General features: G+C 38.1%; 2 pseudogenes; one reads left to right on the top strand and one right to left on the bottom strand.

Annotated features, from left to right (window-relative positions):
- Positions 1–34973: 34973 nt before the first annotated feature.
- Positions 34974–43567, top strand: LOC136403336 (heterogeneous nuclear ribonucleoprotein A1-like; annotated as a pseudogene).
- A 2032-nt stretch (positions 43568–45599) lies between these two features.
- Positions 45600–46051, bottom strand: LOC136403335 (histone H3.3A-like; annotated as a pseudogene).
- Between the last annotated feature and the right edge of the window lie 26038 nt (positions 46052–72089).

The raw sequence follows: 72089 nt of genomic DNA, 5'->3' as shown, positions 1-72089 counted from the left end.
GCAGTTATACATACTGAATGTTCCTCCTTTCTTTTTCTAGGGAAAAAAGAGTCAACCTACCATTCATCATAGACCACTTAACTATTCCAAAGAGTAAGAAAGGAAAAGCACTCAGATTAACTGTGAGAAACCGGTGCAGAATAATGCCAAACATTTTGTACTGTTTTAGTGAATTTGGTAAGAGAATTAAGAAGTTGCTGATGTACTGATTTCTAGAAGCATAAACATTCTCAGTTCCAACCCAAAGCTTTCCATTGGTGTGCATAAAATCTTGACCTGTGTATGCCTACCATCTCCTCCTTCTAGTTCCTGGTCCAAACTAATGGGTTACTTTCTGTCTACATATCTGATCCTGCCATGCCTCATCTTGCTCCTCTAAACACTTCCTAGATCACCTGGCAAGGCTCCTTCAAGTTTCAGATAATGAGGGATCTGGTGTGTCTTGCTGCCCCCTACTGGTAACTAAAGACTGTTGGGTCTTCCAGACAATCTTGATTTTTAAAATTAATGTCAACGTCTGAAAGATACTTCTTTATTCCAGAGGTATCTTTTATAGAAGCTTTTATAGTAATTATTTAAAAGTTATATGAATATTATGTTGCATTGCAATTACTGTAAAATTAGTGGCTTTGTCTTTAGATGCTTATTTTGACTGCTTTCCTTCATAAATATCTATATAAGGAATTTCTTAAGTTATTTTGATGATATTTTTCTAAAATTAGCATTATATTACTGAAGATTTAAAACAAAGTTTTATTTATTCTTCTTATTATTTTACCATAATTGTGCAACAAATTTGTTTCTTTGAACATTTAACCAAATAATTTATTTCTTATGGCTTGGATGTAGTTCTTTCTCTAAATACATACAGATTGGATTTGCATATTGCTTTCTTAAAACAGGTTTATTTTTGCTTTATTTTATTTACTTATTTTTTTACTTGCTTGTCTTAATAGTGTATTAGTCTGTTTGGGCTGCTTTAACAAAATACCATGAATAGATTGTTTAAAAACAGAAATTTCTTCTCAGTTCTGGGACTTGAAATCCCAGAGCAAGCTCTGGCATGGTGGTTTTCTGCAGAGGAGTCTCTTTATGACTTTTAGAAGGTTACCTTTTTTCCGTGTCCTCACACAGTTGGGGGAAAGGGAAAGAAAGAAAGCACTCTGGTGTCTCTTTCTCTTCTAATAAGGATATCAGCTCTATTGGGTTAGGACCTCACCCTTATGACTTAATTTAACCTCTCTCACCTCTTCACAGACCTTCTCTCCAAACGTAGTCACACAGGGGATTGGAGCTTCAACATATGAATTGGGGAAGGGGACGCAAACATGACAAATGTCAACATGTAGATTTTAATAACTCAAGAGATTTCAAGGAAGCAATAAAATTATTTTTTTAAATTATATACCATGAGCTTAAAATAAATTGGGATGGGACTGGTATTAGAATGATAATGACTAAAGTTTCATTAACTTCAGGGGAGGGGTATGAAGAGGAATAGTTACTTCAAGGAATGCACTGGCTAAAGAATGAATACAGAATATACAATATTATTTAAGAAGCTTGGCCTGGGTCTTGGCTGGCTAGCTCAGTCAAGCATTGTCTGGAGACACCAAGGTTGTGGGTTCAATCCCTGGTCAGGGCACAAACGAGAGGCAACCAATGAATACACAACTAAGTGGAACAACAAATGGATGCTTCTCTTTTTCTTTTTCTTTCTCTCTCTCTCTCTCTCACTTTCCTCTCTATCTCTAAAATCAATCAATAAAAAATTTATAAAAAGAAGCCTAGCATGACTATCAGAGAGAACATTTAAAGTCCTTCTACAATAAAATGTTATTGTTTAATATTCTTTAGTATTTGTAAAGTGCTTGTTCAGAACATACACGACATGGTCTTTGTTCTTTGGAAGTTTGCAATCAAAGACTAAATACTCAAGCCTGACAACTTGGTGCTTTCAGAATTTGCTTAAATCGCCTGATATTTTCTCACCAGGCTACTTACTGCTCTTAACTAAAGCAGTGGGTTATACGATTTGGGCTGAAGCATACCACAAAGAGTCATTGATGCCTGACCAGGCGATGGTGCAGTGGATAAAGCGTCGAACTGGGATGCGGAAGACCCAGGTTTGAGACCCGAGGTCATCAGCTTGAGCGCGAGCTCATCTGGCTCCTGCAAGGGGTTACTCGGTCTGCCGAAGGCCCGCGGTCATGGCACATATGAGAAAGCAATCAATGAACAACTAAGGTTTCGCAACAAAAAACTGATGATTGATGTTTCTCATCTCTCTCCATTCCTGTCTGTCTGTCCCTATCTATCCCTCTCTCTGTCTCTGTAAAAAAAAAAAAAAAAAAAAAAGCGTCATTGATGTTCAGCTTTAAAACAAAACAAAACTATTCCTTACTTTGTTTCTGGTTTTGGTTGATTGACTTGTGGGTCCAGACTAATCGCAGAGCTCCAGTGGAGACCCTAGGTATTCCAGAGGGCAAGGAGCTGGAAATAGTGATTGGTTTAAAAACTGATATCTAATACTTTTTTGTGGCTTCTTTGTAGTTCCACTCAATAGTTCACTTATTCATTCCTTCAACCATGGGAAAACCAAATCTGAAAACACTAATTTAGAAAACTGATTTACAAACATAAAAGACACACACAGCTCTATCTAATAGCAATATTTGTGAACAGAGCCTATCACACCATGAACACTAACATACTTAAAATTATATCATTGCTGATTATATAAATGCCCTGGGCTGATGATCAGTAATAACAGAAAATATCACTACAGTCAACAATACAAGTTTAAACTAGATCCTCTCCTACCATCATGCAAAAGGTTATTTAAAAAAAAAAGTCATTGACCTGGCCAGTTGGCTCAGTAGTAAAGTGTTAGCCTGGTGTGTGGATGTCCTGGGTTTGATTCCCGGTCAGGGTACACAGGAGAAGTGACTATCTGCTTCTCTACCCCTACCCCTTTCCCTTCTCTTTCTCTCTCTCTCTCTCTCTCTTCCCCTCCTGCAGCCATTGCTTGGTTGGAGCAAATAGGCCCTGTGCACTGAGGATGGCTCCATGCCCTAGCCTCAGGCTCTAAAATAGCTTGGTTGCAGAGAAATGGAGCAATGACCTAAGATGGGCAGAGCATCTCCCAGTAGGGGCTTGCTGGGTGGATTCCAGTTGGGGCACATGCAGGAGTCTGTCTCTCTGCCTTCCTGCTTCTAACTTAAGAAGAAAAAAATCATTGTATAACACTTAACACCAAAAATCCCCAAAGTTCCATTAAAAAAGTGGGCAGAGGACCTGAATAGACACTTCTCCAAAAAAGACACACAGATACTCGAAAGACACATAAAAAGAGCTTAAAGTCACTGATTATCAGAGGAATGCAAATTAAAACACAATTAGATATCACCTCACATCTGTCAGAATGGCAATCATCAATAAATCAGCAAACAGCAAGTGCTGGTGAGGGTGTGGAGAAAGGGGAACCTTCTTTCACTGTTGGTGGGAATGCAGGTTGGTGTAACCACTGGGGAAAGCAGTATGCAGTTAGCTCAAACAAGAAAAATGCAACTGCCTTTTGACCCAGTGATTTGACTTCTGGGAATATATCTGAAGAAACCTGAAACACTGATTTGAAAAAATATATGCACCTTTGTGGTCATTGCAGTGCGATTTACAATAGCCAAGATTTGGAAATAGCCCAAGCATCCATCAGTAGATGAATGAATAAAAAGGCTGTAGTACCTTTACACAATGAGATACTACTTGATCATGTAAAAGAAGGAAATCTTGCCCTTGAGACAGCATAGCTTGGAGAGCGTTATGCTAAGTGAAATAAGTCAGTCAGAGAAAGACAAGCACTATATGATATCACTCATATGTGGAACCTAATGAACAAAATGAACTAACAAGCAAAATAGAGACAGTCATACATAGCGAGCAGGCTGTCAGCTCTCCTTGGCAGGGGGGTGGGTGTTGGGGGGCTGGGGGATGGAGGAATTGAGCAAAAAAGAGAAAACTCATGAACACTGACAAGAGTGTGGCGATAGTCTGAGGGAGGAGTATCGGAAGGTGGAGGAAGGTGGAGGGGAGATAAAGGGGGTGGATGGAGACTTGACTTGTGGGGTGAACACAAAATACAGTGCATAGATGATGTGTTCTGGAATTGTGCACCTGAAACCTGTATAATTTTATTAACCAGTGTCACCACAATAAATTCTATGGAAAGGGAAACGAAAGTCATTGTGATTAAATCACATCTTCTTTTGCAGGATCTGATCTGAAAGAAAAGTTGTGTGGTTGAAATTTCTCGGCCCTGGCCGGTTGGCTCAGCGGTAGAGCGTCGGCCTGGTGTGCGGGGGACCCGGGTTCAATTCCCGGCCAGGGCACACAGGAGAAGCACCCATTTGCTTCTCCACACCCCCCCCCTCCTTCCTCTTTGTCTCTCTCTTCCCCTCCCGCAGCCGAGGCTCCATTGGAGCAAAGATGGCCCGGGCGCTGGGGATGGCTCCTTGGCCTCTGCCCCAGGCGCTAGAGTGGCTCTGGTCGCGGCAGAGCAATGCCCCGGAGGGGCAGAGCATCGCCCCCTGGTGGGCAGAGCGTCGCCCCTGGTGTGCGTGCCGGGTGGATCCCGGTCGGGCGCATGCGGGAGTCTGTCTGACTGTCTCTCCCCGTTTCCAGCTTCAGAAAAATACAAAAAAAAAAAAAAGAAAAAAAAAAAAAAGAAATTTCTTTTTCATTTTGTCTCTTCTTCAAATCATTTCTTCTCTTTGCAGGCCCTCTTCCCAGGCCAGGTTACTGCATTTCCCTTGTGCTCTCCCTCTTCTCTCCCCTATTCATCAAAGGAAAGTATCTCTTATCAATCATGTAAAAGCTGGTATGAATTTAAGTTATGGTGTTATCTCTCTCTGGGGGATTTATTTTTTGTACTTAATCTATAATTGCGGAATAAGTGCATTTGTCTCCTGTAAAAGAAACTTTAGGCCCAAGCATAGCAAAGAGTTGTGTTTTTGAAGTGAAGGGACTTTCTGTTGCTGGTAAAATCACATAGAAAAGCTAGCTATCAACTTTCTTGAGAAGATTGGTAACTAAATTGTAAGAGTATCGCAGTTAGTGATTTAAGTAAAATGCAAGGTCAAAATTACAATTAAAGGACATACTACTAAAGGATGTTGGTGATGGGGAAGTGAAACTAACATTTATTGGGTATCTATAATATGCCAGGCAATGTGCCAGGCATCGTCACATTTCTTGAGCTCATTTAAAGCTGCTAGCAATTCTATAAACTCTTCACCCCATTTTACTATTGAAGAAACACTGGAGGTTAAGTTTTACAAATATCCTGCAGCCAGCAAATGACAGAGCCATGTCTCTCTGGCTTCAAAATTCATTATCTTTGTGCAGGGGAGATAAAAGTTGTTAGAGTACATGATATTTGAAAGTGTGATTGAGTTTGCTCTATTAAAAATTTGCTTTGAATGTTTTGAATTAAACTCTTTTAATTACAGAATGGCATGAACTTGGTACTATACTGTCTTGCTGCATTTCAGGATGTAGAGTCAGGATGAATTTCCTTCAGAAAATAATTTTAATCAATTTCTATAATTAGAAATTGTCAATATAAGTAAAGGGTGAGGCTATAATGTAGAAATTAAAGGTTATTCAAGAACTACTTCATACATTTTAGTATATGTTACTCTCCAGCTAACCTCTGGATATGAGTATTTCTGTATTAATTGAAAGTAAGCCAAAGTCAACTCACACAATCATATGGGTACAGTGATCAGATAACTTCAACCAAAAACTTGGACACATCAACTATTTGAAATTATGACTGCCCTTTTATATTCAGAAAAATTGGTGTTAGAAAATTAAGAGTTAGGCCAGGGCACACAGGAGAAGCGCCCATCAGCTTCTCCACCCCTTCCCTTCTCCTTCTTCTCTGTCTCTCTCTTCCCCTCCCGCAGCCAAGGCTCCATTGGAGCAAAGATGGCCCGGTCGCTGGGGATGGCTTTGTGGCCTCTGCCTCAGGCGCTAGACTGGCTCTGGTCACAACAGAGCGATGCCCTAGATGGGCAGAGCATCGTCCCCTGGTGGGCATGCCGGGTGGATCCTGGTTGGGCCCATGCGGGAGTCTGTCTGACTGCCTCCCTGTTTCCAGCTTCAGAAAAATGCAAAAAATTAAAAAAAAAAAAAAAAAAAGAAAATTAAGAGTTAAAGAGACTAATTTTGTGTGTCTACTCAATTAACTGTAACTACAGATTCATTTGAGAAGTTCTTTTAATGTTTTACTGAATGAATCTGCCCACTTTTAAATTTTGAGAAATAAAGAGAAAATTATATGATAAATAGAAACTATTTTTTACTATCAATTTGCAAAGTAAAAAAAGACTTCATTACTTATTTTCCAAGCTCATTTTCTTAGGAAATAGACCATTTTGGAATTTTCAGCAGTAAGAATGCCTAAGCACTATCATGAAGGGAATTAAAAAACAAATCTCACTGAGGTCAACAAAGACACTGACTAATTTTTTTAAATCAAAGCCATCTATATGAAACAAGGCATATTTTTGCATTAGAAAGCACATTTTTTATATATTTAAAGAAAAGTCTATACAGACCCAATTACTTGGAAATCAGATAATCCTGTATGGGTAGACCAATGGCCCCTTTCTCAGGAGAAACTTAGGGCAGCTGCTCAATTGGTACAAGAGCAGCTACAGCTTAGGCACATTGAACCATCTAATAGCCCATGGAATACACTTCCATATTTTGATCTTGTTGCCTCCTGGATTATCAAGGGGCATAGGCGACCCTTACAGCTTATAGGTTTTGAGCCTCAAAATTATTGTTGTTCCTTTTTTCAAAAAATCAACAACAATGCCTCTGGGAAACTTCCACTAAATGGCAAATTGCTCTTGCAAATCAATGGACAACTTTATACTGAAACTGTCAACTTAAAATCAGCTCAAAGACTAGAATTATATGCCATGATCATGGCTTTTCAGCATTTGCCATATTCCCCCTTTAATCTATAAACAGACAGCAAATACTTACTTATGGTGTTTCCACTATAAAGACTGCGGTCTTAGGGACAAATGCTGATGAACTATTTCAGCAGTTCCTCCTTCTTCAAAGACTTGTATCTCAACATAGAGCTCCATGTTTTCTAGGACATACTCAAGCTCACTCCATGCTCCCTGGAGCTTTAGCACAAGGGAATGCCCTTGTTGATCAAGCTACCCAAAAGAAAATTATTTGGAGCATCCATGACAGATCGAGCAATTCAGTCTCATACTATTCATCACCAGAACCCTGCAGCCCTGTGTAAACAGTTTCAACTTTCTCGGGAAGCAGCATGGCAGATTGGGAAATACTGTTCAAGGGGTCCTATACTACAATCTGCCCCTTCATTTGGAGTTAACCCTCAAGGACCCCTACCAGGACAACTTTGGCAGATGGATGTTACTCATATACCTTCATTTGGCAAACAGTCCTATGTCCACGTTACAGTGGATACATATTCTGGATTTATAGTAACCTCTGTCAGAACAGGAGAGGCTGCTAAGCATGTTATAGCTCATTGTCTGTATTCATTGTTCTATTATTGGATTTCCTAAACTGGTTAAACTGACAATGCTCCTGCATATGGAGCAAAAGCATTTACTGTATTTGTCAAACCTTTCGAATTATGTGTATTTCTTACAATCTTTAAAGTCAAGGTATTATTAAAGTGTACCCAGCAAATATTTTAAGGTCAATTTAAAAAAGTTTAAAAGGGGGGAGTCATATCCTGGAACTCTTACGGGTCTACCATATCTTGCTTTTTACTTAAAAAATTTTAAATTTCTTTTGAATGCTGATGAACAGGAGACACCAAATCTTTTTCTCCTGCAAACTACTACCTTCTTTATTTGATCCAGCTAATAACACTGCTTTGTCTTTTTCCAAATAGCCCCAGATATATAGAAAAGAATTATATAGGCGGATGGGGATCCTCAAACCCCTCAGGGAGATCTTCTGAGCATGGCTTTTAAGATACCAAGAGGCAGAAAAAGCCCAAGAGAGATCAGGGGAACTACCAGTTTTTAGGATACACCCTTAAAGGCTCCAACACCCCAAAGGGTCTCATAGGATGCCATCTGGGTCCTGCTTCAATAGTGGAAAGGAAGGTCATTAAGCTAAAGCCTGCCAGACTTATATGCCTCTGCTGTGAGGAAGCAGGGACACTGGAAGGTAGGCTTCCCCCTCGCTCCTCTAAGGGAGGGTTCAGTCTCTTCCAGCCCTGCTCCAGCCACCTATGACCTAACTGTGCCCAGAATGCTGGGGTTTACCACTAAAGGCTGAAGGTGCCCAGGGCCGTCGGCCCCATCTACGACACTGTGGACGAGCCTAGGGTATTTCTTCCAAGAAGCAGGTAAACTGATCTCACTTGCACAAGGGCCTCTTAACTATGTCTTGCCTGAATAGTCAGGTTTTTTATTCTTCCCTCGAAGATCTTTGTTGTGGGTGTTGATAGTCCTATTTTCTGCTGCTTTGTTTAATATATAGTGTTTCCTTTATTCCTCCTATCTCAATGCTCCACTCATATTTCCGGCTGGGACCTACTCCTAATTTAGAGCTCTCTTTCCCCCCTTTTGCCAACTTCTATTAAGAATCTACCTTTGCGCCTGACCAGGCGGTGGCGCAGTGGATAGAGCATCGGACTGGGATGCCGAGGACCCAGGTTCGAGACCCTGAGGTCGCCAGCTTGAGCTTGGGCTCATCTGGTTTAAGCAAAAAGCTCACCAGCTTGGACCCAAGGTCCCTGGCTCAAACGAGAAGGTACCTGGCTCAAGCGAGGAGTTACTCGATCTGCTGAAGGCCCGAGGTCAAGGCACATATGAGAAAGCAATCAATGTACAACTAAGGTGTTGCAATGTGCAATGAAAAACTAATGATTGATGCTTCTCATCTCTCCATTCCTGTCTGTCTGTTCCTGTCTATCCCTCTATCTGACTCTCTCTGTCTCAGTAAAAAAAAAAAAAAAGAAATAAAAAAAAAAGAATCTACTTTTGCCACCCAGCTTAGTGTATCCCAAGGTTCTCTTTATGAAGCCACAGTCACAGAGCTCCAGGGAAAAGCAACCTGGTCTCATTTCTCTAGGCAGAGGAGAACAGAAGCTCCATCTCCACACATGCTGCAGATGGCTTTTTCAGTCTACCTGAATCATTACCAGCTAGAAGCAGCAGTCATTGAGACTTGGACATGAGCTGCAAAGTATAGAATTGTGACAACAATTCCAGTGCCATGCGGACTTTTCCTGGAGGTGGACTTTCCCTGGACTCCTGCTCCTTGGGACAGCTCCTAACAGACTGAACTGGGGTTGGGTTACATTTATCAGGGACTTGGCATGGTGTTGGGGCCAACTTGGACTTGGTGAACTTGTTAAGGACACTACTCTTTTATGGATTCTTGCTGTATTGACCAGGAGTTTGCTTAAAGGCTTTAATCACTGTAAAAAAAAATTAGAAGTCTGGATCAAGAAGATGTGGCACATATACACCATGGTATACTATTCAGCCATAAGAAATGATGACATCATATCACTTACAACAAAATGGTGGGATCTTGATAACATTATACAGCGTGAAATAAGTAAATCAGAAAAAAACAAGAACTGCAGGATTCCACACATTGGTGGGACATAAAAACAAGACTAAGAGACATGGACAAGAGTGTGGTGGTTACGGTGAGCAGGGAGAGGGAAGGAGGGAGAGGGAAGGAGGGAGAGGGGAAGGGACACAAAGAAAACTAGATAGAAGGTTATGGAGGACAATCGGACTTTGGGTGATGGGTATGCAACATAATTGAATGACAAGATAACCTGGATATGTTTTCTTTGAATATATGTACCCTGATTTCTTGAGGTCACTCCAATAAAATTAATAAAAATTTAAAAAAAGAAAGAAAAGTCTAAAATGTAATGTGTCACTGTTTTTCCAAACTCTTTAAGAAGATAATACAGCCTCCTTGCTTTGCCTGTTTTCTCTCTGGTTACATGCCCTTGAATAATCCTTTCCTTTTATGATGATCATAACCACAGATTAGATAAGAAAATAGAAAAATGTGGGCATTTTCTCAGGGCTTAATCTTTCTTTGCATATAGTGGTGATGGAAAACAAGTAGAACAGGTATATATGTGGTCTTAGGTATTCTAAGCGTTCACCTGTATATACTATTTATATTTTCAATTTGGCATAAATAAAATTGAGCCTCTGACAATGTAATTTATAAAATTGATTCATGCCACTATTCAAGTTGGTTCCATTAAAATGTATTTTAAAATGTTATGACAAAATACTCCTGCCATCTTAAAAAAAATAGACTTCAGCTGAATTAGAAGTGCCCAGGTCACTTTAAGGAGAATCTTTAGTGGTTATGGAAAGTAACATTTATAACAGTTTGAAACTCAAAGAAAAGAGAACTTAAAGAGAAGCACTTTCAAAAATTTCCAAAGTAACATACTGTGGATGCATACTGTGTGCACTTCTTTCATCTCATTTCTTACTGCCATGGACTCTCAGGGACGAAAATAACGTATTCTTCACAGGGAAGAAAATGCAGGGAAAGCAATATAAGATAGACACACTCTGAGAACTAATTTAAGTGCTCATGAGGCAAGTTTATGCTTCTCTGTCAATAACTGATGTGCAGATGCAGAATGAATTTTCAACCCCCTCCAATGTCCCTCTCCAAACTGGAATACATTGACTGAAAAAACTAGAATAGTTCTGGCATTTTTAAAACATCCAAAAATATTATATGTGAGTCATTTTTTTACTTAGCTCAAAAAATGAAAATCTATCTAGTTGGTCAGTATGTAGTGACATTAAAAGCTGGGTGTGCAGAAGACAAGATGGCAATGGAGTAGGCAGCCGTACCAACTTCCACCTCCCAGAACCAAAGTGGATTACAAACTAATTTTAAGAACCATCATCTGGAAAAACTAACTTTGGACTAAACTTAGAGGACTCTTCAACCAAGAAACACTGAAGAAGCCACACTGAGACTGGTAGGAAAAGCAGAAATGCAGAGAGGGCTGCCCAGCTCCCTGGAGCGAATGGCAGCCGGGAGAGACTCGCGTGGTGGGAAGTGAGTTTAGCAGAGAAGGGAGGTTCCTGAGTCCCAGGAACAAAGCCCCAGCCTGCAGCCCCAGAGCCTAGAAGAGGCAAATAGACAGTATTTAGCTGGAAACAATTCAGGATACTCTTTGTGAGAAAGAGACTGATTTCTCAGACCCAGGATTCTTCTTAAAGGGACTGTGCAGAAAACCCCTCTCACAACCACTCACTCAGGGATCTGGGGGATGGGGAGAGAAGAGAGGACCGAAGTAGCAGGAAGAGAGTGTAATCTAGGAGGCACAGGGAGAAACATTTTGAGAGACAGCCAGCCTAACCCCTGGGATGAGTCACTCCCCAAATCTGAAGTGAATATTTCCCCTGGAAACAGCAATACCAGCAAAGGGAAGCAAGACACTAGCCAAAAAAGCTCTCCCATGGTACTTAGAGCAGAGTTGCTTAGAAGGAGAGAGCTTTCAGGACTACAGTAGTGAGTCTTAGGGTCTGAACTGCAGTACCACCCCCCACACAGCTGAGGGCTTGCCTGAGGGCAGGCGGTGGCAGGACATGGAAGCACGGTTCTGTTGGCAAGGGTGGAAGCCGGGTGGCCACCACTTAGGCCCAGGTATGAGCTCAGTCTTGCCCAACTGGGGAAGAGGGGATGTGCAAAAGTGGTAAAGCCCAGCTGCCAGCCGCCTGAAATCCAGCCTGTGGGGGGAAGGGCAGGAGCCCTGGAAGGGGCAGAGACCTGCCCTTGATCAAGGGTGCAGGAGCACAGCCTTTCCCCGCTTGTGGAACCGAGGCTTGTGGCATGACTTGGGAGCTGGCTCTTCCCATGGGGGTAGAGCCAAAAGCCCAGAACAGGCGGAGTCCCACTACTGAGTGTGAGCACACAGTCCCACCTTGCCTGTGGAGCCAAGGCTTGCAGCTGTTCCACAAGTGGCTTACTCCTGCAGGGGTGGGGTAAAAGCCTGGAATCAGGCAAAGACCTGCAGCTGAGCAAAGGTGCTCATCCCTGCCCTCAGGTCCAAGCATAATGCCACCCGTAGGGGCAGGGTGTAGGTCAAGGCCACTGAGGCTTGTACACCTGAGCACGAGATCACAGCCACTTCCATGAAGAAGAGGTGGAAACCACAGCAACAGCCCCAGTGGGCAGGCCCCAGCAAAGCCCATACCTGAACACCCTAGGCACCAACAGCAGAGGGAGTGGCGGGCCTGCAGACAGACCACACCTAGGGAACACAGAGGCCACACTCAGTGGACTCCAGGGACCAAAACATTCTTTTACACAAACAAAATGAGAAGGCAGAGAAATGCAACACAAATGAATCAAGAGAAATCCCCAGAAAAGGACCTGAATGAGTCAGATATAACCAAATTACCAGATGCAGAGTTTAAAATAACAATTGTTAGGATGCTCAAAGGTATTAGAAAAACAATAGATGGTCATTACAAACACCTAAATAAAGAGATAGCAAATATAAAAAAGGATATTGAAATAAAAAAGAATCAGTCAGAAATGACAAATACAATATGAGAAATGAAGAACACAATAGAAGGAATTAAAAGTAGGATGGATGAAGCTGAGAATCAAATCAGTAAGTTAGAGGATAAGATAAATGAAGGCATGGAAGCAGAGCAGAAAAAAAGAAAAGAGAGACTCAAAAAGTCAGAGGAAACTCTAAGAGAGCTCTGTGACAACATGAAGAGAAATAACATCTGCATCATAGGGGTTCCTGAAGAAGAAGAGAAATAACAAGGGATAGAGACTTTGTTCAAACATATCATAGCTGAAAACTTCCCTCAATTAAGGCAGGAAAATGTCTCACACAAGTTCAAGAAGAACAGAGAACTCTTTTAAAGGGAAACCCAAAGAAATCTACACCAAAACACATCATAATTAAAATACCAAAGCTAAGTAATAAAGAGAAAATATTAAAAGCTGCTAGAGCAAAAAAGACTATCACCTATAAAGGAGCCCCCATAAGGATGACTTTCAACTTCTCAACAGAAACACTTGAGACCAGAAGGGAATGGCAAGAAATATGCAAAGTAATGCAGAACAAGAGCCTATAACCAAGACTACTTTATCCAGCAAGGCTATCATTTAAAATTGAAGGAGAAATAAAAAGCTTTCCAGACAAAAAAAAAAACAACTTAAGGAATTCACTACAACCAAACCAATGCTGCAAGAAATGCTAAGGGACCTGTTGTAAACAGATAAAAGGAGAAAAAGAGTATAGCAAAAGAGGAATACAGTTTTAAAGAATAAAGTGGTAATAAAAAACTACATATCAATAATAACCTTAAATGTAAATGGATTAAATGATCCAATCAAAAGACATAGGGTAGCTGCGTGGATAAGAAAAAAGGACCCGTACACATGCTGTTTACAAGAGACACACCTTAAAACAAAAGATGCACATAGACTGAAGATAAAAGGATGAAAAAAAATATTTCACACAAATGGAAATGAAAAAAAAGCTGGGGTAGCAATACTTATATCAGACAAAATGGACTTTAAAACAAAGAATATAGTAAGAGATAAAGAAGGTCACTACATAATAATAAAGGGAGAAATCCAACAGGAAGATATAACCATTATAAATATCTATGCACTAATATAGGAGCACTTAAATATATAAAGTAGACTTTGATGCATTTAAAGGGTGAGATCAACAGCAATACTATAATAGTAGGGGATTTCAATACCCCACTAACATCACTAGATAGATCCTCAAGAAAGAAAATTAGCAAAGAAACAGCAGACTTAAAGGACATACTAGATCAACTCGATTTAATAGATATCTTCAGAACCATTCACCCTAAAGCAGCAGAATATACATTCTTTTCAAGTGCTCATGGTACATATTCTAGGATAGACCACATGTTAGGGCACAAAAGTGGTCTCAACAAATTTAAGAAGATTGAAATCATATCAAGCACTTTCTCTGATCACAATGGCATGAAACTAGAAATTAACCACAACAGAAAAACAAAAAAAACACTCAAACACTTGGAAACTAAATAGTATGTTATTAAATAATGAATGGGTTAACAATGAGATCAAAGAAGAAATAAAAAAATTCCTAGAAACAAACAATAACGAGAATGCATCAACTCAAAATTTATGGGACACAGCAAAAGCAGTCCTGAGACGGAAGTTTATAGCAGTTTATAGCATTACAGGCATTCCTTAAGAAGCTAGAAAAAGCTCAAATAAACAACTTGACCCTGCATCTAAAAGAACTAGAAAAAGAACAGCAAGTAAAGACCAGAGGTAGTAGAAGGAAGGAAATAATAAAGATCAGAGCAGAAATTAATGACATATGGCTAAAGAAACAATACAGAGTATCAATGAAACCAGGAGCTGGTTCTTTGAAAAGGTAAACAAGATTGATGAAACTTTAACCAGACTCACCAAGAGAGAGAGAACTCAAATAAAAAAAAAATAGAAATGAGAGTGGAGAAATAACAACTGACACAACAGAAATACAAAATATTGTAAGAAAATACTATGAAGAACTTACACCAAAAAACTAGACAACCTAGATGAAATGGACAAATTCCTTGAAACATATAGTCTTCCAAAAATTAATCTTAAAAAATCAGAAAACCTAAACAGACCAATTACAACAAATGAGATTGAAACTGTTATAAAAAAATTCCAAAAAAGAGAAAAGTCCTGGGCCTGATGGCTTCACAAGTGAATTCTACCAAATATTCAAAGAAGAACTAACTCCTATTCTTCTCAAGCTATTTAAAGAAATTCAAGAGGAAGGAAGACTTCCAAGCTCCTTTTATGAGGTGAGTATAATTCTGATTCCAATACCCGGCAAAGACAACACAAAGAAAGAAAATTATAGGCCAATATCCCTGATGAATTTAGATGCTAAAGTCCTCAACAAAATATTAGCAAATCGGATCCAGCAATATATGAAAAAAAATAATACACCATGATCAAGTGGAATTTATTCTTGGGAGGCAAGGCTGGTATAATATTCACAAATCAATCAATGTGATTCATCACATAAACAAAAGGAAGAAGAAAAAGCACATGATAATTTCAATAGATGCAGAAAAAGCATTCGATAAAATCCAGCACCCATTCATGATAAAAACTCTCAGCAAAGTGGGAATACAGGGAACATACCACAATATGATAAAAACCATCTATGACAAACCCAAAGCCAACATCATACTCAATGGGCAAAAATTACAAGCAATCCCCTTAAGATCAGGAACAAAGCAGGGGTGCCCCCTTTCACCACTTTTATTCAACATAGTTCTGGAAGTCCTAGCCATAGCAATCAGACAAGAAAAAGAAATAAAAGGCATCCCAATTGGAAAAGAAGAAGTAAAACTATCATTATTTGCAGCATTGTTCACAATAACGAAGATCTGGAAACAGCCCAAGTGTCCTTCAGTGGAGAGTGAATTAAAAAGCTTTGGTTCTTATATGCTATGAAATACTACTCAGCCATAAGAAATGATGACATCAGATAATTTAAAACAACATGGATGGACCTTGATAACATTATACTGAGTGAAATAAGTAAATCAGAAAAAACTAAGAACTATATGATTCCATACATAGGTGGTACATAAAAATGAGACTCAGAGACATGGAGAAGTGTATGCGGATTACATGGTGGGGGAGAAGAGAGGAAGGGGGTTGGAGGAGGGGAGAGGCACAAAGAAAACCATTTAGAAGGTTATGGAAGACAATTGGACTTTGTGTGATGGGAATGCAGTATAAGCAAATGTCAAAATAACCTAGAGATTTTTTCTTAACATATGTGCCCTGATTTATCAATGTCACCCCATTAAATTAATTTAAGAAAAGACTGAGAGCAAACCCATAGTCTGAGAATGAAAATATGGGAAAAGATATTTTGAGCCAATGATAATCAAATAAACGCAGAGGTAACTATACTTATGTCATATAAAATAGACTAAAAGTGGTCTAAATGGACAAAGAAGGTTGTTATATAATTATAGATCAATCCATCAAGAAAAAAATAGCAATTACAAATATTTATACCTCCAACCTTATAGCATGTAATATATAAAGTAGTTACAGAACAAAAGAAAAGAAACAAACAATAGTGTAATAGTTGTAACTTTAATACCACATTGTAAACAATAGATAGATCATCTGGACAGAAAATCAATTAGGAACAGTGGATTTGAACAACCTCAAATGAACCTAAGAGACACATCAGAAGATTCTATCCAACAGCCATAAAATAAACACTTTTATGAAGCACACATGGAACATTTGCTAGAATAGATCACAAAAGAAGTCTCACCCTATTCAAGCACCTTTTCTGACCACAATGGTATGAAACTAGAAATTAGTAACAGGAGAAAAACTGTAAAATTCAAAAATGCATAGATTTTTAAAAAATTAAACAAACATATTTCTGAACAACCAACAGATCAAAAAAGGATTTAAGAGAAAATTCTAAAAATATCTTGACAACATAAATGAAAACATAACATACCAAAACTTATGGGATGCCACAAACTCAATACTAAGAAAGAAGTTTATAGCAATAACTACATACAGCAAGAAGAAAAAAAAGAAAGATCTCAAATATTCAACTTAAGTTTATACCTCAAAAAACTAGAAAATAAGAATAAACTAAGCCCAAACTTAGTAGGGAAAAAAGGAAATAGGATTACTGCAAAAATAAATAAAATAAAAAATATGAATATAATAAAAAAGATTAACAAAGCTAAGAGTTAGGAAATAAGCAAAATCGACAGAATCTTAAGTAGGTTAACCAAAGACATAGAGAGAAAGAGAAAGAGAGAGAGAGAGAGAAACCAAATCAATAAATTATAAATGAGAGAGGAGACAATGTAACTGATAACACAGAAATACAAAGGGTTATAAGAGACTACTATGCACAATCATATGTCAATAATTTGGACAACACAGAATGGATAAATTCTTAGAAACATACCAGCACTAAATCAGAAATCAAGACTGAAGTAGAAAATCGGAACAGACTAATTACAAGTAAGGGGTTTTGATTAGTAATCAAATATCTCCCGCCCTGGCCAGATAAGTCAGTTGGTTGGAGTATTGTCCTGAAGTACAGAGGTTGCTGGTTCGATCCCCGGTCAGGGAATGTACAGGAATAGATCAATGTTCCTGTCTTTCTCTCTACCTCTACCTCTCTCTCTAAAATCAATAAATTAAAAGAGGGGAGAGGATGATAAATTCATAGGGTTAACTTAAATAAAAATCTCCCAACAAAGAAAACCTTATAACCAGATGGTTTTACTGGTAAACTCTACCAAACATTTCAAGAGATAGTTATGCCAATCCTTCTCAAATTTTTGCAAATAAATTGAAGAGGAGGATAGACACCTAAACTCATTTTAAAAGATAAGCATTACCTTGATACCAAAGCCAGATAAAGACACTACAAGAAAAGAAAACTATAGGCCAATATCCCTGATTGATATAGGTGCAAAAAAATTGTCAGCAAAATACTAGAAAACAAAATTCAACAGCACATTAAAACAATCATACACCATAGTTAAGTGGGATTTATTTTTGGGATCCAAGGGTGGGTCAACATACACAAATCAATAATTACAATATACCACTTAAATAGAATTAGAGACAATAATCATATGATCAGCTCAACAGATACAGCAAATCAGCTGACAAAATTCAACATCCATTCATGATAAAAACTTTCAACATATAAAGGGCATAGAAGGAATATATCTCAATGGTATAGAAGCCATAAAAGACAAGCCCATGGGTAACATCATATCCAATGATGAAAGGTTGAAAGCTTTTCCTCTATGATCAAGAAAAAGACAAGGATGGCTACTTGAACCAGTCCTATTCATCCTAGTACTGGAACGCCTAGCCAGAGTAATCAGGCAATAAAAAGAAATAAAAGGCATCCCAACTGGAAAGGAAGAAGTAAAACGGTCTCTGTTCACAGATAACATGATATTAAATGTAGAATATCCTAAAGACTACATCAAACAACTATTAGAACTAATAAATAAATTCAGTAAAGTTGCAGAGTACAAAATCAACACACAAAAGTCAGTTGTTTTAACAAACTACCTGAAAAATAAAAAGAAATAATCTCATTACAATAGCACCAAAAATAATAAAATAGTAATACCCAGGAGGTAGAAGATCTAGATAGCGAGAATCCTAAGACATTGATTTTTTTAAAATTAAAGAACATACAAATGGAAAAATATGCTATGTTCATGAATCAAGAGTTAATATTACTCAAATGTTTATATTATCCAAGGCCAGCTATGGAGTCTATACAAGTTCTATCAAGATCCCAATATCATATGGCACAGAAAAAAAAAAAAAACACACTAAAATTCACATGAAATCAAAACTGATCCCAAATAGCCAACGCAACTCTGAGACAGAAGAACAAAGTTGGAGGTATCACGTTTTCTAATTTCAAACTACAGCGTGGGGCAAAGTAGGTTTATGGTTGTTCATATGAAAATAATAAAACGATTAATAAATAATATAGAAATAAATACTGTTTCATATACAGCTGTACACCTGCTTTTACCAAACCCTGTATGTATATATATATATATATATATATATATATATATATATATATATATATGGAACTATGATATATACAGAACTATGGAATTATACAATTCAATAGAAAAAATACATGTTAAAAATGATCAAAGGATTTGAAAAGACATTATAACAAAGAAGATATTCAAATGGTCAATAGGTATATGAAATGGTACTCAACATCATTAATTATCAGGAAAATACAAATGGAAACCATAATAAAATATCACCTCACACTTGTTATAATGGTTATTAGCAAAAGGACAAGATATAACAAGTGCTAGTGAGGATGTGTAGAAAGAGAATACGTGTGTGCTGTGAATAGGAATATAAATTGTTACAGCCACTATGGAAAACTGCATAGAAGTTGCCCAAAATATTAAAAACAGAACTATTATACAATCCAGCAATCCCACTTCTCAGTATATATCTGAAGAAAATAAAACCACTATCTCTAAGAGATATCAGACCTCAATTTTCAGTGCAGCATTATCCACAATAGCCAACACATGGAAACAACTTAAATTCCCATCAGTGGATAAGTGGATAAAAAATAAAAAGAAGTGCTGTGTGTATACAATGGAATAATATTCAGCCATAACAAAGAAAGTCCTGCCATTTGCTACACCATGGATGAACCTGAGGGCATTATGCTAAGTGAAATAAGTCAGACAGAAAGATAAATACTAGTACTATAGAGAGGGAAAATGGTGACAGAGTAAGGCAGACGTTACAACTCCCACCTCCCAGAACGAAAGTGGATTACAACTTAACTTACGAACAATCATCTTGAAACCAACTTTGGACTAAACTAAGAGGAATCTATAACCAAGCATCACCGAAGGAACCACACTGAGATGGTAGGAAGGGCTGATATGCGAAAAAGGCTGCCCCGCTCCCAGGAGTGAGTGGCAGCCTGAGAGGGTCTCTCATGGTGGGTTGCCCGGAGAGTTGTGGGTCCTCAGCCCCAGGACCAGAACCTCAGCCTGGAGCCTCAGAGACTAGAGGAGGTGTATGGACAGTATTTAGCTGAAAGAAGAGCCGGGTTACTGATTGTGAGAGGGAGACATAACTCTCAGACACAGGCTCCACCTTAAAGGGACAGTGCAGAAAACCTCGTTCACAGCCACTTACTTGGGGCTCTGGGAGAGGGGAGAGCCAAGAGGATTGGAGTTGTGAGAGGAGAGTGTAGTCTAGAGGGAACAGGGAGAGACTGTGGGGGGCAGCCACCCTGAACCCTGTACTGGGTCACTCTCCAAACCTGAAGTGGCCATTTTTCCTGGGAGAACCAAGCCAGCAAAGGGAAGCAATTACCCCACCCATCAGAGGCTCTCCTGCTCCAGTCAGTGCAGAGAGACATTTAGAAGCAGGAGGCACATGAGACTCAGAGATATGGACAAGAGTGTTGTGGTTACGGGGTGGGGGGGAGAGGGAGGGGGTTGGGTGAGGGGAGGGGCACAAAGAAAACCAGTTAGAAGGTGACAGAAGACAATTGGACTTTGGGTGATGGGAATGCAGCATAATCAAATGTGAAAATAACCTGGAGATTTTTTTTTGAACATATGTACCCTGATTTATCAATGTCACCCCATTAAAATTAATAAAAAAATATTAAAAATATAAAAAAAGCTGGGTGTAAAGAGGACACTGAGATGGCTATGATGACCAGTAGAAAGTAATAAGCTGGGATAGGGTGGGAACAGGGTATGGACAAAGGCCAACTCTAAACTCTCGTGCGGTCGTGCAGTTGGTGTGGACCAGATGGCTGAGAGGTCCAAGACAGAGGAAGAAATCAACACCACAATTAAAAGAACTCAGAACAGAGGAAACTTGGTAAGCTGTTCTGACAATGTCAAGGATAAGAAGCCAGCTCCTGGGGGAGGATTTCTGGTCATGAAGCAGAGAACAGCATATCATTAAGAACTTGATCAGGAGTGAATAGCGTCTGGCAATTCACTTACAAAGTGACTCATGCTGCCCTGGACCACAGTTCTCTTGTGTGCACCACTAAGAAGTCTCATTACAAAATACAAAATAAAAATTTTTTAAAAGGAAGAGAAAACGAAATTTAAAAGACCTTTGCTAAGTATGAAGAAGAAAGTAATGTACAATTGTTCCTCGCCATATCATGGCTCACTTTTCGTGGTTTCACTGTATTGCAGATTTTTAAATTGTATAAATCTAATTTTGTATTGTGGATTTTTTGCTATATCATGGGATTTTGTGGTATATATTTATTATTTTAATTATTTTTGCAGTAAAGTAAGTATTTTCTAGCCTAAAAAATTGAAAAAATATAAAAATATAAAAATATTAATTAAAACATATTGAAAGAATATTAAATCAAAATAAAATATGTAGCGTAGAGCAGATGAGTAGATAAAGACTCACAAATATGGAAAATGCATAGGGAGTGTTTATAAGGTGTAGGAAAGATTAATAACAGTGTGGAAAGGGTTTATAAGACTGTAGGGAGGGTTTAATAAAGCCTTAAAATATATGTAAATAATAAAATAAATAGATGGTTGCTACTTTGCGGATTTTCACCTATCACAGGGTCCTGCAATAGATGAGGGACTGCTGTGTAGCTTTTCTGTTTATTTGCTCATGAGATTGAATGTTTTCCATACATTTTTTTACTAATTTTAATATAGTGCTTTACCTTTAGCAAATATTATTTACCTCCTTTTTATCGATCATATATTATATATGAAGTAAGGTGCCACTGTTCTAGGGAGGGAACAGTAGATAATTTTTTATATAAAATGAGAACTCCCTCCTCTCTCTTTTTTTTAATTTAGTGAGAGGAGGTAAGGCAGAGACAGACTTCTGCATACACCCCAACCAAGAATCCACCTGGCAAGCCCACTAGGGGGCGATGTTCTGCCCATCTGGGGCCCTTGCTCCCTTGCAATTGGAGCCATTTTTAGTGCCTGAGGCAGAGGCCATGGAACCATCCTCAGCACCTGGGACCAACTTGCTCCAATCAAGCCATGGCTGCAGGTGGGGATGAGAGAGAGAGATAGAAATGGGAGGAGAGGGGTGGAGAAGCAGATGGGTGCTACTCCAGTGTGCCCTGACCAGGAATCGAACCCAGAATGTCCACACACTGGGCTGATGCTCTACCACTGATCATACAACCATCCAGGTTGTTCTGCCAGGGCAGAACTCCTTTCTCTTAAAGCCATGAACTTGGGTGGGGAGAACACATGTGGAGAATAATGTGGAGGAGGAAAGGAAGGGCACGGAGGGCTGTTAAATGCAGACACACTTTGAAGTAGCTAGCCTCAAGGTTCTAAATAGAACTACTGAGAGGAACTCACACATCGTTTTTGAATTCTTTCCCAGTGCTCGATGTTGGAGAATTTTCTATAGGTCTGAGGGCAGAAGAGCATAGTAGATGAAATCTAAGAAGCCCTCTGTGACTTAGTAAATGCTTTATGTTTATGTGCTGGTGCATGAGATAAAAATGGGTAGAAAATTCTAGGTTTGACTTTTGATGAGGTAAAACAGTGTTCTGGCCAGAAGGCCCTGACAAGGGCTCACTTAGGGTGCCTGCCTTCATTTGGGATATGTGTTCACAGTGGATACTAGGGCCACTGGCTGAGGGTCTTACAATTTTTGGAAAAACAAGCTTTGTTTTGAGTCTAGGAGATATTCAGTCTTCTTTCTGGGCTTTGACTGTGTGCCAAGACTTTAGCAGGAACAAGTTTGGTTACTTTCCCACAGTCTTTGATTAATGAGCAAGACCATTCATCCTATTCATGACCATATTAGTGACTTTCTCAAGGGCTCTCAATGGGAGAAGTCAGCAGATGGCTTGAACATGCCCGCCTGCTGTTTACAGCCAGTATGAGGCTTGTTAAACTGGTTCTTCCAGGAATCTTATGTGGACAAGAGTCACTACCATCCTTCTTTATGTGCATTTTCAAAATCCCTTTGTTCTTGGTTCAACTATGAAATGGTTGAATGGCTTAAAGGAAATATATTGAAGATCCTCTCTCTGATACCAAACTGGACACTTATATGCAGGCAGAGAGAATTATATTATATGCTTAGAAGTGATAATGTGGACATGAGACTTGGTATATCTGTTAAACCATGGAACTTAATACATCTATCAATTAACTTATCCATCTCTGAATTAAGAATTGGATAGTAGAAAGAATACTTAGATTCTTTTCCTGAACCTATCATTTATTTATTGCCCGGGTGATTCTGGGTTTTACAATGAACTAGTCTGAATTATTTAATCTGTAAAATAAGGATTAAAAATAGCATGCCAGCATACTTCACTGAGTTATGGTTAAGGTTCTAAGAAGACTGCATAAATGAAAGAATTTACAAACTATAAACCAATACAGATGTGAAGACTTATCTCCGCTAAATGGTACCTACAGATCATGTGTACTATGTTCCTGTAACAGCACTAGGTGTTTTAAAAGATACAAAATAGAAAAATGGTGTACATCTTTCCCTCAACCTTTGTATGGTCCAGAAAATTGAGAGCAGCACAAAACACCCCATCAAGACCAAAGGGGCTGCTGCCAAAGTGCCATCAGAAATTAGAGGAGGATGAAGAGTTAATGTACAGACTGACATTAGGGAAGATGTAGACGTTGAGTTGCAATTTGAAAAGGGGAAATGGGGGAGTTGAGTGGACTGATATTAAAAGGATCTGAAAAGGATTTAAAATCCTAAATTCAAGCCTTTTCCAAAATTGTTCTTCGTCTACTACAGTCACTGTCAAACTTCTTATACATTAACCCTTTCTAAACACTAAGCGCTCTTCTTTGACCTCCTTAATGAATCTGATCTTTCTCTCCCTTAGTGGTTCCTATTCTTGGAAAAAAACCCCAAATCACAGTTATATCATTTAAGTATCTAATTGTGTCAAAACAGCAGTGTATTATTTTTGAAAAGAGACATACCTAAGTTCTAGTTTGTTTTACTGCTAACTGGCTTTCTGACTTTGGGCAAATCATTTACCCTTTACCACTTGAGCAAAGCTTGAGGTCTTTCATCTGTTAGCTGAAAATGATAATAACAATTTTCTGAACATTAAATAAGAAAGTATCTCAATAAGTTCTGCATATCATGAACTCCTCCAAAATGACATGTATTGTTAATTTTTAAGGACCTATTGTTCTATTTTGATGGTCTTTTTCAAGTTCTCATTATGCTTATTATTATTTCTTTTTTAGATTCTAGCACCTAGCATGGAGCCAGATGTATAGTAGGCACCTGATATATGATTGAAACAAACAAAATGAGCATTCAAGATGGAGAAGGCATTTCAGGAAATGGCAGCAGCAAAGTTATGAAAACAGAAATATAAATAATCTGTGTGGATGGTGATAGGCATGGCAATGGAAAAGGAAAAATAATGTTATCATTCCTCTAATCTGATTGAAGAAAAGATTTATGTAGAAAAATAAATTATGCTGGGTGGATGGGTGGGGCATGGGTAGAGGAGAATCAAGTCCAAGAGTTTGGAATTGATGCGGTTGGGGATAGGAATCAGTTTTCCTGAGGGGAAGTGACTGATAAAAATGATGAGTAAAATCAATTAAGACTTTCATGGTCCAATAAACAAATTATTTTTAGAACAATAGTTATATCAGTGTGACCCTTATGACTGTAACTTGCTGCTTTTTTACTTGATTGCAAGAGGAACGAGTCAATCTATTTCTCTTTATTCCATGTTTTTAAAGGAATAATGCTTTAGGCATTATTTTTTATACTAGATATGGCTCTGTGCTAAAAATCCCTTTAAATCAGTGAATGTACTTCCTTCTGAAGACATTGAAGGGTGTCTTAACAATAATGATTAATGAGTTTAAAATGCCCATAAATCTTTGAGCAATGAACAAACCACTATTAAAACCATATGGTGCCCTCATTCTTTGCATGGAATTTCCATGAAAGTCACTAGGAGCTCAGTGGAATGATGAAGGGAAGCATATGGCACTAGATCTGAACTAAATTAATAACAGTATGAAAACACGGTTAAATAGTGATAATTTGCCTTGTTATCCAGATTTTTTTCTTTTTTGACAACCTTGTGGTGTATAGTTAAGCAGCAAAAGACACTTGTTAAATGGGGAGAACCAACATGCAAGGAAAAACCATGTGGCATATCTTTTGAAAAAAGTTGAAGAGGCAGTGATTTGGGGCTTCCTTGCTCAGGACTGCCATGGAGTCATTTGGAGATCAGAAAGAGCCTAAACCGGACTATGCTTTAAGGCAGGCACTCCATCTGGCTCTGTCCCACACTTTTGCCATAGTTACCCATCTCCTAGCAACAGTGAATAGCATTTTTCATGTCACTATACTGACAAAGCATGTAGATGCAAAATATAAGTGTAACCATGATAGACTAATAATCTGAGAGGTCAGTTTATGGTTCAAGTTTACAATGATGATCGATATGAACCTTTGGTTTCCTGATCCTTTGATTTCATCTCCTGTGGTGGGTTTTCGTAAGAAAATGCCTTGGCTCAAATGGAATCAGTCCAACAGCTTACTATTGAATATAAAGACTACCAATATCATTACATAGAACACAATAAAGGGATATATTATTTTAAAAAGTGGAAAACAATTATCAGTTCAAATAACCTGTTCATTATTATCTAGACTCTAGGTAGAATGGATTGGGGGTAGAAAAACCCTGGCCTAGCCTTCTAACACATTTAGGCTCAAAATATTTCATTAGCAGGCTTTATGATGAGCAATGATTCTCAACTGAGGTCACTGATCAGAAGCAGTAAAGAAGCCGAATTAACCATAAAGGGAAAAAGCTATATGTATCATGCTTCTCCTTGAGGCAAAGTGGAAAACAGACTATGTGGTACTTTTTTAGAGGAATTTAGTTGTTTATTTCTAAATTTTTTGTACCATGTTATAAAATAATCTTTATTTAAATATTCTGCCAAAAGAAATCCATTGAGATACTAGCCTCAGTTTTTAAAAAATGTCATAGTCTTGACTCCTCATAAGCCTTGCTAATATACTGACTTCTGTGCACAAAATCATAACTCAGAAGTGTGGACAAGTCCTGCTGGGGGTGAGGACGATGGAGATGCAAAGACCTGACTCTGGGACCAGGTTCAGTGATGCAGATCCACTTTATTCAGGAAGTAAGCTTGGTTATATACGTGGGTTCAGCCTATAGGGTGTTACAGCGTGTCCTTCATAGCCAATGGCTGAAAAGATCAGGGAACTGCGTGGTTGGTGCTAAGTCACTTCCTTATAGCGGGCGAGTTTCCTTCCTGGGTATGCCCAGGGGGCTTCTGGGAGCTGGAGTATTCTCACAGCATTGCATCAGCCACAGCTGCTAGGAATGGGCTCTGTGCTCCACCCACACAGAAGAATTTAGATATCCACAGAGATGTTAGTAACAAAGGAATCAATGCCCATTTTTATTTTAAAATGTCATATTGTGTGTTATTTACTGGTTCCATCAGCTATATCTTATGATTCACTTCCTCTTTAGAAATAAGAATATGTCACAGTTTAAATAATGCTTCCCTGATTCTGTACCAGAGCCTGTGCATTTGGTAAATGTCAATGAAAGATGCACACTGTGGGAAGTAGATTCAGGAATGTCATGGAGAGATTTACCTGAAAGGAAGTAGATCCTAAACAATGTCTCCAAGATGAAACAATCCCCACACCTAGGCATGCCATTGTAATGTGTTTACACATTACAAGCAGAGCAGATCTTAGCTGTGCTAACTGCTTTGTGAAAGGAAAATCCTCTTAAAATTAAATAATCAAAGAAGATAGGTGAGTGCTGATTTTGTGAAATAAACATCGATTGAGGAAAGAAGAAAAACCAGCAGGACTCAGCATGAAGCAAATTAATTCATGTTGGAGATTTATTCTCCTGAAGAAATTATACTGCCCATTTCCTAATCAGTACAGTTCTTGGCATGCCTTTTCTTTCTTTCTTCCAAAATTTGTTTCATGTTAATGTCCCTTTTCTATTTTTTTTTACTATTTATTTTTTACTATTTTTAAGATTACAGTTTGCAGCTCAATTTCTTTGTGTGGTTCCGCGCAGTTTGGCACTCAGTCAGGTCCTTTACCATTTATTTGTTTTGGAAAAGAAAATTCTTTTCTAATCATCTCATTTGTTTATTTTATTTGCCTGTGCGCAAAAGTAGAATACAAGAAGACATCATGGCTACTGTGTCTCTTCTGCATTATACTGACTTAATGGCTCAAGGGATAAGCATGTTTTCATTATACTAATTTGGAATCACTGAAAGAAACCACATTTTAGTGCCCTTTCACAGTATATGGTTGCTCAGTGTAAATACAGATTGCTGAGTTCTTTCCCTATTCTTCTCAGCCTGCAGCAAAAGGGAAAAAAAGCACAAACTGTTGTTCTTCCAATTAATTCTGCACACAGAGAAAGATGTCAACACACATTAAAACTGAAACCACATTTGGGAAGACATGTAGAACTTTGCAAATGTCATTGCTGGAGGGGATATTATATGTTTTTCAATCTGTTTTTTAAGTTTCTGCTGTCTTAAAATAAACCATATAATTCTTGTACTTGGCCTCGGAATGTGAGTTATGCCATCAGTCTGTTGTGAATCATTTGCTAAATTGTTTCGGTGATGAATGTCTCTTTCTTCTTGTAATAATTGTTGTGGTATCGCTTTTGCTTAATGGGAGCCATTGTACCTCTTTGAGGGCTGACAGATAAGGGAGGCAGCCATGTGGTGCAAGCACAGGGTGATAATCAAAGCATGTAAGATTTTATTTGAATTCTATCTCTTTTACAGGCATAGTTGGCGAGTAGAAAAATTCCACTGGCACTACAGGTATGCCAACTCTGATATCAAATAGTGAGACCAGATTTCTAAAAGTAAGATATTGGAACATGGTCATGCCTTAGAGTTGAAGCTAATATCATACTCCATTCTGTAGGAAGTAGTTTCTATCACGGCTAACATGTCCAGGCAGTTTTCTTTTGCCTGACATATCTGCTTTGACTGGTTTGCAGAAAAAGAATGGTTGTAGTATTAATACCCTACGGGCGTTAATTAGAGTTTCTTGTAACCATCAGAAGACAGAAGGGCTAACCTGAATATCTAAGCAGCTAGGTTATTGCCAAATATTCAGACTACGAAAGGCGAGGGAGAGACTGACTCATTTTTGGCTGTCAGTGGAATCTGTTGTTGCCACTGTGCTTTGAGGTGTTTTAATATTATAAAAGATTATCCTCCTGGCACGGATGGTTGGAGGGAGGCATCCTTTGAGGAATGATTGAGGAGTGGTTAAAATAAAAAATGTAAGTCAGAAAGGACTTTGCCAGCTTTTGGTCATGACCAACTTTTGGTCTTTGGAATGCCAGTTCCTTCTATCTTGAAAATAATAACATTGGAAGTAGAGCTTGAAGTAAGATCAGATAGAGTATTGGCTTCAAAAGAAGAAGAGATAGAAAATTTCCAGGGCTAGATGTAAGACTGTTGAAATAATTGTGTCTGGCATTTATGACACAAGGAACCTAATGAAAACAGACCAGATATTGGCTAGAACAAAAAGAAAAAGGTAGAATGAATCTCAAAACCTAATTTAGTTAGAGTCAAGTTAGGCACTATAACATAAAGTCCCAAATTTCAATGCTTAATACAATATAAATTTATTTTTCTTTTTCACAGTATTCCAATCTAGGTGTTTCAGGTAGTCAAGAATTTCCTAAATGTAATAATTTGGAGACTCGGGCTCCTTTTATCTCAGGGCTCTACCGCTAGTAAGGATTTCATAGTTTTCTGATTCAGTTAGTAAAAACAGATAAAGAAAAAAACATTATGAATAAGGTACACCTTTTTATGCTCTTTGGCCTAGAAGTCATACTCACATCTTTCTTCACATTCCGTTGACAAGAAGTAGTCACATAGCCTTATCAGATGCAAGAGAAGATGGAAAATGTTACCTAGTAGTAATCCAACACTATGCAAAAGGAAGCTTAAATTTTAGTGGATATCTGGCTTGCATATGTGTTTCTGGATAGTTGGCAGAGAAGACCTCTTTGGGTCTAACCTGAGAAAGTGTTTTATTACAAAGGTGGGAAGAGCAAGGGCAAGGATAATGCATGCTAGTGGATGATGTATGCAGATGTAATAAAATTTTATCCTAGAAAAAATTATGAGTCAGATTCTAGGAAATATGAGTCAGATTCTATAAGAGTTTTCAGCAGTGCCAATATAAAATATGGTGAACCAAAAATTGAGTAGCTGGATCAAATATTACCAGAAAGGTTTTGAGATAGATGATTGAAGGGAATCTCTATGGTGGTGGGATTCAGCCAGTTCACACTGGTTCGGCAGAACTGATACCTAATTTTTTGTTGAGTTTAGAGAATAGATTGTTAGAATGGCAGTTTTAATCAGGGTTTTCTCTAAGGTGGGTGCCTGGGCAGCCGCCAATGTGGGAATCACAAATTTACATTCCTTTTTCTTTTTTAATGTTTATTTGCCCAACAGTGTATTCTAAGTGCCTGTAGTAATCTCATTCAGTCCATAGGTGAAAAAAATTTGACAGAACTATGCTTGTAATATATATATTTATTATTTCATAAAACTCATACTTTTGGTGAAATGCTACATTTTAATTCCCTTGCATTTGTTACTTTAGTCGCCTGTTTCTAATATATCAAACACAATGACTATTAGTCTAATCAGCCTACCTCTAAAGGAATGGGAGCCTACTCCTACAGTGAAAAGATGGTTAAGAATAAATCAAACAGCTGATGATGTTCGTATAAAAGCAAAGAAAATTGCAAGTGAGGACGCCAATCAAGAAGCAATATGGAAATATCTTAAATAACAGTTTTATTGTTTTTTGTCAGGTACCATTTAATATTATTCATTAATATTTTAAAACTCTTTCTTATAACATAATTTAGTTTTGTGTACCTGTTTTATTATTCTTTTTTAAGTATTAAATGCATGAAATAATAAACAAACTTTGGTATATTGTTTCTTTATACTTAAAAATGGTCACTAGGGCAGAGAACCAGTTGTTAAATAATTTGAATCCCATCACTGAATATATACATTTATAAGAGGAAAATTTGTGACCTTTGGCCGGGTAGTTTAAAAACAGAAAGATGACTAGTTTCAAATGGTGTCTGGTTTGGAGCATTTGATGTAGCTTCCCCATATTTCTGCTATGTGTTATTAGAGTCTCAGAGGAAAGTAAAACTTACTACTGAAAGTTATGATGATCAGAAAAGCTAATGTGAAAATATGGGATATGTTGTTACCAAATATGAGCTAGAGCTGGATTGAGAAAAAATAGATAGGTTACACACTTATTCTTGCCTTTGTCCTCCAAAAAAGATTGTTCTGGTACCCCTCCAATGTGTGAATTCTGCTTTTTAAGGTGGCTCAAATGCTTGTCTCTGCTTTGCCTTTTCTTTCAGAGACAGGAAAACTAAGACTATACATTGGATCCTGGTTGGTAAAGAAAAGTGGAGTATAGAAAGAAAAACCTTTAGCAGCAATACATACTGAATGGTGCCATTTAATAAAGTTTACTAAATCAGAAAACCAGTTCTAGGAGATGGTAGAAAATTTCTCTTGGTACAGAAGAGCTACATTATATGAATGCTTATGAGGCACTGGGATTGAGCTAATGCTCTTCACATCAAAATGCGCTTCTACTGTATATCTTAGAAGAGAAGGAAACTAGCATCTGTAGTTTCTTGGTAAGTAGATAGTGACCCTGGGTAAATGTCTCTTAAAATGAGAGGAGGAGTAATGTCAGAAGAGAGATAGGTTTATCATTTCTGGGTCATGGGCTATGCATATGAATACATGTTTAGTGTACTAAATATCACAACCAGTTTCCCAAAGTAGTTGTACTCCCACCAGCAATATGTGAAAATTGCCAACTTTCGGTATTTTCTGTCTTTTTTATTTTAGCCATTCTGTAAGTGCATAGTGGTATCTCATTGTATTTTCATTGCTTTTTCCTGATGACTAATGAAGTAGGGAATGTCTGATGAATTAATGGTGCAATCTCTAAGAGATCAAGGAGTCAGCTGGAGGAATACCTCATCCAAGAATAAATTCAAAATATTTAACAACCAGTAAAAAATAGCATTCACCTGCTGATTGGTGGCCTGGAGTGATGAAGTAAGGTCCTGTAAGCTGTGACTGAACCATTTGCTAACTCCTAGCTGTTGGAATATTGTCAAGTCTGAGGGACCCTGGAGGAGGACATAGGTTGGCCAGGGAGGTGAGAGAAGGCACTCAGGGACACAGTACAGTGGTTACATGCAACCCATGATGATTGTTTCAGTATTTAATTAACAGCATAACCATAGTGGTATATACTAGTTGAATATTAGCTGTATCTCATCCTAAGGCAGTGGTCAGCAAACTCATTAGTCAACAGAGTCAAATTATCAACAGTACAACGATTGAAATTTCTTTTGAGAGACAAATTTTTTAAACTTAAACTATATAAGTAGGTACATTCCTTATCGAGGTAGCGCCTACACATGGTGTTTTGTGAAAGAGCCACAGTCAAGGGGCCAAAGAGCCACATGTGTCTTGAGCTCCAGTTTGCTGACCAGGGTCTTAAGGGAAGAGAGAATCGAGCTTATAAGACTAATCACATAAAGAATCAAGGGAGAAGTGATTAAGGTTAGGGCATTGTAATTATTTCAGTGTGTCTGAACACTGGATAGAGAGGTTTGGGGCAAAGGGCAAAGACTGAGGGATTGTAATAAAAAACAGGAATATTTTACTTAAAAACTCTGAGGTATTGGGAAATAATAATAATAATAATTTTGATAACCCTTTATGATAGGCAAAATCAAAAGGAGATTATTTATTCCCAATTTAATTTTGATATCTTAGATTCATTACTTTAGGTTCTAATAGGATATGATGGTTCTCAGTGAGTAATAGATGGAACAGAATAGAAAAAAATTCATATACGCTCTGCTATAGCTCAGAAAACATATTATTGAACACACATGAAAAACTCCTCATGATTCAGAAGTAATTAGAGGTAGACTTACCAGAAGTCTGGAAGATTTCACAGATGGAGCAGAGAGCCAAGGCTAAATTTACCAGATTTTCTCATGTATAAGACGCTCCCATTTATAAGATGCACCTTAATTTTGGGGCCCAAAATTTGAAAAAGAAATTTATTACATAAAGTTATTGAACTCAAGTTTTATTCATCATAAAATTCAGACAACCCCTCTTCATTGTCAAAACTCCCATCCATTAGCTTGTCTTCATCTGTGTCTGATGCTGAATAACTGTCTTCATATATTGCCTCATTCTTAGTTCCATCTATGGTATTTGAAATGCCACACTTCTTAAATGACTTGACAATGATCTCAATCTTGATATCATCCCAGGATCTTTTCACCCAGGTACAAACTTCTATAGTTGGTTTCTTCACTCTTCCTGCTGGTATAAAATTGTCCCTAGAAGACTTCATTCATTGGTTCCATTTGTCTCTCATGGCAGCTTTGAAGGGTTTGTTAACGCTGACATCAAGTGCTTGGAGCTGGGGTGCTAAGCCTCCAGGTATGAGGGCAAGTTTTGTTTATTGCTCTGTAGCAGTCTCCATAATGTTTTTTGTTATGTGTGCCCTGAACTGATCAAGCACCAATAGGGCAAGTTTGCATAAGAGCCCACTGGTTTCCTTCTCCAAATTTTCTCAAACCAGATCTTTATCCCATCCTGATCCATCAAACCCTTGTCATGAATGGGGGCAATCACTCCTCAAGGAAAGTCTTTTTTTGGCATTGTTTTGCATTTGAAAATCAGCATAGGAGGCAGCTTGGTTCAGTCAGCAGAGCAAACAAGAACAACTGTATAATGGCTCTCTTTATGTTCACTTGTCTTCACAGTTACAGTTTCACAACGTTCTTATCAACAGTTCTGTTTCTTGGGACATCAAATTGAAGGGGGAACTTCATCCATATTTGCTATTTGTCCCAACTCAAACTGATGTCTTCCGACATTGAATGACAAAATGATGAAATTCAAGGATCTTCTGCTCATAGCTTTCAGGAATCTTTTAGGCAAGTCTAGTGCATGTACGCATACTTAGTCCATCTGTTTCATGAACCTGAAGCACCAATTGTGTCCTCCTTTGAAATCAATAACTTATTTTCATCAGCAATTCTTGCCTCATGCAGAACTATCTTTATGGACACAGAAATTCCAATTGCCCTTTGCTCTTCAACCCATATCTTCAATTGCATCTTTTTTTTTTTTTTTCTGAAGTTGGAAACAGGGAGGCAGTCAGACAGACTCCTGCATGTGCCTGACCGGGATCTACCCGGCATGCCCACCAGGGGGCCATGCTCTGCCCATCTGGGGTGTCGCTCTGTTGCAACCAGAACCATTCTAGCACCTGAGGCAGAGGCCATAGAGCCACCCCCAGCGCCTGGGCCAACTTTGCTCCAATGGAGCCTTGGCTGCGGGAGGGGAAGAGAGAGACAGAGAGGAAGGAGAAGGGGAGGGGTGGAGAAGCAGATGGGTGCTTCTCCTGTGTGCCCTGGCTGGGAATCGAACCCGGGACTCCTTCATGCCAGGCCAATGCTCTACCACTGAGCCAACCGGCCAGGGCCTCAATTGCCTCTTTACATTCTTTTAAGGGTTTTTTTTTTTTTTGGTTTTGTTTTTTTGTATTTTTCTGAAGTGACAAGCAGGGAGACAGAGAGACAGACTCCCACTCCGACTGGGATCATGCCCACTAGGGGGTGATGCTCTGCCCATCTGGGGCATTGCCCTGCTGCAACCAGAGCCATTCTAAAGCCTGAGGCAGAGGACATGGAGCCATCCTCAGCGCCTGGGCCAATTTTGCTCCAGTAGAGCCTTGGCTGTAGGAGGGGAAGTGAAAGACAAAGAGAAAATAGAGAGGGAAGGGTGGAGAAGCAAATGGGCGCTTGTCCTGTGTACCCCGGATGGTAATTGAACCTGGGACTTCCACATGCTGGGCTGATGCTCTACCGCTGAGCTAGCTGGCCAGGGCTCAATTCCCTATTTAAATCAGGCCATTTTGCTGACTTGCCCCTCACGGCCTTCTTCTGCCATGGCATTTTCAGTAGGATTTCTTCTTCCCATAGTCAGTCTTGGATTGATTTCTCAGTTGGAGGAGGACCAAACTTATGTTCAGCAGCCCGATTTTCATTCACCTTGCAAACTGGATCACTTTTAACTTGAATTCAGCACTCTATGAAAATCGTTTCTGAGCCATTTCTGGGAAGAACTTGGCAAAACATAACCTACCATAATATACCGGTAACAAGTGTGAAACAATGAGCACAAAGACAACAAGTGTGGAAGAGCGGGTGATGCAAGTAAAAGAAATATATAACCATTGTATAAGACGCACCCAGTTTTTAAATCCCAAATTTTTCAAAAAAGGGTGCATCTTATACATGGGGAATACAATATTTGTTTCTTTTCTTTTTCTTATTGTGGTAAAAAGAAATAAAAAAAATATCATATAAAGATTTACATTTTCCATTTTTAAGTGTATAGGTCAGTGACATTAAATACATTCACATTACTGTGAAACCATTGTCACCCTGCATTTCAAGAACTTTTTCATCTCCCCAAACTGAAACACTAATAGAAAATTAAGTATGAAAATAAACATTAATTCAAAATGATAAATCACAAATATTATAATAAAAAACAAGCTAACAAATATCACAAATATTTTCTTTTGGTAAATGATTTTTGCTTCTATATGGATACTTTTCTCTTGATACATATGACTTTTGGTACATTCAATAATACTGAATAAATAGTAAAAGAAATCTTAAATTAAGAAATACAAAAGAGCCTGACCAGGTGGTGGCACAGTGGATAGTGCGTCAGACTGGGACATGTAGGACCCAGGTTCGAGACCCCAAGGTTGCCAGCTTCAGCGTGGGCTCATCTGAGCTCACCAGCTTGGACCCAAGTTCGCTGGCTTGAACAAGGGGTTACTCAGTCTGCTGAAGGCCCACGGTCAAGGCACATATGAGAAAGCAATCAGTGAACCAAATAAGGTGTCACAACGAAAAACTAACGATTGATGCTTCTGGTCTCTCTTCTGGTCTGTCTGTCTGTCCCTGTCTATCCCTCTCTCTGACTCTCTCTCTGTCTCCATAAAAAAAATACAAAAGAGTAAGTGAAATATACTCAAAATTGATATATATTTGTTAGATCACTCCTACATGATGGTGGACTCTACTAAATGTTGAAGTTTCCCCACCCCCAGTTGTCATGTCTAAGTCAGAGTCTCCCAAAGAGCTGGAATAGCTGCAGAAGCTCTTTTATTTTTTTTTCCCTTTTTTATTTTTTTAATAAATTTTTATTAATGATAATGGGATGACATTAATAAATCAGGGTACATATATTCAAAGAAAACATATCTAGGTTATTTTGTCATTAAATTATGTTGCATATCCCTTGCCCAAAGTCAGATTGTCCTCCGCCTCCCTCTATCCAGTTCTCTGTGCCCCTCCCCCTCCCCCTAACTCTCTCCCTCCCTCCCTCCCATGTCCTCCCTCCCCTCACCCCTGGTAACCACCACACTCTTGTCCATGTCTCTTAGTCTCGTTTTTATGTTCCACCAATGTATGGAATCATGTAGTTCTTGTTTTTTTCTGATTTACTTATTTCACTCCGTATAATGTTATCAAGATCCCACCATTTTGCTGTAAACGATCCGATGTCATCATTTCTTATGGCTGAGTAGTATTCCATAGTGTATATGTGCCACATCTTCTTTATCCAGTCTTCTATTGAAGGGCTTTTTGGTTGTTTCCATGTCTTGGCCACTGTGAACAGTGCTGCAATGAACATGGGGCTACATGTGTCTGTACGTATCAATGTTTCTGAGGTTTTGGGGTATATTCCCAGTAGAGGGATTGCTGGGTCATAAGGTAGTTCTATTTGCAGTTTTTTGAGGAACCACCATACTTTCCTCCATAATGGTTGTACTACTTTACAGTCCCACCAACAGTGGATGAGAGTTCCCTTTTCTCCGCAGCCTCTCCAACATTTGCTATTACCCGTCTTGTTGATAATAGCTAATCTAACAGGGGTGAGGTGGTATCTCATTGTAGTTTTGATTTGCATTTCTCTAATAACTAATGAAGCTGAGCATCTTTTCATATATCTGTTGGCCATTTGTATCTCTTCCTGGGAGAAGTGTCTGTTCATGTCCTCTTCCCATTTTTTTATTGGATTGTTTGTTTGTTTGTTGTTGAGTTTTATGAGTTCTTTGTAAATTTTGGATATTAGGCCCTTATCTGAGCTGTTGTTTGAAAATATTTCCCATTTAGTTGGCTGTCTGTTTATTTTGATATCAGTTTCTCTTGCTGAGCAAAAACTTCTTAGTCTGATGTAGTCCCATTCATTTATCTTTGCCTTAACTTCTCTTGCCATTGGAGTCAAGTTCATAAATTGTTCTTTAAAACCCAGGTCCATGATTTTAGTACCTATGTCTTCTTCTATGTACTTTATTGTTTCAGGTCTTATATTTAGGTCTTTGATCCATTTTGAATTAATTTTAGTACACGGGGACAGGCTGTAGTCGAGTTTCATTCTTTTGCATGTGGCTTTCCAGTTTTCCCAACACCATTTGTTGAAGAGGCTTTCTTTTCTCCATTGTGTGTTGTTGGCCCCTTTATCAAAGATTATTTGACCATATATATGTGGTTTTATTTCTGGGCTTTCTATTCTGTTCCATTGGTCTGAGTGTCTATTTTTTTGCCAATACCATGTTGTTTTGATTATCGTGGCCCTATAATATAGTTTAAAGTCTGCCTGACCTGTGGTGGCGCAGTGGATAAAGCATCAACCTGAAATGCTGAGGTCGCCGGTTCAAAACCCTGGGCTTGCCTGGTCAAGGCACATATGGGAGTTGATGCTTCCTGCTCCTCCCTCCCCCTTCTCTCTCTCTCTCTCATTCTCTCTCTTCTCTAAAAATTAATAAAAGTAAAAAAATAAATTTAAAAAATATATATATAGTTTAAAGTCAGGTATTGTAATGCCCCCAGCTTCATTCTTTTTCCTTAGGATTGTTTTGGCTATTCGGGGTTTTTTATAGTTCCATATAAATCTGATGATTTTTTGTTCCATTTCTTTAAAAAATCTCATAGGAATTTTAATGGGAATTGCATTAAATTTATATATTGCTTTGGGTAATATGGCCATTTTAATTATATTTATTCTTCCTTTCCAAGAACAAGGAATATTTTTCCATCTCATTGTGTCTTTTTCTATTTCTCTTAATAATGCCTTGTAGTTTTCATTATATAGGTCCTTTACATTCTTTGTTATGTTTATTCCTAGGTATTTTATTTTTTTTGTTGCAATCGTGAAGGGGATTATTTTTTTGAGTTCGTTTTCTAATATTTCATTGTTGGCATATAGAAAGGCTATGGACTTTTGTATGTTAATTTTGTATCCTGTGACCTTACTCTATTGGTTTATTGTTTCTAATAATCTTTTTGTGGAGTCCTTCGGGTTTTCGATGTATAGTATCATATCATCAGCAAAAAGTGATACCTTTACTTCTTCTTTTCCGATGTGGATGCCTTTTATTTCTTTGTCTTGTCTGATTGCTCTGGCCAGAACTTCTAGCACCACGTTAAATAAGAGTGGAGAGAGTGGACAACCCTGTCTTGTTCCTGATTTAAGGTAGAAAGTCCTCAGTTTTATGCCGTTTAATATGATGTTGGCTGATGGTTTATCATATATGGCCTTTATCATGTTGAGATATTTTCCTTCTATACCCACTTTGTTGAGAGTCTTAAACATAAAATTGTGTTGTATTTTATCAAAAGCCTTTTCTGCATCTATTGATAAGATCATGTGGTTTTTGTTCTTTGTTTGGTTGATATGGTGTATTACGTTAACCGTTTTGCGTATGTTGAACCATCCTTGAGATTCTAGGATGAATCCCACTTGATCATGATGTATTATTTTTTTAATATGTTGTTGTATTCGGTTTGCCAGTATTTTGTTTAGTATTTTAGCATCTGTATTCATTAGAGATATTGGTCTGTAGTTTTCTTTCTTTGTGCCATCCTTGCCAGGTTTTGGTATGAGGGTTATGTTGGCCTCATAAAATGTGTTTGGAAGTATTGCTTCTTCTTCAATTTTTTGGAAGACTTTGAGTAGAATAGGAACCAAGTCTTCTTTGAATGTTTGATAGAATTCACTAGTATAACCATCTGGGCCTGGACTTTTATTTTTGGGGAGGTTTTTAATAGTTTTTTCTATTTCCTCTCTGCTGATTGGTCTGTTTAGGCTTTCCGCTTCTTCATGACTCAGTCTAGGAAGGTTGTATTGTTCTAGGAATTTATCCATTTCTTCTAGATTGTTGTATTTGGTGGCATATAATTTTTCATAGTATTCTACAATAATTCTTTGTATATCTATGATGTCTGTGGTGATCTCTCCTCTTTCATTTTGGATTTTATTTATTTGAGTCCTGTGCCTTTTTTCCTTGGTGAGTCTTGCCAAGGGTTTGTCAATTTTGTTGATCTTTTCAAAGAACCAGCTCCTTGTTTTATTGATTTTTTCTATAGTTTTTCTGTTCTCTATTTCATTTATTTCTGCTCTGATTTTTATTATCTCCTTTCTTCGGCTGGTTTTGGGTTGTCTTTGTTCTTCTTTTTCTAGTTCCTTAAGGTGTGAAGTTAAGTAGTTTACTTCGGCTCTCTCTTGTTTGTTCATATAGGCCTGAAGTGATATGAACTTTCCTCTTATTACTGCTTTTGCTGCATCCCAGAGATTCTGATATGTCGTATTTTCATTTTCATTTGTCTGTATATATCTTTTGATCTCTGCACTTATTTCTTCTTTGACTCATTCATTTTTTAGAAGTATGTTGTTTAGTTTCCACATTTTTGTGGGTTTTTCCCCCTCTTTTTTGCAGTTGAATTCTAGTTTCAAGGCTTTATGATCAGAAAATATGCTTGGTACAATTTCAATTTTTCTAAATTTGCTGATATTGTCTTTGTGGCCCAACATATGGTCAATTCTTGAGAATGTTCCATGTACACTAGAGAAAAATGTATACTCTGTCGCTTTGGGATGAAGTGTCCTGTAGATGTCTATCATATCCAGGTGTTCTAGTATTTCGTTTAAGGCCACTATATCTTTATTGATTCTCTGTTTGGATGACCGATCTAGAGCCGTCAGCGGTGTATTGAGGTCTCCAAGTATGATTGTATTTTTGTTAGTTTTTGTTTTAAGGTCAATAAGTAGCTGTCTTATATATTTTGATGCTCCTTGGTTTGGTGCATATATATTAAGGATTGTTATGTCTTCTTGATTCAACTTCCCCTTAATCATTATGAAATGACCATTTTTGTCTCTGAGTACTTTTCCTGTCTTGTAGTCAGCATTATTAGATATGAGTATTGCTACACCTGCTTTTTTTTGGGTGTTGTTTGCTTGGAGTATTGTTTTCCAGCCTTTCACTTTGAATTTGTTTTTATCCTTGTTGCTTAGATGTGTTTCTTGTAGGCAGCATATAGTTGGATTTTCTTTTTTAATCCATTCTGCTACTCTGTGTCTTTTTATTGGTAAATTTAATCCATTTACATTTAGTGTAATTATTGACACTTGTGGGTTCCCTACTGCCATTTTATAAATTGCTTTCTGTTAGTTTTGTATCTTGTTTGATTCTTCTCTTTTGTTTTTCTATCATTTGTTTTTGTTTGTTTGTGTTCCATACTTCTTTCCTCTGTTGCTACCTTTTTTAAGTCAAGTGTTTTTGTGGTGGTTTTTTCAAGGGTGGTTACCATTAAGTAATGAAAAGGGTACCTACCATATTCATTGTAGTACCCTATCTTATGAGTATTTCTGCACTTCATCGTCCTTTGCTACTGTTAATCTCCATCCTTTCCCCCCTTTTTTTCCTTTGTTGTCACAGTTTAAGTTTGGTTTTATTGTGTTCTTGGTGGAGCTGTTACTTGTGGTGTTGTTTTCTTTTGTTCTTTGAATCTGGTTGGAAAACCCCCTTTAGTATTTCCTGGAGTGGGGGCTTTCTGATGATAAATTCTCTCATCTTTTCTGTATTTGTGAATGTTTTTATATCTCCTTCGTACTTGAAGGATAGCTTTGATGGGTATAGTATTCTTGGCTGAAAGTTCCTCTCTTTCAGGGATTTAAATATTGGGGTCCACTCTCTTCTAGCTTGTAGAGTTTCTGCTGAGAAATCTGATGATAATCTAATAGGCCTTCCTTTATATGTTGTACTCTTCTTTTCCCTGGCTGCCTTGAGAATTTTTTCTTTGTCATTGGTTTGTGTCATCTTTATTATGATGTGCCTTGGAGTGGGTTTGTTGGGGTTAAGAAAACTCGGTGTTCTGTTTGCTTCTTGAATTTGAGGCTTTAGTTCTTTCCACAGGCTTGGGAAGTTCTCGTCTATTATTTGTTTGAGTATATTCTCCATTCCATTTTCTTTCTCTTCTCCCTCTGATATACCTATTATTCTTATGTTATTCTTTTTGATGGAGTCAGATAATTCTTGTAGGGGTATCTCATTTTTTAAAATTTTTGAGTCTCTTTCTTCTTCTCTCTGTTGTGCCTCAAGTTGTTTGTCTTCTATTTCACTAATCCTATCTTCTATCTGGGCTGTTCTGTTAGCTAAGCTTGTTACCTCATTTTTCAGCTCGTGAATTGAGTTTTTCATTTCTGTTTGATTTGTTTTTATAGTTTCAATTTCCTTGGTAATATATTCTTTGTGTTCATTGAGTTGTTTTCTGATCTCCCTAAATTGCCTTTCTGTGTTTTCTTGTATATCTCTGAGTATTTTTAAGATTTCTATTTTAAATTCTCTGTCATTTAGCTCCAAGGCTTCCAATATGTTAAGTCTTTTCTCCATAGATTTTTCCACATCTATTTGTGTTACCTCTCTTTCTTTTGTATCCATAATATTCGATTTCCTCTTTCTTATTGGCATCTGAGGGTGGTCTTGTTGATAGCACACAGGCACACTCCCTCCGCGGCTTGAATGAACGTCTCTGCGGTAATTAGCTTCCTCCACACCCTCGTCTCTCAGATTCAAGTGATAACAGTCCTTTCGCTTTCAGTTTGTGTGGAACTCCGGAATGCTTCGAGGATAAATTTTTCTGTTTCTAGTTGATAAATTTGTTGTGATTTTGGGGAGATCTGTCGGACGCGCTGCTCACGGCGCCATTTCCGTGACATCACTCTGCAGAAGCTCTTTATTGGAGATTTGAACTTTGAAACAACTGATGGGCATCTGAGGAGCCATTCTGAGCAGTGGGGAATGCTCACAAACTGTGTGGTGATGAGAGATCCCAACACCAAGTGCTCCAGGGGTTTTGGGTTTGTCACATATGCCTCTGTGGGAGAGGTGAATGCAGTTGTAAATGCAAGGCCACGTGATGCAGACAGAAGAGTTGTGGAACCGAGGAAGGGTGTCTCAAGAGAAGAGTCACAAAGACTTGGTGCTCACTTAACTGTGGAAAAGACTTTTGTCAGTGTATTAAGGACACTGAAGAACATCACTTAAGAGGTTATTTTGAACAGCATGGGAAAATTGAAGTGATTGAAATCATGACTGACCGAGGAAGTGACAATAAAAAGAGGCTTTGCTTTTGAAACCTTTCATGACCATGACTCTGTAGACAAAACTGTCATTCAGAAATACCATGGATAGAGCATCAGACTGGGATGTGGAGGACCCTGGTTCAAAACCCCAAGATCTCCAGTTTGAGGGCAGGCTCATCTGGTTTGAGCAGGGCTCATCAGCTTCAGCCCAAGGTTGCTGGCTTGAGCAAGGGGTCACTTGGTCTTCTGTAGCCCCCCAGTCAAGGCACATATGAGAAAGCAATCAATGAATAACTAAGATGCCACAACAAAGAATTGATGCTTTTCATCTCTCTCCCTTCCTCTCTGTCCTTATATGTTCTTCTCTCTGTCTCTCTCTGTCCCTGTCAAAAAAAAAATACCATACTAATAATGGCCACACTGTGAAGTAAGAAAAGACCTATATAAGCAAGAGATGCCTAGTGCTTCATCCATCCAAACAGTTCGCAGTGGTTCTGGAAACTTCAGAGGTGGTCGTGAAGGTGGTTTTAATGGGAATGACAACTTCAGTCATGGAGGAAACTTTAGTGGTTGAGGTGGCTTTGGTGGCAGCCATTGTGGTGGTTGGTATGATGGCAGTAGGGATGGCTATAATTAAGGTGACAAATCATCCTCCTTTAGGGAGGACAGTCCTCCTTTTATAAGTTCTGTCCTCCCTCAAAATGTGTCCTCCTACATGTCCTCTTTTTTGATATTGGAAGGCTTATCTGTATATGTCCATATTTGATCAATGCAGAATTGATCCATTGCGTGTGATGTGATGTATTTGTATTTGACTTGACAATTAGTCAAGGATTAGTACAGTGCAGCAAGATGTGATTATGAGGCACATGCACTTCACATGGGAGACCTTGAGATAGCGCACGATATACCGAATGCACAAATGGCTTTGTGTACTTCTTACTGAAACATGACATGGCACATATGACATTGTAGACTCACGATTATTTCTTTCTCAGTGAATATTCAATCACAGGTAAGCACAATTCACATAATATTCAATATAAAGGATGTTGAATGAATGAGTTGTATTTTTTGTTGTTTTTTTTCACTCTTATTGTTAAAGATGGCCTTTGCTCTTATGTGGTGATGCTCTCACGTGATACAGCTAATTGCCTTTCATGCTTGGGAAGGGGCTTGGTTGTGCTAATGTGTGCTGGGGGAGGGCTTTTCCACTGAAAAGTTTTAAAAGGAGGAGCTAGGAGACCATTTTGGGGAGGAGACCACACTGTGGTAGGGAGGAGAAGCCCATGTTGTAGCAGGGCAGGGAGGCCACATGGAGGAGGTAGCCAAAATGGTGGAATGCTGAAGGAGAAGCCAGTTTGTGCAGGTGAAGGATATGGGGAACAGAGGTGAATAAGACTGGTGAGGGCATTTGATTCTAGAAAAAAATCAGAAAGAGTAGGTTTTGGTGCCCAGTGTGTTTGTTTTTTACTCATTGGCCGGTACGAGTCTAGAATAAAGAAAAATGGACCACCAGTTCTTGGCTCTGTTGATTCCTTACTATCTTTCTGAATTAAATGTGAACCTGGGTTGGCCAGGTGGCTGTGATGGTGGCCACAGCTACTGGCCATACAAAGGATATTTCTCATTCAGCTATTTCCAATATATTGTTACAAGATGATACATTGACAAAAAATATTCATTCAATGGAAAAGTGCTCATTTAGATAATATTATCTAAATAATAATATTATCAATAAGTATCAAAAAGTATCAATATTTCTACTTTTTTCTTATAATTATTATTAAAATTTAATAGGCATGTAAGTATAATTATAATATAAAATATTATAAATGTTTTATTATGCATTTATCATATTATAGTGTATTATTGTTGTGATAAATACAATGTTTCTTTTAGTTACAATATTGTTTTCTTTCATTTATTTTTATCCTCCTTTTCATTGTAAAAAAGTTGGTCACCTTACTATAATGGATTGGTAATGATAGAAGCAATTTTGGAGGTGACAAAACTACAATTATGACAATAAAACTTCAAAATGTGGACCCAGGAAAGGAGGAAACTTTGGAGACAGAAGCTCTAGACCGTATAGTGGTGGAGACCAATACTTTGCTAAACCATGAAACCAAGGTGGCCATGGCAGTTTCTGCAGCAGCAGTAGTGTTGATAGTGGCAGAGGTTTTAATTACTTCCAGGAAACAAAACTTAGCAGGAGAGAGAGCCAGAGAAATGAAAGGGAAGCTGCAGGTTACAACAGATTTATGAACTCAGCCTAACACATGGAACACAGGGTCTAGCTGCTACAAAGAAGACATATTTTAGACAATGCACATGTGAATAGGCAAAAAATTCAAGGACTGTATTTGTGACTAATTGGATAACAAGTTATTTTAGTCTCTATTCTGTGGAAAGTGTAAAGCATTCCAACAAAGGATTGTAATGTAGATTTTGGGGTTTTTTTGCATTCATGTTGTTGATGTAATAGTCTGATCATGATAGTGAATAAATGTATCTCTTTGAAAAATGTGCTGTGTAAAGTTAGTCTCTTCCAAAGCCTTCTTGGTAAGTTACCCCAACAGTGTGAAGTTAGAATTCTTTCAGGGGGATGCCAGTTTCCATCTGAAATTTATTTATAACTGGCCTCGGCAAAGGAGCCATTAGCTTCAAAACCCTTGGTGTAGTTGAATTGACAGTTACAGTGTTGTGACCTGGTGTTCACCATTAAAAGGGTCACCCATGCAGAGTCATGGAGTTTATTTGGTAATTGATGATTTTTGGCACATCCTGTGCAATATATCTAAATGGAATTATGGTGCCAGATAAAATTATGGATGGAAATAAAGTTTATATATAATCTTTTATCTTGTGTAATCAGTAAGTTACCACATTCCCCCATGTATAAGATACATCTTTTCTGGAAAAATTTGGGGTCTAAAAACTGGGTGCATCTTATAGTGTTTTCAGATTTTTTACTTGCATTTCCCACCTTTTTTTGCATTTTTTTGGTGCTCATTGTTGAAGATAGTAATTCATCATCAGACACAGATAAGGACAAGGGTAATAAATGGGAGTTTTGACAGTGATGAAGAGTTGTATAAATTTTATGATGAATAAAACTTGAGTTCAATAACTTTACATAATAATTTTTTTTCAAATTCTAGGCCCCAAAATTAAGATGTGTCTTATACATGGGAGCATCTTATACATGGGGAATACAGTATTTCATATCCTTTTAGAAAAAAAACGTACTCAGAGTTGATGCTATGTTGTAATGGGCTACATATGGTGTAATTAAATTACTCATATAATATATATTGAAAAAATACATGCAAGAGCTTGATTATAGAAACATGTGTTTCCCCAGGGCGTTTGTTACATCAGTAGTGGTTTTCCATGTCACTTCATTTGAAACTTCTAGTCTCTGTCAGGACTGTGAAGTGCATATATTAGGATGTAATCCAGTACATTGGAATTAATAAAATTGTGACTTTACGTGCAGCTATACTTTTTGTTTGTGTTTTTTTTTTTAGTAGTGCTTCATGTTGGTGCCCTACAAACTCAAAAATCCTGATAAATTTATTTTGGACCATTCTATAAGAATGTACATTTATAAGTATATATGCCATATGATTGACCATATTTCTGACAGGAGAAAACTTTAGTTTTTATCAGTCATTGATGAGAATTGGTTCCTCTTATTACAATTTTATAATGCCTAATGAGAAGGATTTTTCATAGACTAGTTGACGGCTCTAAATTTTCTTTTCTTTTCTTTTCTTTTCTTTTCTTTTCTTTTCTTTTCTTTCTTCTTTCCTTTCCTTCCTCCCTTTTCTCCTTCCTTCCTTCCTTCCCTTTACTTTTTCTTTTCTTTTTTTTAATAGTTTAATGTATTTGAATAGCAAACTTACAGGATTAGTGCAGAAGACAGACAACATTAAAAACATGTACTTGCATGTAGGACAACTCAGGAAAGTATAGTGAATGGACAAAACTGTATGATAAAAATGCTACAAGCAACATTTTTGCTATCAATAAAAAATTGCCTTGTTTAAAAAAAGTCTAAATGCCAACATTATCCAGATAAATTTAACTTTAAAAGGTTTATTTATATTGTTATAAAGTTGAATTGCTGAAACTTGTTCACTGAAACATTTTGACTTGAATTAATGATTTATGTCTCTGCATTTATATTAAAAAAAATCACACATAAATAAAAATGGAAAAGCTGTCAATACTTGATTTCTCTCCCCTATTTTCTACATGCAATTTTATGTTTAGGTACCTTTTGATCCCATGAGAAAAAAATATCTACCATTCAGAACTACCAATAACAGGAAGAAGAGAATTTTTTTGTACTTTAAAGAATGAAGTGTTTCCACATCTGTTGCATGCTAGCCCAATGTCTTTTGGCATAATTGTTACACGTTTAGCATGGAGAGCACACAGGTTGTTGTCTTCAAAAAGGCAAACCAGATAGACCTCACTTGCCTTCTGCAAAGCATCAATAGCTGCATTCTGGAAGTGCAGATCAGTTGTGAAGTCCTAAGCAATTTCTCACACCAGACACTGGAAGGGAAATTTGCAGATCAGAAATTCAGTGGACTTCTGGTAATGTCTAACTTCACAAAGTACCACAGTACCAGGACTGTGACATGAGGTTTCTTCACCCCTTCAGTAGAGGGCGCAGCTTTGGTAGCTAGTTGCTCCCTTGGTGCTTTACCATCAGTGGATTAGCGGGCAGGCTGCTTGGAATGAGCCATGATAGAGACCTCTTTATTTACCCGCCTTCTCTCTCACCTGGATCTTAGCCAGCTAGAGGTGGTGCTAGCGTTAGAGTGATGTTGGCACAGCAGCAGCCGGAACACAATTGGCTCTGCCTTTTCAAACCATATTTCTTCACTATTCATATACTTAAATCACAATAAAATCTTTGGCTTGGCACCTTCTTATAGATAAATCATCTCTTAGCCATTCCTGGAAGCCATTCCTGCATCAGGATAATAGCAATGCACAAACCTATGTGTATACAAAAGTATCTTGTAGCCACACTAAACCTATATTAAATAAATTTCCATCCCAAATTTACCTAAGCTGGATTCAAAATGCTCATGTCTACTTCAGTATCAGCCAACATTTAGTTTGAAGGACAGGAAGTTGGAGAGGAAAGGGACACTGGTCTTAATTAGTTGCGGTTTAAAAAAAACTGATTTTGCAAATTTTCCAAGAGAAAGAATTATACCAATTGTTCTTTAAAACCTCTTGGGTCGACAAAGGTGAAGGGTTCTGAAGGTTGACATTTATTAGCTTTACGAAATCCTCCCTATCTTTCCACTGTAGGAAAAATAGTCTGCTTAGTCTCTTGGAATAGTTTAAGTTTGCAGTTTGTACCTGGACATCCCAATTTTCTCAGGTCATGAGGAATATAAACAGCTGGATTTGAATAAATGCTCTTATAGCTACTCAGAGCTGAAATGGGTTAAATACACTCATTCCAATCTCAGTGCCAGACACTGAGCAGAGCTCTTTTTTGGGAGACAGTTGAAGATACCAGGAAGCATATGTGACATTAAGAGGATGGTGGTGGAGGCAGAAAGTGTACCCCTCTTGTCTTGTTGCATTTCTTGGGCCTCAGTTTTTCCATCTGTAAAACAACACTGTTGTAAGGATTTAAAAATATATTGTATGTTAAATCGTTTAGTGGCCCTGGCCAGTTGGCTTGGTGGTAAAAGCATTGGCCCAGTGTGTGGAAGTTCTGGGCTTGATTCCTGGGCAGGGCACAGGATAAGTGCCCATTTGCTTTTCCACCCCTACTCCTCTTGCTTCTCTCTGTCTCTCTCTCTGTCCTGCAGCCATGGCTCAATTGAAGCGAGTTGGCTCCAGGTGTTGAGGATGGTTCCATGGCCTCTGCCTTAGGGGATAAGAAGAGCTCAGTTGCTGAGCAACAGAGCAACACCCCAGATGGGCAGAGCATCACCCCCAACTGGGCTTGCTGAGTGGACTCTGGTTGGGGCACATGCGGGAGTCTGTCTCTACTTCCCCTCCTTTCACTAAATTAAAAAAAAATTGTTTAGCAGTGTCCCTGGCACATGGTAGGTATCCAGTAAGTACCAATAAAATATAAATAAAAGGAGAGTTCATAGCAAAGGCCTGTTCACATCGTCACTTTTTATTTTTATTGCCAGCCAATGTTGTGACTGAATTTTCCAACTTTTGATGAAAGCATACCTTTTATAAAAGCATGACTGCGATTCACAAGAATAAAAGCTTGTGGCATGATCTGTAATAATAACTTACAGTGATGCCTCTGTTTTTGTTTACTTCCATTATCATCAGTTTCTGTTTTTGTTGAATTTTTTCAGCAAAAAAATTTGTCTCAGTTTTCGTTGGTTGCCTTGAATTTTGTCAGCGTGCCCACATGACCTTGCTGCTAATTTTGCAAAAACAAAGAGCGAGGCCCTGGCCGGTTGGCTCAGCAGTAGAGTGTCGGCCTGGCATGCGGGGGACCCAGGTTCGATTCCTGGCCAGGTCACACAGGAGAAGCGCCCATTTGCTTCTCCACCCCCTTCCCTCCTTCCTCTCTGTCTCTCTCTTCCCCTCCCGCAGCCAAGGCTCCATTGGAGCAAAGATGGCCTGGGCGCTGGGGATGGCTCCAAGGAGCCTGTGCCCCAGGCGCTAGAGTGGCTCTGGTCCTGGCAGAGCGACGCCCCGGAGGGGCAGAGCATCGCCCCCTGGTGGGCGGAGCGTCGCCCCTGGTGGGTGTGCCGGGTGGATCCCGGTCGGGCGCATGCGGGAGTCTGTCTGACTGTCTCTCCCCGTTTCCAGCTTCAGAAAAATACAAAAAAAAAAAAAACAACAAACAAAAAAACAAAGGGCGGCCCACGCATTCTGCTCAGTGTGGTGTTGTTTCTCATTGTGTGAGCATCGCCCTGTGCATCTAGCTAAACAATTCCATTGCTTTCCAGTGTTTTTGTGCTTTTCTTTATTAATTGCAAGTGCTAATACTACAATTACATGTAAGTGATTACTGCATATACAGTGTTCAGTGTAATGTGTTTATTTTGTGTTCTTCAGTTTCAAAATGTACCTAACACACATAAGGTAAAACCACATGTGCTCAAATCTCATTGTTCCTGTTAAGTGTTTCCCTTGCTAATAAGTTAACCCTTTTCTTTTAGCTCCATCACAGGACCAAAGAAAGTTTCCAGACCAGCAGCTCTTTGAAGAAGAAGGCCAGGAACATGATTGAGTTGAAGAAGAAAATCATTGAAAAATGAGAGCAGCTTCAAGATTGCTGAAATTGGCTGCATTATAGGAAGTCACCACGATAGGTTCCACTGTGTTGAAAAAGGAAGCAATAAAGAGGGCTAATGTAGTAAAAGGTGTGAATGTGCTAATGAAACAGTGATGCAAACAATTGAAGATGTCAAACAGTTATTATTAATTTGGATCAATCAAAAACATTTAGATGGCGGTTCTGTTTCGGAGGCCATCATATGTGAAAAGGCCAGACTGCTGTATGCCGATCTCATTAAGAAAATGCCTGGGACGAGTGCTAGTGTACTTAGTGATTCTAAGGCCAGCAAGGCTGGTTCGAAAAATTCAAGAGGCGCACCGGCATACACAGTGTTACTGGGCATGGCGAAGGTGCAAGTTTGGACAAGTCAGGGGCCAAAAACTTTGTGTCTGAATTCAATGACTACATAAAGGCTGAAGGATTAGTCCCCCCAAAAGTCTTCAACTGTGATGAAACTGGCCTCTTTTGGAAGAAAATGCCAAAGAGGATGGTCATTACACAGGAGGAAAAGGCACTGCCAGGACATAAGCCTATGAAAGACAGGCTAACTCTTTTGTTGTGTGGTAATGCTGGTGGTGATTGTAAAGTGAAGCCCTTACTGGTGTACCATTCAGAAACTCCTAGAATGTTTAGCAGAAACAATGTGATTAAAAGTAAACTGTGTGTGATGTGGAGGGCAAACGAGAAAGCATGGGTCACGAGGCCAATTTTCATTGAGTGGATGAATGAAGTGTTTGGCCTGAGTGTGAAAAATACCTCCAGGAAAATCAGTTGCCCCTTAAGTGCCTCCTGGTAATGGACAACGCTCCTGCACATCCTGCAGGTTTGGAAGACACATTGTTGGAGGCGTTCAGTTTTATCACAGTGAAGTTCTTGCCCCCTAATACCACATCACTCATCTAGCCCATGGACCAGAATGTCATTTCAAATTTCAAGAGACTGTACACAAAAGCAATGTTTCAAAGGTGCTTTGAGGTGCCATCAGATACGGAATTGTCCTTAAGAGAGTTCTGGAAAAAACATTTCAACATTCTCAACTGCATTAGCCTCATAGATAAGGCTTGGCAGGGAGTGACATCCAGGACGATGAACTTGCCTGGAAGAAATAAGGCCAGGATGTGTGCATGAGAGAGACTTTGAAGGGTTGGAGCCTTTCCCTGATGACCTTACACATGTGGTGCAGTCCATTGTTGACTTAGGGAAGTCCATGGGTCTGGAGGTGAGGGGTGAGGATGTGGAAGAGTTGGTGGATGACCACAGTGAAGAACTCACCACTGAAGAGCTGCAAGACCTTCACCTTGAAGTGCAGCAGACAGCAGATGAGGAAGTTGCTTCAGATGAGGAGGAAGAGACGGGGGGAATCTGTCTTCTTCAGAGATTAAGGATATTTTCTCCATGTGGAGTAAGGTACAGGGGTTTGTGGAGAAAAAACACCCGGACAAAGCTGTTGCAGGCCGTGTCTGCAAGTTGTTTAATGACAATGTCTTGCCCCATTTTAGGCAAATCTTAAGGAGGCGGTGGAAACAGACCTCTTTGGACAGCTTTCTTGTGCAACATGGGTCCACTGACTCTGAAGCTGGTCCCAGTGCCCAAAGACCAAGAAGGGAAGTGACCCCAGATAGTGCCTTGATACTTAAGGTCCTTATGGAGGGGGCCTCCCCTTCCAAACAATAATATCTGCACCTCTCTCTCCCCTCCTCACCGTCTTCCATATGCCAAGAAGAGTCTTCAGAAAGGTAAATGCCATGTTAAATGTTCATTTATTCTTTACATTAGTCTTTTATATTTTTTTATATTAATTTCTTATTGTTTTTAGTATTAAACACTACATTTATTTCCTATAAAATGTGTTTTTGGAATGTATTTTTGAGTGTCTAGAATGAATTAATTGGATTTACATTGATTTATATGGAAATAATTGCCTCAGTTTTTGTTGGTTTCAAATTTCACCAATTGTTTTTGGACGGATCATCAATGAAAACCAAGGTATCGCTGTATTATCAAAATCTTGCACAACTTTCAGAGCCCGAGCCTTGTTATCAAAGGCTATTAGTGGTGACAGAGTGAGTATGCTCATATAAAATTATGATGCCGCTGTGAAAAACATTGAAACCATTTTCCTGCTTTGGATTTCAAGTTTGAGTCACAGCATTCAGTTGCACAATTGCACCCTGCCCCCTTTAGTACTTAGGGGTCTTCGTGTAGGGAAAAGCACTGTTCTTTGGTTTAATTCCCCTACTCAGACACTGCATTTGAGCAAAGTCTGGAGGGGAGATATGTAACTGAAAATAAAAGCAAAATTGACCAAACTGATAGCATTTTACAAATAATATAAAAGCAGAGGAAAAAATATATGAGGAAAACCCCTCTCCTTTAATAACACTTACATATGACAAAAAAAGATCCACAACAGATAATCTCTTGTGATCCTTTCATATATGAAACATAAACTATGTTGAGGACGCAATTTAAAGAGGTTTGATACCTACCTAATTGGGATCATGTCATTAGTAAGATCATTAGTATACAGCAGTCCCTTCTTCTCTACGGTGTTGCTTTCTATAGTTTCAGTTACCTGCGGTCTGAATATATTAATGGAAAACTCCAGAGATAAACAGTTCACAGTATTTAAATTGCCAGCTGTTCTGACTAGTGTGATTAAATTCCACCATTTTACTCTGTCCCACCCAGATGTGAATCACCCTTCTCTTCAGTGCATCTACATTGCATATGCTACCTGCCCCTTCGTCACTTAGTAACCATCTTGGTTATCAGATCAACTACACAGTATTGCAAGTGCTTGTGTTCAAGTAGCCCTTATTTTACTTAATAATGGCTCCAAAGTACAAGAATAGTGATGCTGGCAATTTGGTATGCCAAAGAGACCTCATAAAGTGCTTCCTTTAATGAAAAGGTGAGTAGAGTACAAGAAAATATTTTGAAAGACAGAAACCACATTCTCATAACTTTTGTCATAGTACTTTGTTATAATTGTTTATTTTATTATTAGTTGTTATTAATCTTTTACTGTGCCTAACTTACAAGTTAAGCTTTATCATAGGTATGTATGTATAGGAAAAACAATATATGTAGGGTTCTATACTATCTATTCATGGTTTCAGCCACCCACTGAGGTCTTGGACCATACCTAGGTGGGAGCATGCCACTAGAATCTGCAGTGTCTAGTGTCAACAGTTGGTAGTATTTGAAATAAGCTTATGCTTTGGGAGTTTTTGCATAGTTAGTCTGTAACTTTGCTCTATGATTATGGTGTTCTTGTGACAGCTACTGCCTCAGGAGAGGGCCAGTATATATGTAATGACTGTTTGCCATATCATGTTGGTCCTTACCCACATATTACTTACTTTATTAGCATAACAATTCTTGTAGAAGCAAACCTGGAATGTGAGGGTAGGAATATTATGTCCCTTTTTCTTCCTGGTTCCTTTAAACAGCCTTCCAGACAACAGCGAAATAATATTGTTAAAATTTCTTATTTTTTCTGTTACAGGAAGGGTTGTCTCTGTAGTAGATCATATAGCAAAGATAGCAAAGTCTGATTTTACATACTGTTTATACACAGCTGTTTAGAGGAAGATGATAGGAAAAAACAGTGTCTTCCTATTTTGACTCTGTACTTATTTCCCATACTTTAAAGCAGGGGTCCCCAAACTTTTTACACAGGGGGCCAGTTCACTGTCCCTCAGACCATTGGAGGGCTGCCACATACAGTGCTCCTCTCACTGACCACCAATGAAAGAGGTGTCCCTTCCGGAAGTGCGGCGGGGGGCTGGATAAATGGCCTCAGGGGCCCGCATGCGGCCCACAGGCCAAGGTTTGGGGATGCCTGCTTTAAAGTATAAAATAACAGTCCAAATACTTATTGGAAACTTTATAAATATATCATGATTTTTAAAAAGTCTTGCATTTATTGAAGGTCTTTCTCTAATACAATCCAATCATAGAGACATTAATCAGATTATGATTGAAAGGTAGGTTAAGCAGTACTACCTATAAGGGTTTATGTGTGGATTAAGTAGTAGAAAACTAAAATGTAGTTGCATGAGATTTCAAAATCATATAAACAAAAAGTTTTAATAATTATAAAATTTTTATTAATATTAATTTATATATTATTACACATTTAAGATAATTAAAATAGGCCCTGGCCCATTGGTTCAGTGGTAGAGCATTGGCCTGGCATGTGGAAGTTCTGGGTTCAATTCCCAGCCAGGGCACACAGGAGAAGCGCCCATTTTCTTCTCCACCCTTCCCCCTCTTCTTTCTCTCTACCTTTTTCTTTCCCTCACTCAGCCAAAACTCCACTGGAGCAAAAGTTGGCTCAGGCGCTGAGGATGGCTCCATGGCCTCCGCCTCAGGCACTAGAATGGCTTTGGCTGCAACAGAGCAACGCCCCAGATGAACAGAGCATCTCCTCCTGGTGGGTATGGTGGGTGGATCCTGGTCGGGTGCATGCGGGAATCTGTCTGACTATCTTCCGGCTTCTAACTTCGGAAAAAAATAATGAATTCACTTGTCTCAAGTGTTTCTGTGCAGAGCTTTCTAAGCTACCCATGGCAGCAGGATTTGGGATAAGGGGATTCTGGCTACATGTCTCTCTTTATTAGCAATAGCTAATCCAAGCAGCCATATTGTGTTAGCCTTGGCATCCTCTTTCTGTGGCTAATCTCCACTTTTGTGAAATATTCTCGGGTCTCTTCTTCTCCATACATTAAAACCAACATTTAGATAAGAATCTGGTAATTTAACAATGCTGAGTTTTAATTGATAAGGCCACTTATTTCCTATTGAGAGGTTTTTGCAGTAGATTATGGCTTAAAACCCTTGGTTATTTTGAAATGTACATGTAATACACCAAATAAGAAAATTTAAGATTTTATGAATTTGCAACTATTGTGTAGGAGGTGTTTTGGAAGCATCATCTCACTTCCCAGAAAGCTCCTCAGCCTTGGGGAAGGCTGAAGGCTGGAGCACTTGGCTGCTGATGCCGCAGAGCGTGTGAAGCACTGTGCTTCTCAGTGCCGGAGCAAGAATTTCATAAATGCTCTATGAAGCACGAAGACAGAGAACATACCTCCTACCTTCTCAGGCATTCCATGCTGGTTGCTACAATACGATGAGTAAAAAATCTCACCATTGACCAGTGACTTTGTAATGAAAACACCTGGCAGCAAGCTGTAAACAAATACTTGACCTTCCTCACTGTGGTTATTTGGTATCAAACTGCAGAGACACATTCATATTGTGGAATTCACATATAGCTCTGAATGCATTGTGGTCCTGTTCTTTGGCTTCACTGGAAAACTCCTGGTCTTTCAGAATATCTAGTCTGTGTAGGAACTCTTGTTTTCTCTGTAAAATGATCTATTTTCTCCCCAGCAACCCTGCAGTATTAGTTGTTAGGAATAACTCTATTTGGAATATTGTATAAAATGTTGCAATCTGTCTAAAATCATGACAATTTTCTGCCAAAATGTGAGGGCAGCCTGGCCACAACATTTGTTAGTCCTTTGATGGCCCATGATTGACTTAACCAATTTTAAGTTACTGAAACCAATAGTTTCAGTAACTCTTCCTAAATTTACCCTAGAATTACTTCAAGTTGTGGGTTTCATGATCAATGAAAATGGAATTAATTTTTCTTACATAATGGCTTTTTGGAAGAAGACCTTTGTGTGGAAAAGAACATAAAGAACGTGAAGCCAGATATGAAATATTTCTTTAGTTGTTGTATTTTTAATTAGCCATATTCTTTCTCCACATTGCCTTGGCAAAGTTGGGTAATGTTGGCTCATTAGCTCTACAGCTACGTACAGAAACTTGTCAGTCAATTCCATATAGTTGTCAGCTCCCAGGCAAGGCCCCCAGCCAGGCATAAGAAAGTCCCATTTACCCTCTGTGCAGCAGGTCTCTGCTACTCGATCATGGGCACTCTGGTAACCAGTGGTGGACTAGCAGCAATTGTCTGGCATTGCAGAAGCGAGGCAGGCGCTTACAGAATCTGAGGGTGGAAGAACAGGGGTAGTTGGGATGAGAAGTACCTCATGGGGAACTTTTCAAGTGAGTCTTACAGCAAGTTCATTGACTGATGACTCACTCATTCATCTAGTTACTCACAAAGTAAATATTTTTTATGTGTATCTTATGTGTTAGCCTCTTGAGAAATATTATGTGGGACTTTATTCTTAATTGAGAACCCAGCTTTTCTATAACACTGTTCAAGATTAAAATTTATAATCCATCTACAAAACACTCATGGATTTAAATCTGGAATTAAGCTTGAGGGATTACTTTTTAACTATGCTCCATGCTTTCTTAGTCTTGATTTTCTTCTTCCAACTAACATACGATTGTGAAACTCAACTCCACATCCTCATTGCTTGCAATAAGCTAGAGAGGACAGTGTGTGTATGTGTGTGCATGTGCACGTAAGGTGTTTAAAAACTGATGATGACTGGCATGGGAGAAAAGTCAAATTATTAAGTTTATATTTAACACAGTTGAAAAGACTTGGATATTATTAGGGAAGATTTCTGTTCTCAAATTTACTTCTGGGTTATAAATGGATGTGTCTTGGGCACAGGTGAAGTAATTGCTTTAGAAGAGTGTGGTATTGCTCTGTGCATTGTAGCATTCAGAGATATTATGTGCTTCAGTAGGCTGAAATTGTTAAGAAAAATGTTATAGGGAACCAAATGCTTGGCACCTGAAGTTAGGTAAACACACTTATTTGAAGGATGGATAAATCAAGGAAAGAAGGATTAGAATGGCTTAAAACTTGTACTTGCTGCTGAGGGTCATCCAGCTGAGCTTGCTTCTAGCCCCCACTCAGTGTCTGTGCCTCTTCATAAATTATGGCCTCACTGTCTACCGGGGAAAGGGTAGCACATGATATTTACACAAGTGTAGCTTCAGGTACTAATAACAGCTCAAATATACATCTGGTTTGCTATAGGTCTTTTGAAGGGCTTAGCAATTTTAAGTTCCCTGGCAAATGTTGCCGAGTTTATCCAATATGTAGAGAATATGTGAGATTGTTTGAGGCTTTGGCAAGACACTTGCTTTAACTGCTGTAGGTCTCCAGCTTCATGTGTGAAAGCCTTTAACGGAATTGGAGCAGAGGCTTCAAATAAAATTCCTGGCATTTAAATGTCAGTTACCAGACATAAAAAACAGGAGATGGTGGGGATTGTGGTAAATCAGAACAGTGGATCTCAAATGATCTGTTTGGATTCAACAGACATATGATTAGTTTGCCAAATGGCTATACAGTTTCTTAAAGCTGAAGCTCAATTTCTACAGTTAAAGTTAACTAGTCGCAGATCAATAACATTTCATGGACTGACACTTTGTAGATGAAACTAAGAGAGTGCTAAGGTATTAAAATTTAGAAGTTTTGAAAATGTGTGTAGACCAGAGAAACTCTACCTCCAGGAAAAATCTACCTATAGTTTTGGCTTCTCGATTAGGCAATAACTGGAAACTTTTAATTTCTTATATTTCATCATTTTGTCAGTTTTTTCCTGCACCGTGTAAGCCTGGTCTAGTCTCTTGATGTTTAATTTCCCTTATGACCTGGATTCAACACCTCATGCCACTCCAGACTAATTATATATTTTTAAATAATTTATTTAACTTCTCATGTGAGTTTTCTTTTCTTGTGGAATCTGAACATACAGTTATTTATTTTGACCTTCACATATAAACATTTCTTTAGGAAATCTCTTTAAATGGAATCTGAACGCCTTCAGTATGGTGACTAGAACTGTACTGTATAATTTTAGGTCATCTTTTTGAACATAATTTAACAATGTCCTTAGGGGCTGTTATGTAGGATGAGTTGTCAGTTGTCTTCACAGAAAATGGCCTCAGACTGCTTTTTTTATATCAACTAAAGATTTTGGACTTTTGTCTTCAAGATAATAAGTAAGAAGCCACTGAAAAATTTTAAGCAGTTTCATGAGGGAAATCAGATTTACATTTTAGAAAATATCATTAAGGTAGCCATTAAGAGCTTGAGCTTTTAAGGAGTGAGATAAGAGACCAGATATTGTAAGAGATAAAACATTAAGATACTTTGACAGGTCTACAATATCTATATATATGCCCTACACATAATGTATAGAATTCAAGAATAACAGGTAATAGAATAAAAATTTCACTTATTCAGGTGTTATAAAACACCTGAAACCATTTAGTAATAAAAGTTATATTCACTATATCCAGATTAAAAAATCAAGTTAGAAAATTTATTTCTCTTATTCTGAATTCAGGGTTGTTTTTTTCCTTTTAGGTTTTAAGAAATGGAGATGTTTACATGAGAAGTTAAACTTTTTTCATAAAGCACAGAATGAGTCTGGAGTAGCATTAGAATCTTGGACTCTGTTGCAGTAAACCAGGCAAAATATTATAAAGAGGTTACTAAGACACTAGAAGTGAAAGTGGGAAGGAGAGTATGGATTTAGGGGTTCAAGAACTATTAAAGAGGTAGAATCAATAGGATTCAGTTTTCAATTGAATGTGAAGGTTGGAAGACAAGAAAATGTCAAGGATACTTTTTGGCTCGGGTAACTAAGTGTATGATATTGTCCATTAGGGAGATAAGGATAAGAAGAGAAGAAACCCATAGGAGGGGATGGAGAAGACAAGGTATTAATTCAGGTTACGGAGGTAATTCAACAATGAAGTAAGAATGTCTTGGAGGCAGTAAGATACACTGATATAAAACTCAGGAAAGAAAGCTAAACTGGAAGGTAATTCTAGGAGTCATTAACTTCTGGTAATGGTTGCAGCCACTGGATGAGATCACTTTTTTGGAGGAGATCACTTATGAGCATGTATGAAAAAAGCAGAAGACCAAGGAGGCAACACTGAGGAACATAAAGGATAATCTTATACAGGAAGGCTGTGTGGTATAGAAGAGATAGGTTTGTTGGAACCTAGCTTTTTCTCTACTATTGATAGTTCGAATGAATTTCTTAACCACTCATTCTTGGTTTCTCATCTATAACATGAGTTTAAATAATGCCTCCCCTTAGGATTGTTAAAATGGTTATCAGAATAATTAGAACTAATGTAACATTTCTGTTTCTGTGTCAGTTCCTAGGATATGTAGTTATTATCAGCATCTTCATCATTACTGTCACTACTAATCAAGATTGTTAGAACTAGAAGACCAGACAGAACAAAAGCCTCTGAGTGAAGGCACAGATACTGACCAGAAGAAACTCATAGGTTTTGGAATTTCAATATTAGAGTATCTCTTTTGAATACTCAGAAAGCATTTTTGCTCATTACTATTTTCCAACTACTTTAGGAGACTTAAAATAACTGGAAATATATTATTACAATACTTTCAACTACATACTTTACATGAATGGCATAAAGAAGAGTGTCAACTATGGGCAAAAAACCCAAAAATTTACTACAGATTGTCACAGGACAAGTATTATTTCTATCAAAGACAGGAAATTATTATCTCTCTAGAGAATAAAAAGGAAAGTGCAAGAAGGAAATTGTTTAACCTCTTCTTCTTGGTAAATGAGGGAGAAATCCCCCTTGACCAGCAATATTTCTTTTCATCTATATTTACCATATCAATAAATAAATACTGATCCATCATTCTCCTAGACATAAAAGCAAGAAAGCTTAGACTTATTTTAGTATGGGTAGTCAAGAAATAAAAAAGCTTCTGAAGAATTTGAGAACAGCCTCCTGAGCAAAATGATAGCATTTTTCTTGGTCATGACCCATGTAAACCTTGTGAATTTACAGCTGCACGTAAAAATCACAACTCACTTTTGAGGTAGACAGCATTCATCTTCCCTATTCTCACCTTTTAGTCAGCCTGAGACCTTGTGAGCCTGTCACATTATGTCTCTGGGAAGAGAAAATTAACCAAATTTACAGTTTCTTTTATTGTTTGAAGGCAAAGGCTAGTGGACATATAATTATGGATTTTATTGAAATGAATAGCTTTTGGACAAATTACTAGGCTTATCAGTCAAAAATGATATATCTAATTTGAGAGAAGAGTTTAGGATGTTTTCCTATAAAAGACTCTAGTTTTGTACTGAAGTCTGATAAAGTCCCTTTTTACAAACGAGCCAGTGTGGCAGCCTGACAGCTAGAAGGCAGGTAAAAACTGTGCAAGGGCAGCATGTTCTGAGGACACACGGGCACTTCTTCAGAAGGTGAGTCGTTCACTTTCATCTGCAAGAGGGAGGAAGGCTGATGAATGTTTTAGCACTTTAGTAATCTGACTGGAGTGGTTTAAGTCATGCAAATTTTTTCATTGCTAGAGAATAGCTGAAGAGCTTGTTGAAGGTTCAGGAATAAGCCATAAAGTTGGTTAGGAAATAAGACCTTCAGGAAGGTTAATTGAACTGGGGTTATTCTCTCTGAAGCATAAAAAGCTAGTGAGAAATTTAGTAACTATCTGTTTCTTTCTTCATTGCTTTTACTGGTTAAAAAAGCAATATGTGCTCGTATTAAAAAATTGAAGTGATAAGCAACGCAGATGCAGAGAGCGGAGAGGATCACTGTCTTTCCCACAGCAATCATGGATATATTCATCCACACTTTTCTTCATGTGCAAATCAATATATTAGTAAGACTCTTAATTTTAATAATAATATTCAAGTCCAAATCTTCTCAGACTGCTAAGGGAGGAGAGGAGAAAAGAAAAGAAAGGTGTTACCATCACTCCAGAGCTGGAGAAAATGGTAAAATATTTGATGAATATTTTTCTCTTTGTTCAAAAACAGTTTGGAGTACAGTGAGGTAGAAAAGTGTCTCTAAGAATATGAAGAATAAAGATTACTCTCTCATTATCTACATTCTCATCCTTCAGTGTTGGGGGAAAGGGTAGAGTTCACACCAATCTGTAGATCCCAAGTTACATGTTGGTCCTTGGAGCAGATCTTGGGTTAGTTTACACCATACGTATTCTCAACCTCTATCTCTATTATTCACCTTTCAGAGACTAGAAACTCATAGACTTTGTTTGGTTAGGTGACCAATGAGATGTATTTAAAGTCTGCTGATGAAAGGGTTAAATGACAATTGTACAAACGGCTTTCCCTCTTCTTCCTACTTTAACCATCATACTAATCATCCTGGGATTATAGGTAATAATCTTGATAAAGAGCCAAAAGACAGGAAGAGCCTGGACCCTTGACAGCATTTTTGAGCTATAGTAACAATGACAGAACCACATAACTCTAGGTGTTTTGGTTGTAGAAAAATAACCCCAATTTGTGCAAGGCACTGTTAATTTGAACTTCTGTTACTGGTAGCCAAAGGAGTGCCTAACTGATATGATGTTGGAAAGCCATTTCTAATATCTGCTTGGGCAATGCTGGTGGATTGGACAAGTCAGTGTCAATATCTTTAGGGATTAGAATCAAGTTTCTTGTAGGCCCAAGAAGGAACATATCAAATAAAATCTATAGTTCCAAATTAGAAACCTATTAGGGAGTGATGGCAATTCCTTGGATATTCTTCTATCTCAGGGACATACATCAGAGGCAAAATTTTCTTAGGGCTAATGTTAGAGTGCATAGGGAGTCAGATTAGCACCAATTCTGGAGTCAGAAAGTGTTAGGTTGGACCTGACTTTTTCTTTTTCTTTTATTTTATTTTCTTTTCCTTTTTTTTTTTTTTTTTTTGAGAGAGACGGAGAAATATAGAGACAGGAACATCGATCTATTCCTGTGTGTGCCCTGACCAGGGAATCGAACCAGCAACCTCTGCACTCGAGGACGATGCTCCAAAGCTATATAGCCAGGGCTTAACCTTTACTGATTTTTAGATTTAGAGAGAGGATGGGAGAGTGAGGGGAAGGGGAAGGGAAGCATTTGTTGTTCCACTCAGTCATGCAATTTTTGGTTGCTTCCTGTGTGTGCCCTGACTGGGATCAAACTAGCAACCTTGTTGTTTTGAGACAATGCTCTTAACTGACTGAACTAACCGGCCAGGGCTGATTATTTCTAACAAAAGTAGTTCTACTATACTTGAAATGGAATCGTTTTTGGTTTTTGCTCATATTATGAGTCATTATTGCATAGTAGTTTTAAATATATATATTATGAGTATAAATGAGTCCTTCATGAACTACCTCTTTGTCCCTCTGTTTTCTCACATGCAAGGTGAGCAGAATAATAGTATCTACTTCACAGGATTTTCACAAGGATTGAATGAAGGGAATTATCTGTATATATATATATATAAAATATATGATTATATAATATATAATATATATATAATATATGATTCTCGATAAGTGGTGGGTCTACATTTAAGACTGGTGTGTGTCTCTTAGCATGATGCCTGTCACATAAAAAAATGCCCAATAATGTGAGAGATTATAATTTAATTCATTCTCCCTAAATTTTCTATATAGTATTTTTAGAAGCCATAAAAAATCATGCCAAGAATATTTTTATTGGAAGGCTCTTCTTTCATTTTTTGCATTAAGCTCAATGAATACTTTTACAGATTACTGCTCTTGCCCTGTCTTCTTAGATATCTTTGTTCTTTTAAAATATATCACAAAACAGTTTATAAAGTACTTTGGATAGCTTTCTACTTAAGACAGTTTAGCCTGAACTAGCTCTAATATTGCCTGCTTGCTCAAGGGTTTAGCCACAGGTGCTCTGTGGGCAGCCAATAAATAGAACAGCCATATAATTTATTGTCCAAGCTGGGACATTTTTGATAGACAGGGAGAGATAGTAATAAAGCACCAGACAACAGAAATAAACCTGGTTGTAGGCTTCTAAATGAATCTCTCCTTTCAGGTACAATTGTTTCAGGGAATCTCCACAAGCTCTGCCCACACACACCCTTCCAGGTCCTTCTACTAGCTCTAAGGTTTTGGATGACAGATTTACTTCACCTGGGTTCAGAGAGTATTGTAAAAGGACCATTTGGGAAGAAGCAGAAGCAAAACTTCCTCATACTGCACAACAGGCAAAGCCTTTCCTGGAAAAAGGCATAATGGAACAACAAAAATTACATATATTGTAACGTATTTACTTGGAAACTTTTTAAAGTGTTTTCTTTTAGCTTCACATTGTGAGAGCTTCTTGAACCTGTAAGTCAGTTTGGGTTGCTATAACAAATACTATAAACTTGGTGATTTAAAGAACAAACATTATTCCTCACAGTTCTGGAGGCTGGGAAGTCCAAGATCAAGGTGCTGGTAGTCTGTGTCTCATGAGAGCCCTTTTTTTGGTTTGAAAATGGCCTTCCTACTCTCCTTGTATCCTTACAGGGTAGGGGTTGGAGGGGTCCAGGGAGAGGAGAGAGAGAGAGACAGAGACAGATAGACACACACACACACACACACACACACACACACACACACACCAAAGAAAGCAAGCTCTCGTTTATCTTTTTATAAAAGCACTAATCCCACTCGAACTCCATTCTCAGGATGTAATCACTTCCCAAAGGCCCCATTTCCTAATACTATCATATTGGGGATTAGGACTTCAAAATTTAAATTGGGGGGGGGGGACACACATTCAGTCCACTGAACTTATTTACTTTCTAATATTTCATGCACACACTTCTTGCTCCAGCAAAAAATGTTTACTTATTGTTTTGGTTTTTTTTTTTTTTTTGTATTTTTCTGAAGCTGGAAATGGGGAGAGACAGTCAGACAGACTCCCGCATGTGCCCGACCGGGATCCACCCGGCACACCCACCAGGGGGCGATTCTCTGCCCCTCCGGGGCGTCGCTCTGCTGCGACCAGAGCCACTCTAGCACCTGGGGCAGAGGCCAAGGAGCCATCCCCAGCGCCCGGGCCATCCCTGCTCCAATGGAGCCTCGCTGCGGGAGGGGAAGAGAGACAGAGAGGAAGGAGAGGAGGAGGGGTGGAGAAGCAAATGGGCGCTTCTCCTGTGTGCCCTGGCCGGGAATCGAACCCGGGACTTCTGCACGCCAGGCCGACACTCTACCACTGAGCCAACCAGCCAGGGCCTACTTATTGTTTTGAAAACATGCTGCTTGGATTTCTACCTTTAACCTCAATCCAATCATATAATTTTCTAAGTTTTCTTAGCGACTAGGTTTATGATCCTGTAACTATAAACAGGTAGGTTTTTCTCCTATCTCCTTATAGAGTATTGCATTTCTGAAATTTTTGATGTGTCTTTATGTTGAAATTTATTACTCAGAAGGCAAAAGTATAAACTATATGATCTTTTGTTGTTATTGATATAATGAGTAGGAAGTGATAAAAAGTAGTTTTGTGGCTCTTCCCTATTAAGAGTATTCAGCTTGATGATATATATTTATATATCTGCCAAGTTATCCTCTCCCTTTTAACTTCTTTTTAATTAAGAGAGAGGTGGGGAGGCAGAGACAGACCCCCACATGCACCCAGGATCCACCAGGCAAGCTCCCTACAGGGTGATGTTCTGCCTATCTGGGGCCACTGTTCTGTTGCTTGGCATCTGAGCTATATCAGTGCCTGAGGCGAGAAGACCACAGAGCCATCCTCAGTGCCCAGGGCCAACTTGCTTGAAGCATTCGAGCCATGACTGTGGGAAGAGAGGGGGAGGCAGTGGAAGGTGTGAAGAAGTAGATAGTTGCTTCTCCTGTGTGCCCTGACTGGGAATCGAACCCCAGACTTCCACATGCCAGGCCGATGCTCTAACACTGAGCCAATCGGCCAGGGCCTCCCCTTTAACTTTATTTGGCCTCACATCCATTCATGTGACTGAAGCCCTGAAGTTTTAAAGCTAATTTACAATGGGCATTAAAGCTCTACTGACTTTGTAGATTCATAGTGTGAAGAGTACTGCATGATAGTACTTAATAATTTGTTTAATGGGGAGGATGATTTAAAAATGTAAAAAGGTTTATCCCTTCTTAATCTCTAGTTACCATGATTAAGTTAAAAATCCGTATTAAAAAGTGGTTTTATAGACTACTCACATCATTACTAAAATGCTCAATGTATAATTTCTTATAGACCTCCACCTAATGTTTTAGTTATTACTAATTTAGTCAGGTGGTTAGAATTAAACCCTTGTTATGAACTCTGTTTCATTTAAAATTTGCTCAAGATTCTATTATGATCAGGTGTTGAATTTCAGAAAACATTTGTTCTCCATCTATTGAGATGACCATAACCTTTTTCTTATTTAATCTGTTAATGTTTTCAATTACAATACAAGATTTTCTAATTCAAGCCATTCTTGCATTTGTGTAATAACCTTAATTTAATCAAGAGTATCTTTTGATGTCAGTTGCTAATGTTTTAATATCCATGATTATAAGTGAAATTATCCCATAACTTTTGTTCTTCACTGTCCTTGTCTGGGTTTTGATTAATTATTGATTCTTCTCCAGGTATTTGCACTGGCTTAATAGTAGTATTAGCACCTCCTGGCCCTTACCTGTTTCTAACCTTCTGTTTCTTTGACTCCCTTGTGGTTTAGAAGGAAGAAACAGTGGTATTGATTCCTTGGCTTCTTGCCACCTTTTCCTTTTTCTTTTGGTATTTTCCTACCTTAACAAATAATTGGTTGAATTTATAATATGAAAGGGTCAGATATGCTGGAAAATTTAATTCATAAGGTCTTTCTGAACATAAGACTTTATTCTAAAATCATTCAGGAGCCCTGGCCGGTTGGCTCAGTGTAGAGCGTCAGCCTGGCGTGCAGGGGACCCAGGTTCGATTCCCGGCCAGGACACATAGGAGAAGCGCCCATTTGCTTCTCCACCTCCACCCCCTCCTTCCTCTCTGTCTCTCTCTTCCCCTCCCACAGCCAAGGCTCCATTGGAGCAAAGATGGCCCGGGCGCTGGGGATGGCTCCTTGGCCTCTGCCCCAGGCGCTAGAGTGGCTCTGGTCACGCAGAGCGACCCCCCGGAGGTGCAGAGCATCGCCCCCTGGTGGGCAGAGCATCGCCCCTGGTGGGCGTGCCGGGTGGATCCCAGTCGGGCGCATGTGGGAGTCTGTCTAACTGTCTCTCCCCGTTTCCAGCTTCAGAAAAATACAAATAAATAAATAAATAAATAAATAAATAAATAAATAAATAAATAAAATTATTCAGGAAAAGCTCCTTTAAGAATTAAAATAAGCCTGACCAGGTGGTGGCACAGTGGATATGGTATCAGACTGGAACACAGAGGACCCAGGTATGAAACCCCAAGGTTTCTGGCTTGAGCACAGCTCATCTGCCTTGAGCACAGGCTCACAAGCTTGAGCGCGGGGTTGCTGGCTTGAGTGTGGGATCATAGACATGACCCCATGGTCACTGGCTTGAGCCCAGAGGTTGCTGGCTTGAAGCCCAAGGTTGCAGCCTTGAGTGCAAGGCTGCTGGCTTGAGCAAGAGGTCACTCACTCTGCTGTAGCCCTCCAGTCAAGGCACATATGAAAAAAAAATCATTGAACAACTAAGGTGCTGCAAGGAAGAATTGATATTTCTCATCTCTCTACCTTCTTGTCTGTTGGTCCCTATTTGTTCCTCTCTCTGACTCTCTGTCTCTGTCAAAAATAAAAAAAAATAATAAAAAAAATTAAAATAAGATTATTGACTTGATGTTTAATTGCAGAATTGATTTTTTCATAAAAAGAAAATATAATGCTTACTCAAGAGAAGAAGTAATAAAGTGATGTTTATCATGTTAAAAGATATCTGAGATTTTAAGTACTAACATTAATGTTACAATTATTCTCAAAGTAGAAATAGTTATTAAAATGCATGTCATACAGGCAAATGGTTTGTAAAAAAGTTAAACTTTTGCAAAGACGAGAAAGAAGACATGGTTAAGATGAGGGCTTGATCCATCTTCCAAGTGATAAGAGACATTTCTTTATCATTTTTTAAAGAAATTTGGTGATATTCTTACAGGACACTGGCACAGACAGTTTAAAAATGAGGTCTGACAAGCAGGTGTTACAAGATGAATGCTTTATGGTTGAGTTTTGAGTGTCAGCTACTGCTCTCCATGTCTCAATTAAACACCTCACTAAACCTGTTGGCAGATCTTGAGCCACTTCATCAACAAACTCTTCCATTCACAATCCCAACAACGGCACTTCACTTATCCTCAAGAGGTGTGAGAGAGGTGTGAGAGGGCACCCAGGCTGTGCACTCCCCATTTGAGGAATGGCATGTGCGTTATCAGCTACAGAAATGAGCAGGTTTGGGGTATGCTGGGTCAAGAGCATGCAATACATACACAAAACACTTTCTTAAATAAGAATGAAACACGCTGTAAATGTGTAGAACAGGAAGCAGGGTGAACTTTTGCTACAATGATCAACAAAACATATTGCTAGGTATTTTTAGCAGGAGAATATTTTACTTCCCAGACCACTAAGCACTTACCCAATTGATAGCAGTTCATGACACTGATAGTAATTTTAGTGGCGTGACATGATATATTAGGCAGAGCAGGAATTCATTTTTCTTGGGCCACAGCAAAGCCCTACATGGTTATAATTTTCTCTTTACATTTACTATGACCCAGGGTTTAGCAGCACTCTCATTCTCATTTTCTTAAGTATCAACCATCCAAATGTTAACACTCTGGTAATGGAAAGAGAATAGATCCTAAGAATTACAAAGTTATGAAATTTCATCTGCTGAATATAAGATTAGTAGATACAAGTATCTGAATACTGCTGTGGTCTACAAAGAATAGAAAATATGGATAGCATTTTTACTGTTGCTTATTTAAGGAAGATAGAATTTCCATTATAACCATCTAATTTAATATTAATATGCAATAATATATTGAATATGAGATATTCTATATGTTTTAATTATTTATTCATTTTAGAAAGTATATCTTCTGTCTTCCCAGTAGACCATAGGCTCCTGGAGGGTAGGAGAAAAATTGTATTTTAATCATCACAGTGTCAATCAATAAACAGATGCTCAGTGCATGTTAATTGAATGAGTGAAGCATTACCAGATCCCTTTTGAAATAAATTAACATGAAGACTTACTACATGTTAAGCTGTGCAAACTTTATTTATTTCATCTGTTTCTAATGGTTATGGTAAATCTAGGTTCTTTATTATTTCTAACTTAGAGAAAGAGAAAAGAAGGCCTAGAGGGGAAAGTAATGTCTAACGTGGTAGCTAGTGAGAGCTGCAGTAAGGATTTGAACACAGATTTTCCTAACTTCATAGTTTGTGTTGAGATTTTCAGTTAAAATAACACTCAAGAGCAAGAACAAAAACATGTTTTGAGAAAGTGTTTATGGTTTATTAGTCAGAACACTAACTAATACTACTTTTGGTACTAAAGCACAGCCAACATTAAATTTGAATAGTGGCTCTTGGGAGCGTGGTGCTTTTTAAAAACCTATGACACTGGGGATGGCTCCATGGCCTCTGCCCCAGGCGCTAGAGTGGCTCTGGTTGCAACAGAGCAGCGACCCAGATGGGCAGAGCATCGCCCCCTGGTGGGCGTGTTGGGTGGATCCCTGTCGGGCGCATGCGGGAGTCTGTCTGCCTCCCCGGTTTCCAGTTTCAGAAAACAAACAACAACAACAACAACAAAAAAAAAAACAAGAATAAAACCTATGGCCTTTTGATATTTTAGTTACTTAGTTGAAGTTATTGTTCTAGATAAAACAGATTTGGACAGAAAAACCTGCTGATTTAAAGTATGAGCCTAAAAAGGTGGGCTAAATGAGAGCTCCCGTGACCTTCTCAAAACGGTTTGGAAATACTAGACTGCAGGATGAGTCATCCAGGGGGAAAAAATCACCTGCTGTCCTTTATTAACGAAAAATTTGTAATTCTGGTTTTAACTGAGGATTAAAGGAAGAAACAAGAATTCTTCAGATTTGAATTCCTGTGTAATTTAGGCTTCCAAGATTTAGATAATTCTTCCAGGCCAGCCAACAAAGATGGCAAGGCTTGGCCAAAGTGGGAATCAAGACTGCCTTGTTTGGTTCCCCTCTGCAGCATACTGTGAGAGGGTTCAGGGGCCAGTGGTTCATTCCGGGTCATCCCGGAAACAGCAGCAGGAAAGTGGGCAAGTTAAATGGAAAAGGAAATGACACTAATGAATAGTTTATTATCAAGCAAGTGATTACTATGGTGGAAGTGGGCTTGTTTCCTGGGGAAACTGGGGCACTCTGGGAGGCCCTGTAACAAGTGCACATCAAATTATTCTGCCTGAGGGGAAGGAAGCTGGGGCAGTGTATTCACCTGTCTCTTCATTGTCATTGGTTGATGGCTGCATCTGAGGTCAATCAATAACTGGCACTTCTAGCTTGCCCAGAGTGGACCAAGCTTTCTTTTATGACTCGAGAGACACAGGGGTTCTCAGTGAGTCACCTTGGGTGGAGAGAAGTGAGTGCTGAGGGAACATGGTTTTACAATATTCAGCACCAGCTGCAGATATGGAGGTAACAGTCTACAGGACACCCATTGCATCTTTGATTATACTGGACCTACTTCTTGCAGGGTCTTTCTGTTTCATCTGTACAGGCCTCAACAATCTACAAATTTAAGTATTAGCACAAATGCCATCTTCTCCCAAAAGTCTTTCCTGATATGTTCAGGCAAAAATCTATTTTACTACCTGGTCTCATCATTGTTTGCATAATCCATATCAGCATATTAGTCTTATCCCCCTTATTAGACTGTATCCTTTACATGCCTTGTTCATGACAGATTGTCAAAATATATTGGTGTTTTGAAGATAAAAGAGAGGCAATATAGATCTTCTACTATAACATCAAATAGGTAATGATAAACATCTTTGTATTATGTATGCATGGACACTGAATGATTTAAAAAGGTACAAATTAAATAAAAATAATTGTTATGCCATGTAGCACATTTATAAATGTTGTTGCTGACAAGCCAAACAGGAATGTGTGAAATGTCTTTGCAAACTCTAACAGTTGGAGCATATCTCAAGGCCTATAAATACCTCAAGAGGACTCTGTTGAAGACTAACGAATGGTTTTAATAGTACACACTGTTCCATGTAGATTATATAAACACATGGTTTTAAAACAACAAAATTATTAAAGTTTTGTTTGTGGTTCTCTACCCACTGGATCTTAGCACAGTCTTTATTTTTAAAGCACTTGAAAAGAAGCAACATGAATGACTTTTAATATTTTTAATCCCATGTATTTATTATTAGAAATACATTTTTCCTTTGAATTACCATGGATAATATTTATTCTGATGATGAACATGGTTTTGACATAATTAATATTCTATAATTTTAGAGTGGAGAAGCAATATTGGATTTTTCATATTAAAATGATTTGATTTTCCATTTTTTAAAAATGTATTTGAAATGTGGACATTCTCATTGATTTTTGTCTCCACAGTCTATATTCTAAGAACAGTGCATATTTTTAATACAAATAATGTTCTCTTTCTTTTTAAAAAAAGTTGGAAGGCAAATAAAATGGAATTTTGGGACATCTATCTAAACTATAAAAATAAGGTCAATAAAATGAATAAATATCCCTTAAACATTTGAAATCTTTTGTAAACTTAGACTTCTTGTATGTTAGGGAAATTTTTAACATCGGGGATTTACTTAAGGAGGAGAAAAAGTTTTTTCCTTTTATAATCTTCCATATCTCCTGTTCCTTCTTTCAGACAAGTTTGAAAACCTACAACTTGATTAAGTAATCTAATTTGAAAATTATAAAATGAACATAAGAAAGGAGGTCTTTGTATTTCAAATGTAGTTAATTCTTGGCTTCAGGGACCCCACCAAAAAAGAACCAATTTTATTCAGTGTCTCAAGATGAGCCAGTTCAAGAGTAGTATTACACTTTAGCAGACTAAACAAGAAAATAGCTTGTCTTGAAAAAAAAAAAGTGTGTTATGAAAGACAGATTGGGAACCTGGGCTATTATGATGTGCATTTAACTATAACTCAGCCGTCATTTCTCTAGCCCTTTGCACTCCAACGAAGGAGAGGGAGGGAGCAGTACCACTTGCTGAGACCTCGGAATTCCTGTCCTTATTGGCACATGTTGATTGACAGCCTCTAGTGTCTCATTTCCCTCCATTTGGTTTATATACACAAGATGACTGGTTTGTTGGGGGCTACATGAATGGGTATGTTTGTTTGGAAAAATTGATGAGCCTTGACCCCATAAAAACTGTATTGGAACAATACAAACACAATTCCTTTCAAATCCAGTAATTTTACAATCTAGTAAAAAGACTCTTTAGGGAAATATAATGCATTTTATCAAATTAAGAAATTCAATGATTCATATGACAGCATGTCTCTCCTTTGTTGTTCTTTTCATTTCCATCTTGGACCATGGCTCATCAGCCATGGGTACATTTGCAAAGCAAATGTTATAGACTAATACTCCATAGTGTTTTTATTACATGGTTTAGATAGCTTTCCTTTCCCTAGTGTAGCATTTTGATAATTAGTTGCTTGCTTTCTGAAATTTAGATTCTAATTCACTCTTTAAATCTAGCTTGAAGAAAATTTAAGTTAAAATGATAAATATGGTATCTCACATACACTAATTAAATTGTCATAAAAGATGGCTTGAATGTGTATCTGTTTAATATGTTTCATCAAAACTGTTGCAGTGGTATGTAATTTTAATGTAAAATAGCCCTCTTTGCAGGGAATTGAGTCTGCTGCTGGATTTTCAAATTTTCAGTGTCTGTTGTCATAGCAACCAGAATTGAGTCTGATACCCACTGTGTTCAACATAAATTAATTTAAAGACATAGCATTTGAAACAGTTTAGTCAATTTTAAGTTCATGTCTGGCTAGGCATCAGATTTCAATGCTGTTTTATATTTAAAATGTTATTAAAATGTGTTCCTTTTATGCTAATTAGACTTATTTATAAGATTTAGTACTGTAAGTGTGATTTTAAAAAAATGTTGAAAAACTAGTTTCTAAATTGTTTGTGAGATGTACACTTCTAATAATGTAAAGACTATTTAATTTTTTAGATCACTGGAATGTTGCTACTTGTCTTATCCAAATATTCTGACATTATTCAAAAATATAAGCTTGATATTACCTAAATAAATCCTCATTTTTCATGCTTTCATCAAAGAGCTCCCAAGTCCTGTACTCTGATAATCTTCTGAGGAGAAGGAAGGTGGCTATGTTCCGCCACTTTTTATGCCTAATCAGTCCCTATTACCTTGAGGAGATGGATTTTCTTATTAAATGATTCTAACCAGCTATAAAATACTTTTTTTAATATAACATTTGGAATATTTTGTTTTGCAAAAAGTGACAGTTAAGAGACCAAAGAAGAAGTAATAAAAATAGCTATTTTGGTGAAGTTCACACTTGTCCTGCTTTCTTTTTTTGATATAGGCCATTTTGACAGCTATATCTACTGCATTTATTCAACCATACTTTTATTTTTTCATACTGTTATTATAAAAACAAACATAGAAGTAGACTCCAGATAGTGTTAAACATCAAAGCTTAAGGAAGAAAGACGATGTGATGTTTTTCACAATAATCTGATATTAATTTATTATAGGAAAAGATTTTCAATATTTCCTAACAGTTCTAATTTGTCCAATAAAAGGTATTACACTTCAGTTTGAGGAATAACTTTTTCATAGTGCTATATGGCTTTATGTCATGCTTTTCTTATCACAGGAAATATTATAGGTACTATGTAAAAATTAAAATACATATTTAAAGTTTTCTTTTCCTTTCAGAAAAAAATCCTGTGGTTTTTCTCTGAAATAGTGTCATTTTTTTCTGAAGCAACTAATGTCAACATGAAGGCATTTGAACCACAATCCTTCACTTTTGGATTTAAAATGATAGACTAGCTTGTGGGATTTCAGGAGCACTTCCTTCATATTTCCTCTGAAATTAGAAAGAACCCTATACATTAAATATTTAGAACTTTAGTTATACATAAAACTCAGCTGCCACATCTGCCTAAGGTTTATATGTGTGAATTGTTTTCTACCTTGCTATATTGATATAAACTAGAATAAGACATTTAAGGAAAGATAGGAATCTTTTACAGCCCTTGAGTGACTCATCGGTATCCACCAGACAGTGTCATTAATAAACCACCAGAGACAATACATCAAAAACTCACTGCTCCCTAGAGAATTTGTTCTTTGTGAGAGATATAAAATCAAAATGTAGAAGTCTAAAACCTTTCCTGTTTGAATTACATCTCATGAAAACTTTCCTCTTGATGCCCATGCCATCAATAATTATGGTAAATATTTTTTTCTTAATTAATGAGTAAATTTGGAAATTTATCAGTAGATTCAACTGGGAACACATTTTTAAAATAAGAGTGAGAATTCCTTAAATAATAAACATGTACTTGGGAATTAAAAACAGTCATGATGTGTCATAGCTTGACTCACAATTCAAGGCTTGATATAAGTGGAATATGAAACAGTTTATAATGACTCAGAGGAGGTAATAGTCAATACTGGAAAAAATAATCTATTAGGAACTTTCTGGACTGAGGTACTATTTTCTCCAAATTGCTCTT

Source organism: Saccopteryx leptura, chromosome 4, assembly GCF_036850995.1.
Source record: "Saccopteryx leptura isolate mSacLep1 chromosome 4, mSacLep1_pri_phased_curated, whole genome shotgun sequence".
NCBI lineage: Eukaryota > Metazoa > Chordata > Mammalia > Chiroptera > Emballonuridae > Saccopteryx > Saccopteryx leptura.
This window is presented reverse-complemented; position numbering and strand designations above follow the sequence as displayed.